The sequence below is a fragment of the Pelophylax lessonae genome (genome assembly GCF_965119305.1).
Source record: "Pelophylax lessonae genome assembly, chromosome: 13".
Classification (NCBI taxonomy): Eukaryota; Metazoa; Chordata; class Amphibia; order Anura; family Ranidae; genus Pelophylax; species Pelophylax lessonae.
Window position 1 is genome coordinate 31,915,835 of NC_138780.1, and position 72,089 is coordinate 31,987,923.

Consider the following 72,089-nt stretch of genomic DNA (forward strand, 5'->3'; position numbering starts at 1 on the left):
GTATAACTCTGCACAGTATCACTTCTCTTGTCCCGTATACCGGGTGTAATTCTCAGTATTCTGTAGGTATGACTCTGCACAGTATCACTTCTCTTGTCCTGTATACCGGGTGTAATTCTCAGTATTCTGTAGGTATAACTCTGCACAGTATCACTTCTCTTGTCCTGTATACCGGGAGTAATTCTCAGTATTCTGTAGGTATAACTCTGCACAGTATCACTTCTCTTGTCCTGTATACCGGGTGTAATTCTCAGTATTCTGTAGGTATAACTCTGCACAGTATCACTTCTCTTGTCCTGTATACCGGGTGTAATTCTCAGTATCCTGTAGGTATAACTCTGCACAGTATCACTTCTCTTATCCTGTATACCAGGTGTAATTCTCAGTATTCTGTAGGTAACTCTGCACAGTATCACTTCTCTTGTCCAGTATACCGGGAGTAATTCTCAGTATTCTGTAATTATAACTCTGCACAGTATCACTTCTCTTGTCCTGTATACCGGGTGTAATTCTCAGTATTCTGTAGGTATGACTCTGCACAGTATCACTTCTCTTATCCTGTATACTGGGTGTAATTCTCAGTATTCTGTAGGTATAACTCTGCACAGTATCACTTCTCTTGTCCTGTATACCGGGTGTAATTCTCAGTATTCTGTAGGTATAACTCTGCACAGTATCACTTCTCTTGTCCTGTATACCGGGTGTAATTCTCAGTATTCTGTAGGTATAGCTCTGCACAGTATCACTTCTCTTGTCCTGTATACCGGGTGTAATTCTCAGTATTCTGTAGGTATATCTCTGCACAGTATCACTTCTCTTGTCCTGTATACCGGGTGTAATTCTCAGTATTCTGTAGGTATATCTCTGCACAGTATCACTTCTCTTGTCCTGTATACCGGGAGTAATTCTCAGTATTCTGTAGGTATAACTCTGCACAGTATCACTTCTCTTGTCCTGTATACCGGGTGTAATTCTCAGTATTCTGTAGGTATAACTCTGCACAGTATCACTTCTCTTGTCCTGTATACCGGGTGTAATTCTCAGTATTCTGTAGGTATAACTCTGCACAGTATCACTTCTCTTATCCTGTATACTGGGTGTAATTCTCAGTATTCTGTAGGTATAACTCTGCACAGTATCACTTCTCTTGTCCTGTATACCGGGTGTAATTCTCAGTATTCTGTAGGTATAACTCTGCACAGTATCACTTCTCTTGTCCTGTATACCGGGTGTAATTCTCAATATTCTGTAGGTATAACTCTGCACAGTATCACTTCTCCTGTCCTGTATACCGGGTGTAATTCTCAGTATTCTGTAGGTAACTCTGCACAGTATCACTTCTCTTGTCCTGTATACCGGGTGTAATTCTCAGTATTCTGTAGGTAACTCTGCACAGTATCACTTCTCTTGTCCTGTATACCGGGTGTAATTCTCAGTATTCTGTAGGTATAACTCTGCACAGTATCACTTCTCTTGTCCTGTATACCGGGTGTAATTCTCAGTATTCTGTAGATATAACTCTGCACAGTATCACTTCTCTTGTCCTGTATACCGGGTGTAATTCTTAGTATCCTGTAGGTATAACTCTGCACAGTATCACTTCTCTTGTCCTGTATACCGGGTGTAATTCTCAGTATTCTGTAGGTATAACTCTGCACAGTATCACTTCTCTTGTTCTGTATACGGGGTGTAATTCTCAGTATTCTGTAGGTATATCTCTGCACAGTATCACTTCTCTTGTCCCGTATACCGGGAGTAATTCTCAGTATTCTGTAATTATAACTCTGCACAGTATCACTTCTCTTGTCCTGTATACCGGGAGTAATTCTCAGTATTCTGTAATTATAACTCTGCACAGTATCACTTCTCTTGTCCTGTATACCGGGTGTAATTCTCAGTATTCTGTAGGTATGACTCTGCACAGTATCACTTCTCTTATCCTGTATACTGGGTGTAATTCTCAGTATTCTGTAGGTATAACTCTGCACAGTATCACTTCTCTTGTCCTGTATACCGGGTGTAATTCTCAGTATTCTGTAGGTATAACTCTGCACAGTATCACTTCTCTTGTCCTGTATACCGGGTGTAATTCTCAGTATTCTGTAGGTATGACTCTGCACAGTATCACTTCTCTTGTCCTGTATACCGGGTGCAATTCTCAGTATTCTGTAGGTATAACTCTGCACAGTATCACTTCTCTTGTCCTGTATACCGGGTGTAATTCTCAGTATTCTGTAGGTATGACTCTGCACAGTATCACTTCTCTTGTCCTGTATACCGGGTGTAATTCTCAGTATTCTGTAGATATAACTCTGCACAGTATCACTTCTCATGTCCTGTATACCGGGTGTAATTCTCAGTATTCTGTAGGTAACTCTGCACAGTATCACTTCTCTTGTCCTGTATACCGGGTGTAATTCTCAGTATTCTGTAGGTAACTCTGCACAGTATCACTTCTCTTATCCTGTATACCAGGTGTAATTCTCAGTATTCTGTAGGTAACTCTGCACAGTATCACTTCTCTTGTCCCGTATACCGGGTGTAATTCTTAGTATTCTCTAGGTATAACTCTGCACAGTATCACTTCTCTTGTCCTGTATACCGGGTGTAATTCTTAGTATCCTGTAGGTATAACTCTGCACAGTATCACTTCTCTTGTCCTGTATACCGGGTGTAATTCTCAATATTCTGTAGGTATAACTCTGCACAGTATCACTTCTCTTGTCCCGTATACCGGGTGTAATTCTCAGTATTCTGTAGGTAACTCTGCACAGTATCACTTCTCTTGTCCTGTATACCGGGTGTAATTCTCAGTATTCTGTAGGTATAACTCTGCACAGTATCACTTCTCTTGTCCCGTATACCGGGTGTAATTCTCAGTATTCTGTAGGTATAACTCTGCACAGTATCACTTCTCTTGTCCTGTATACCGGGTGTAATTCTCAGTATTCTGTAGGTATAACTCTGCACAGTACCACTTCTCTTGTCCTGTATACCGGGTGTAATTCTCAGTATTCTGTAATTATAACTCTGCACAGTATCACTTCTCTTGTCCTGTATACCGGGTGTAATTCTCAGTATTCTGTAGGTATAACTCTGCACAGTATCACTTCTCTTGTCCTGTATACCGGGTGTAATTCTCAGTATTCTGTAGGTATAACTCTGCACAGTATCACTTCTCTTGTCCTGTATACCGGGTGTAATTCTCAGTATTCTGTAGGTATAACTCTGCACAGTATCACTTCTCTTGTCCTGTATACCGGGTGTAATTCTTAGTATCCTGTAGGTATGACTCTGCACAGTATCACTTCTCTTGTCCTGTATACCGGGTGTAATTCTCAGTATTCTGTAGGTATAACTCTGCACAGTATCACTTCTCTTGTCCTGTATACCGGGTGTAATTCTCAGTATTCTGTAGGTATAACTCTGCACAGTATCACTTCTCTTGTCCTGTATACCGGGTGTAATTCTTAGTATCCTGTAGGTATGACTCTGCACAGTATCACTTCTCTTGTCCTGTATACCGGGTGTAATTCTGAGTATTCTGTAGGTAACTGCACAGTATCACTTCTCTTGTCCTGTATACCGGGTGTAATTCTTAGTATCCTGTAGGTATAACTCTGCACAGTATCACTTCTCTTGTCCTGTATACTGGGTGTAATTCTCAGTATTCTGTAGGTATAACTCTGCACAGTATCACTTCTCTTGTCCTGTATACCGGGTGTAATTCTTAGTATCCTGTAGGTATGACTCTGCACAGTATCACTTCTCTTGTCCTGTATACCGGGTGTAATTCTGAGTATTCTGTAGGTAACTGCACAGTATCACTTCTCTTGTCCCGTATACCGGGTGTAATTCTCAGTATTCTGTAGGTAACTCTGCACAGTATCACTTCTCTTGTCCTGTATACCGGGTGTAATTCTCAGTATTCTGTAGGTATAACTCTGCACAGTATCACTTCTCTTGTCCCGTATACCGGGTGTAATTCTCAGTATTCTGTAGGTATAACTCTGCACAGTATCACTTCTCTTGTCCTGTATACTGGGTGTAATTCTCAGTATTCTGTAATTATAACTCTGCACAGTATCACTTCTCTTGTCCCGTATACCGGGTGTAATTCTCAGTATTCTGTAGGTATAACTCTGCACAGTATCACTTCTCTTGTCCTGTATACCGGGTGTAATTCTCAGTATTCTGTAGGTATAACTCTGCACAGTATCACTTCTCTTGTCCTGTATACCGGGTGTAATTCTTAGTATCCTGTAGGTATAACTCTGCACAGTATCACTTCTCTTGTCCTGTATACTGGGTGTAATTCTCAGTATTCTGTAGGTATAACTCTGCACAGTATCACTTCTCTTGTCCTGTATACCGGGTGTAATTCTTAGTATCCTGTAGGTATGACTCTGCACAGTATCACTTCTCTTGTCCCGTATACCGGGTGTAATTCTCAGTATTCTGTAGGTATAACTCTGCACAGTATCACTTCTCTTGTCCTGTATACCGGGTGTAATTCTCAGTATCCTGTAGGTATAGCTCTGCACAGTATCACTTCTCTTGTCCCGTATACCGGGTGTAATTCTCAGTATTCTGTAGGTATAACTCTGCACAGTATCACTTCTCTTGTCCCGTATACCGGGTGTAATTCTCAGTATTCTGTAGGTATAACTCTGCACAGTATCACTTCTCTTGTCCTGTATACCGGGTGTAATTCTCAGTATTCTGTAATTATAACTCTGCACAGTATCACTTCTCTTGTCCCGTATACCGGGTGTAATTCTCAGTATTCTGTAGGTATAACTCTGCACAGTATCACTTCTCTTGTCCTGTATACCGGGTGTAATTCTCAGTATTCTGTAGGTATAACTCTGCACAGTATCACTTCTCTTGTCCTGTATACCGGGTGTAATTCTCAGTATTCTGTAGGTATAACTCTGCACAGTATCACTTCTCTTGTCCTGTATACCGGGTGTAATTCTTAGTATCCTGTAGGTATGACTCTGCACAGTATCACTTCTCTTGTCCTGTATACCGGGTGTAATTCTCAGTATTCTGTAGGTAACTCTGCACAGTATCACTTCTCTTGTCCTGTATACCGGGTGTAATTCTCAGTATTCTGTAGGTAACTCTGCACAGTATCACTTCTCTTGTCCTGTATACCGGGTGTAATTCTCAGTATTCTGTAGGTATAACTCTGCACAGTATCACTTCTCTTGTCCTGTATACCGGGTGTAATTCTCAGTATTCTGTAGGTAACTCTGCACAGTATCACTTCTCTTGTCCTGTATACCGGGTGTAATTCTCAGTATTCTGTAGGTATAACTCTGCACAGTATCACTTCTCTTGTCCCGTATACCGGGTGTAATTCTCAGTATTCTGTAGGTATAACTCTGCACAGTATCACTTCTCTTGTCCTGTATACCGGGTGTAATTCTCAGTATTCTGTAATTATAACTCTGCACAGTATCACTTCTCTTGTCCCGTATACCGGGTGTAATTCTCAGTATTCTGTAGGTATAACTCTGCACAGTATCACTTCTCTTGTCCTGTATACCGGGTGTAATTCTCAGTATTCTGTAGGTATAACTCTGCACAGTATCACTTCTCTTGTCCTGTATACTGGGTGTAATTCTCAGTATTCTGTAGGTATAACTCTGCACAGTATCACTTCTCTTGTCCTGTATACCGGGTGTAATTCTCAGTATTCTGTAGGTATAACTCTGCACAGTATCACTTCTCTTGTCCTGTATACCGGGTGTAATTCTCAGTATTCTGTAGGTATAACTCGGCACAGTATCACTTCTCTTATCCTGTATACCGGGTGTAATTCTCAGTATTCTGTAATTATAACTCTGCACAGTATCACTTCTCTTGTCCCGTATACCGGGTGTAATTCTCAGTATTCTGTAGGTATAACTCTGCACAGTACCACTTCTCTTGTCCTGTATACCGGGTGTAATTCTCAGTATTCTGTAATTATAACTCTGCACAGTATCACTTCTCTTGTCCCGTATACCGGGTGTAATTCTCAGTATTCTGTAGGTATAACTCTGCACAGTATCACTTCTCTTGTCCTGTATACCGGGTGTAATTCTCAGTATTCTGTAGGTATAACTCTGCACAGTATCACTTCTCTTGTCCTGTATACCGGGTGTAATTCTCAGTATTCTGTAGGTATAACTCTGCACAGTATCACTTCTCTTGTCCTGTATACCGGGTGTAATTCTTAGTATCCTGTAGGTATGACTCTGCACAGTATCACTTCTCTTGTCCTGTATACCGGGTGTAATTCTGAGTATTCTGTAGGTAACTGCACAGTATCACTTCTCTTGTCCAGTATACCGGGTGTAATTCTCAGTATTCTGTAGGTATGACTCTGCACAGTATCACTTCTCTTGTCCTGTATACCGGGTGTAATTCTCAGTATTCTGTAGGTAACTCTGCACAGTATCACTTCTCTTGTCCTGTATACCGGGTGTAATTCTCAGTATTCTGTAGGTATAACTCTGCACAGTATCACTTCTCTTGTCCTGTATACCGGGTGTAATTCTCAGTATTCTGTAGGTATGACTCTGCACAGTATCACTTCTCTTGTCCTGTATACCGGGTGTAATTCTCAGTATTCTGTAGGTATAACTCTGCACAGTATCACTTCTCTTGTCCTGTATACCGGGTGTAATTCTCAGTATTCTGTAGGTAACTCTGCACAGTATCACTTCTCTTGTCCTGTATACCGGGTGTAATTCTCAGTATTCTGTAGGTATAACTCTGCACAGTATCACTTCTCTTGTCCTGTATACCGGGTGTAATTCTCAGTATTCTGTAATTATAACTCTGCACAGTATCACTTCTCTTGTCCCGTATACCGGGTGTAATTCTCAGTATTCTGAAGGTATAACTCTGCACAGTATCACTTCTCTTGTCCTGTATACTGGGTGTAATTCTCAGTATTCTGTAGGTATAACTCTGCACAGTATCACTTCTCTTGTCCTGTATACCGGGTGTAATTCTCAGTATTCTGTAGGTATAACTCGGCACAGTATCACTTCTCTTGTCCTGTATACTGGGTGTAATTCTCAGTATTCTGTAGGTATAACTCTGCACAGTATCACTTCTCTTATCCTGTATACCGGGTGTAATTCTCAGTATTCTGTAGGTATAACTCTGCACAGTATCACTTCTCTTGTTCTGTATATCCGGTGTAATTCTCAGTATCCTGTAGGTATAACTCTGCACAGTATCACTTCTCTTGTCCTGTATACTGGGTGTAATTCTCAGTATTCTGTAGGTATAACTCTGCACAGTATCACTTCTCTTGTCCCGTATACCGGGTGTAATTCTCAGTATCCTGTAGGTATAACTCTGCACAGTATCACTTCTCTTATCCTGTATACCAGGTGTAATTCTCAGTATTCTGTAGGTAACTCTGCACAGTATCACTTCTCTTGTCCTGTATACCGGGTGTAATTCTCAGTATTCTGTAGGTATAACTCTGCACAGTATCACTTCTCTTGTCCTGTATACCGGGTGTAATTCTCAGTATTCTGTAGGTAACTGCACAGTATCACTTCTCTTGTCCTGTATACCGGGTGTAATTCTCAGTATTCTGTAGGTAACTCTGCACAGTATCACTTCTCTTGTCCTGTATACTGGGTGTAGTTCTCAGTATTCTGTAGGTATAACTCTGCACAGTATCACTTCTCTTGTCCTGTATACCGGGTGTAATTCTCAGTATTCTGTAGGTATAACTCTGCACAGTATCACTTCTCTTGTCCTGTATACCGGGTGTAATTCTCAGTATTCTGTAGGTAACTCTGCACAGTATCACTTCTCTTGTCCTGTATACTGGGTGTAATTCTCAGTATTCTGTAGGTATAACTCTGCACAGTATCACTTCTCTTGTCCTGTATACCGGGTGTAATTCTCAGTATTCTGTAGGTATAACTCTGCACAGTATCACTTCTCTTGTCCTGTATACCGGGTGTAATTCTCAGTATTCTGTAGGTATAACTATGCACAGTATCACTTCTCTTGTCCTGTATACCGGGTGTAATTCTCAGTATTCTGTAGGTAACTCTGCACAGTATCACTTCTCTTGTCCTGTATACCGGGTGTAATTCTCAGTATTCTGTAGGTATAACTCTGCACAGTATCACTTCTCTTGTCCTGTATATCGGGTGTAATTCTCAGTATTCTGTAGGTATAACTCTGCACAGTATCACTTCTCTTGTCCTGTATACCGGGTGTAATTCTCAGTATTCTGTAGGTATAACTCTGCACAGTATCACTTCTCTTGTCCATTATACCGGGTGTAATTCTCAGTATTCTGTAGGTAACTCTGCACAGTATCACTTCTCTTGTCCTGTATACTGGGTGTAATTCTCAGTATTCTGTAGGTATAACTCTGCACAGTATCACTTCTCTTGTCCCGTATACCGGGTGCAATTCTTAGTATTCTGTAGGTATAACTCTGCACAGTATCACTTCTCTTGTTCTGTATACCGGGTGTAATTCTCAGTATTCTGTAGGTATAACTCTGCACAGTATCACTTCTCTTGTCCTGTATACTGGGTGTAATTCTCAGTATTCTGTAGGTAACTCTGCACAGTATCACTTCTCTTGTCCTGTATACCAGGTGTAATTCTTAGTATTCTGTAGGTATAACTCTACACAGTATCACTTCTCTTGTCCTGTATACCGGGTGTAATTCTTAGTATTCTGTAGGTATAACTCTGCACAGTATCACTTCTCTTGTTCTGTATACCGGGTGTAATTCTCAGTATTCTGTAGGTATAACTCTGCACAGTATCACTTCTCTTGTCCTGTATACTGGGTGTAATTCTCAGTATTCTGTAGGTATAACTCTGCACAGTATCACTTCTCTTGTCCTGTATACCAGGTGTAATTCTTAGTATTCTGTAGGTATAACTCTGCACAGTATCACTTCTCTTGTCCTGTATACCGGGTGTAATTCTCAGTATTCTGTAGGTATATCTCTGCACAGTATCACTTCTCTTGTCCTGTATACCAGGTGTAATTCTCAGTATTCTGTAGGTATAACTCTGCACAGTATCACTTCTCTTGTCCCGTATACTGGGTGTAATTCTCAGTATTCTGTAGGTAACTCTGCACAGTATCACTTCTCTTGTCCCGTATACCGGGTGTAATTCTCAGTATTCTGTAGGTATAGCTCTGCACAGGATCACTTCTCTTGTCCTGTATACCGGGTGTAATTCTCAGTATTCTGTAGGTATAACTCTGCACAGTATCACTTCTCTTGTCCTGTATACCGGGTGTAATTCTCAGTATTCTGTAGGTAACTCTGCACAGTATCACTTCTCTTGTCCCGTATACCGGGTGTAATTCTCAGTATTCTGTAGGTATAACTCTGCACAGTATCACTTCTCTTGTCCTGTATACCGGGTGTAATTCTCAGTATTCTGTAGGTAACTCTGCACAGTATCACTTCTCTTGTCCTGTATACCGGGTGTAATTCTCAGTATTCTGTAGGTATAACTCTGCACAGTATCACTTCTCTTGTCCTGTATACCGGGTGTAATTCTCAGTATTCTGTAGGTAACTCTGCACAGTATCACTTCTCTTGTCCTGTATACCAGGTGTAATTCTTAGTATTCTCTAGGTATAACTCTGCACAGTATCACTTCTCTTGTCTTGTATACCGGGTGTAATTCTCAGTATTCTGTAGGTATAACTCTGCACAGTATCACTTCTCTTGTCCTGTATACCGGGTGTAATTCTCAGTATTCTGTAGGTATATCTCTGCACAGTATCACTTCTCTTGTCCTGTATACCGGGTGTAATTCTCAGTATTCTGTAGGTAACTCTGCACAGTATCACTTCTCTTGTCCTGTATACCGGGTGTAATTCTTAGTATCCTGTAGGTATAACTCTGCACAGTATCACTTCTCTTGTCCTGTATACCGGGTGTAATTCTCAGTATTCTGTAGGTATAACTCTGCACAGTATCACTTCTCTTATCCTGTATACTGGGTGTAATTCTCAGTATCCTGTAGGTATAACTCTGCACAGTATCACTTCTCTTGTCCCGTATACCGGGTGTAATTCTCAGTATTCTGTAGGTATAACTCTGCACAGTATCACTTCTCTTGTCCTGTATACCGGGTGTAATTCTCAGTATTCTGTAGGTATATCTCTGCACAGTATCACTTCTCTTGTCCTGTATACCGGGTGTAATTCTGAATATTCTGTAGGTAACTCTGCACAGTATCACTTCTCTTGTCCTGTATACCGGGTGTAATTCTTAGTATCCTGTAGGTATAACTCTGCACAGTATCACTTCTCTTGTCCTGTATACTGGGTGTAATTCTCAGTATTCTGTAGGTATATCTCTGCACAGTATCACTTCTCTTGTCCTGTATACCGGGTGTAATTCTTAGTATCCTGTAGGTATAACTCTGCACAGTATCACTTCTCTTGTCCTGTATACCAGGTGTAATTCTCAGTATTCTGTAGGTATAACTGTGCACAGTATCACTTCTCTTGCCCTGTATTCCGGGTGTAATTCTCAGTATTCTGTAGGTATAACTCTGCACAGTATCACTTCTCTTGTCCTGTATACCGGGTGTAATTCTGAGTATTCTGTAGGTATAACTCTGCACAGTATCACTTCTCTTGTCCTGTATACCGGGTGTAATTCTCAGTATTCTGTAGGTACAACTCTGCACAGTATCACTTCTCTTGTCCTGTATACCGGGTGTAATTCTCAGTATTCTGTAGGTAACTCTGCACAGTATCACTTCTCTTGTCCTGTATACCGGGTGTAATTCTCAGTATTCTGTAGGTATATCTCTGCACAGTATCACTTCTCTTATCCTGTATACCGGGTGTAATTCTCAGTATTCTGTAGGTAACTCTGCACAGTATCACTTCTCTTGTCCTGTATACTGGGTGTAATTCTCAGTATTCTGTAGGTATATCTCTGCACAGTATCACTTCTCTTGTCCTGTATACCGGATGTAATTCTCAGTATTCTGTAGGTATAACTCTGCACAGTATCACTTCTCTTATCCTGTATACCGGATGTAATTCTCAGTATTCTGTAGGTATAACTCTGCACAGTATCACTTCTCTTGTCCCGTATACCGGGTGTAATTCTCAGTATCCTGTAGGTATAACTCTGCACAGTATCACTTCTCTTATCCTGTATACCAGGTGTAATTCTCAGTATTCTGTAGGTATAACTCTGCACAGTATCACTTCTCTTGTCCAGTATACCGGGTGTAATTCTCAGTATTCTGTAGGTAACTCTGCACAGTATCACTTCTCTTGTCCTGTATACCGGGTGTAATTCTCAGTATTCTGTAGGTATAACTCTGCACAGTATCACTTCTCTTGTCCTGTATACAGGGTGTAATTCTCAGTATTCTGTAGGTAACTCTGCACAGTATCACTTCTCTTGTCCTGTATACCGGGTGTAATTCTCAGTATTCTGTAGGTATATCTCTGCACAGTATCACTTCTCTTGTCCTGTATACCGGGTGTAATTCTCAGTATTCTGTAGGTATATCTCTGCACAGTATCACTTCTCTTATCCTGTATACCGGGTGTAATTCTCAGTATTCTGTAGGTATAACTCTGCACAGTATCACTTCTCTTGTCCAGTATACCGGGTGTAATTCTCAGTATTCTGTAGGTATAACTATGCACAGTATCACTTCTCTTGTCCTGTATACCGGGTGTAATTCTCAGTATTCTGTAGGTATAACTCTGCACAGTATCACTTCTCTTGTCCTGTATACCGGGTGTAATTCTCAGTATTCTGTAGGTATAACTCTGCACAGTATCACTTCTCTTGTCCTGTATACCGGGTGTAATTCTCAGTATTCTGTAGGTATAACTTTGCACAGTATCACTTCTCTTGTCCTGTATACTGGGTGTAATTCTGAGTATTCTGTAGGTATAACTCTGCACAGTATCACTTCTCTTGTCCTGTATACCGGGTGTAATTCTCAGTATTCTGTAGGTATAACTCTGCACAGTATCACTTCTCTTGTCCTGTATACCGGGTGTAATTCTCAGTATTCTGTAGGTATAACTTTGCACAGTATCACTTCTCTTGTCCTGTATACTGGGTGTAATTCTGAGTATTCTGTAGGTATAACTCTGCACAGTATCACTTCTCTTGTTCTGTATACCGGGTGTAATTCTCAGTATTCTGTAGGTATAACTATGCACAGTATCACTTCTCTTGTCCTGTATACCGGGTGTAATTCTGAGTATTCTGTAGGTATAACTCTGCACAGTATCACTTCTCTTGTTCTGTATACCGGGTGTAATTCTCAGTATTCTGTAGGTATAACTATGCACAGTATCACTTCTCTTGTCCTGTATACCGGGTGTAATTCTCAGTATCCTGTAGGTATAACTCTGCACAGTATCACTTCTCTTGTCCTGTATACCGGGTGTAATTCTCAGTATTCTGTAGGTATAACTCTGCACAGTATCACTTCTCTTGTCCTGTATACCGGGTGTAATTCTCAGTATTCTGTAGGTATAACTCTGCACAGTATCACTTCTCTTGTCCCGTATACTGGGTGTAATTCTCAGTATTCTGTAGGTAACTCTGCACAGTATCACTTCTCTTGTCCCGTATACCGGGTGTAATTCTCAGTATTCTGTAGGTATAGCTCTGCACAGTATCACTTCTCTTGTCCTGTATACCGGGTGTAATTCTCAGTATTCTGTAGGTATAACTCTGCACAGTATCACTTCTCTTGTCCTGTATACCGGGTGTAATTCTCAGTATTCTGTAGGTAACTCTGCACAGTATCACTTCTCTTGTCCTGTATACCGGGTGTAATTCTTAGTATCCTGTAGGTATAACTCTGCACAGTATCACTTCTCTTGTCCTGTATACCGGGTGTAATTCTTAGTATCCTGTAGGTATAACTCTGCACAGTATCACTTCTCTTGTCCTGTATACCAGGTGTAATTCTTAGTATTCTCTAGGTATAACTCTGCACAGTATCACTTCTCTTGTCCTGTATACCGGGTGTAATTCTCAGTATTCTGTAGGTATAACTCTGCACAGTATCACTTCTCTTGTCCTGTATACCGGGTGTAATTCTCAGTATTCTGTAGGTATATCTCTGCACAGTATCACTTCTCTTGTCCTGTATACCGGGTGTAATTCTCAGTATTCTGTAGGTAACTCTGCACAGTATCACTTCTCTTGTCCTGTATACCGGGTGTAATTCTTAGTATCCTGTAGGTATAACTCTGCACAGTATCACTTCTCTTGTCCTGTATACCGGGTGTAATTCTCAGTATTCTGTAGGTATAACTCTGCACAGTATCACTTCTCTTGTCCTGTATACCGGGTGTAATTCTCAGTATTCTGTAGGTATATCTCTGCACAGTATCACTTCTCTTGTCCTGTATACCGGGTGTAATTCTTAGTATCCTGTAGGTATAACTCTGCACAGTATCACTTCTCTTGTCCTGTATACTGGGTGTAATTCTCAGTATTCTGTAGGTATATCTCTGCACAGTATCACTTCTCTTGTCCTGTATACCGGGTGTAATTCTTAGTATCCTGTAGGTATAACTCTGCACAGTATCACTTCTCTTGTCCCGTATACCGGGTGTAATTCTTAGTATCCTGTAGGTATAACTCTGCACAGTATCACTTCTCTTGTCCTGTATACCGGGTGTAATTCTCAGTATTCTGTAGGTATAACTCTGCACAGTATCACTTCTCTTGTCCTGTATACCGGGTGTAATTCTCAGTATTCTGTAGGTATAACTCTGCACAGTATCACTTCTCTTGTCCCGTATACCGGGTGTAATTCTCAGTATTCTGTAGTTATAACTCTGCACAGTATCACTTCTCTTGTCCTGTATACCGGGTGTAATTCTCAGTATTCTGTAGGTATAACTCTGCACAGTACCACTTCTCTTGTCCTGTATACCGGGTGTAATTCTCAGTATTCTGTAGGTATATCTCTGCACAGTATCACTTCTCTTGTCCTGTATACCGGGTGTAATTCTCAGTATTCTGTAGGTATAACTCTGCACAGTATCACTTCTCTTGTCCTGTATACCGGGTGTAATTCTCAGTATTCTGTAGGTATAACTCTGCACAGTATCACTTCTCTTGTCCTGTATACCGGGTGTAATTCTCAGTATTCTGTAGGTATAACTCTGCACAGTATCACTTCTCTTGTCCTGTATACCGGGTGTAATTCTCAGTATTCTGTAGGTATAACTCTGCACAGTATCACTTCTCTTGTCCCGTATACCGGGTGTAATTCTCAGTATTCTGTAGTTATAACTCTGCACAGTATCACTTCTCTTGTCCTGTATACCGGGTGTAATTCTCAGTATTCTGTAGGTATATCTCTGCACAGTATCACTTCTCTTATCCTGTATACCGGGTGTAATTCTCAGTATTCTGTAGGTAACTCTGCACAGTATCACTTCTCTTGTCCTGTATACTGGGTGTAATTCTCAGTATTCTGTAGGTATATCTCTGCACAGTATCACTTCTCTTATCCTGTATACCGGATGTAATTCTCAGTATTCTGTAGGTATAACTCTGCACAGTATCACTTCTCTTGTCCCGTATACCGGGTGTAATTCTCAGTATCCTGTAGGTATAACTCTGCACAGTATCACTTCTCTTGTCCTGTATACCGGGTGTAATTCTCAGTATCCTGTAGGTATAACTCTGCACAGTATCACTTCTCTTATCCTGTATACCAGGTGTAATTCTCAGTATTCTGTAGGTATAACTCTGCACAGTATCACTTCTCTTGTCCAGTATACCGGGTGTAATTCTCAGTATTCTGTAGGTATAACTCTGCACAGTATCACTTCTCTTATCCTGTATACCAGGTGTAATTCTCAGTATTCTGTAGGTATAACTCTGCACAGTATCACTTCTCTTGTCCTGTATACCGGGTGTAATTCTCAGTATTCTGTAGGTAACTCTGCACAGTATCACTTCTCTTGTCCTGTATACCGGGTGTAATTCTCAGTATTCTGTAGGTATAACTCTGCACAGTATCACTTCTCTTGTCCTGTATACAGGGTGTAATTCTCAGTATTCTGTAGGTAACTCTGCACAGTATCACTTCTCTTGTCCTGTATACCGGGTGTAATTCTCAGTATTCTGTAGGTATATCTCTGCACAGTATCACTTCTCTTGTCCCGTATACCGGGTGTAATTCTCAGTATTCTGTAGGTAACTCTGCACAGTATCACTTCTCTTGTCCTGTATACCGGGTGTAATTCTCAGTATTCTGTAGGTATAACTATGCACAGTATCACTTCTCTTGTCCTGTATACCGGGTGTAATTCTCAGTATCCTGTAGGTATAACTCTGCACAGTATCACTTCTCTTATCCTGTATACCGGGTGTAATTCTCAGTATTCTGTAGGTATAACTCTGCACAGTATCACTTCTCTTGTCCTGTATACCGGGTGTAATTCTCAGTATTCTGTAGGTACAACTCTGCACAGTATCACTTCTCTTGTCCTGTATACCGGGTGTAATTCTCAGTATTCTGTAGTTATAACTCTGCACAGTATCACTTCTCTTGTCCTGTATACCGGGTGTAATTCTCAGTATTCTGTAGGTATAACTCTGCACAGTACCACTTCTCTTGTCCTGTATACCGGGTGTAATTCTCAGTATTCTGTAGGTATATCTCTGCACAGTATCACTTCTCTTATCCTGTATACCGGGTGTAATTCTCAGTATTCTGTAGGTAACTCTGCACAGTATCACTTCTCTTGTCCTGTATACTGGGTGTAATTCTCAGTATTCTGTAGGTATATCTCTGCACAGTATCACTTCTCTTGTCCTGTATACCGGATGTAATTCTCAGTATTCTGTAGGTATAACTCTGCACAGTATCACTTCTCTTATCCTGTATACCGGATGTAATTCTCAGTATTCTGTAGGTATAACTCTGCACAGTATCACTTCTCTTGTCCCGTATACCGGGTGTAATTCTCAGTATCCTGTAGGTATAACTCTGCACAGTATCACTTCTCTTATCCTGTATACCAGGTGTAATTCTCAGTATTCTGTAGGTATAACTCTGCACAGTATCACTTCTCTTGTCCAGTATACCGGGTGTAATTCTCAGTATTCTGTAGGTATAACTCTGCACAGTATCACTTCTCTTATCCTGTATACCGGGTGTAATTCTCAGTATTCTGTAGGTAACTCTGCACAGTATCACTTCTCTTGTCCTGTATACCGGGTGTAATTCTCAGTATTCTGTAGGTATAACTCTGCACAGTATCACTTCTCTTGTCCTGTATACAGGGTGTAATTCTCAGTATTCTGTAGGTAACTCTGCACAGTATCACTTCTCTTGTCCTGTATACCGGGTGTAATTCTCAGTATTCTGTAGGTATATCTCTGCACAGTATCACTTCTCTTGTCCTGTATACAGGGTGTAATTCTCAGTATTCTGTAGGTAACTCTGCACAGTATCACTTCTCTTGTCCTGTATACTGGGTGTAATTCTCAGTATTCTGTAGGTATAACTCTGCACAGTATCACTTCTCTTATCCTGTATACCGGGTGTAATTCTCAGTATTCTGTAGGTATAACTCTGCACAGTATCACTTCTCTTGTCCTGTATACCGGGTGTAATTCTCAGTATCCTGTAGGTATAACTCTGCACAGTATCACTTCTCTTGTCCTGTATACCGGGTGTAATTCTCAGTATTCTGTAGGTATAACTCTGCACAGTATCACTTCTCTTGTCCAGTATACCGGGTGTAATTCTCAGTATTCTGTAGGTATAACTATGCACAGTATCACTTCTCTTGTCCTGTATACCGGGTGTAATTCTCAGTATTCTGTAGGTATAACTCTGCACAGTATCACTTCTCTTATCCTGTATACCGGGTGTAATTCTCAGTATTCTGTAGGTATAACTATGCACAGTATCACTTCTCTTACCCATTATACCGGGTGTAATTCTCAGTATTCTGTAGGTATAACTCTGCACAGTATCACTTCTCTTGTCCTGTATACCGGGTGTAATTCTCAGTATTCTGTAGGTATAACTCTGCACAGTATCACTTCTCTTGTCCTGTATACCGGGTGTAATTCTCAGTATTCTGTAGGTATAACTTTGCACAGTATCACTTCTCTTGTCCTGTATACTGGGTGTAATTCTGAGTATTCTGTAGGTATAACTCTGCACAGTATCACTTCTCTTGTTCTGTATACCGGGTGTAATTCTCAGTATTCTGTAGGTATAACTATGCACAGTATCACTTCTCTTGTCCTGTATACCGGGTGTAATTCTCAGTATTCTGTAGGTATAACTCTGCACAGTATCACTTCTCTTGTCCTGTATACCGGGTGTAATTCTCAGTATTCTGTAGGTATAACTCTGCACAGTATCACTTCTCTTGTCCCGTATACCGGGTGTAATTCTCAGTATTCTGTAGGTATAGCTCTGCACAGTATCACTTCTCTTGTCCTGTATACCGGGTGTAATTCTCAGTATTCTGTAGGTATAACTCTGCACAGTATCACTTCTCTTGTCCTGTATACCGGGTGTAATTCTCAGTATTCTGTAGGTATAACTCTGCACAGTATCACTTCTCTTGTCCTGTATACCGGGTGTAATTCTTAGTATCCTGTAGGTATAACTCTGCACAGTATCACTTCTCTTGTCCTGTATACCGGGTGTAATTCTTAGTATCCTGTAGGTATAACTCTGCACAGTATCACTTCTCTTGTCCTGTATACCGGGTGTAATTCTCAGTATTCTGTAGGTATAACTCTGCACAGTATCACTTCTCTTATCCTGTATACCGGGTATAATTCTCAGTATTCTCTAGGTATAACTCTGCACAGTATCACTTCTCTTGTCCTGTATACCGGGTGTAATTCTCAGTATTCTGTAGGTATATCTCTGCACAGTATCACTTCTCTTGTCCTGTATACCGGGTGTAATTCTCAGTATTCTGTAGGTAACTCTGCACAGTATCACTTCTCTTGTCCTGTATACCGGGTGTAATTCTTAGTATCCTGTAGGTATAACTCTGCACAGTATCACTTCTCTTGTCCTGTATACTGGGTGTAATTCTCAGTATTCTGTAGGTATAACTCTGCACAGTATCACTTCTCTTGTCCTGTATACTGGGTGTAATTCTCAGTATTCTGTAGGTATAACTCTGCACAGTATCACTTCTCTTGTCCTGTATACTGGGTGTAATTCTCAGTATTCTGTAGGTATATCTCTGCACAGTATCACTTCTCTTGTCCTGTATACCGGGTGTAATTCTTAGTATCCTGTAGGTATAACTCTGCACAGTATCACTTCTCTTGTCCCGTATACCGGGTGTAATTCTTAGTATCCTGTAGGTATAACTCTGCACAGTATCACTTCTCTTGTCCTGTATACCGGGTGTAATTCTGAGTATTCTGTAGGTATGACTCTGCACAGTATCACTTCTCTTGTCCTGTATACCGGGTGTAATTCTCAGTATTCTGTAGGTATAACTCTGCACAGTATCACTTCTCTTGTCCTGTATACCGGGTGTAATTCTCAGTATTCTGTAGGTATAACTCTGCACAGTACCACTTCTCTTGTCCTGTATACCGGGTGTAATTCTCAGTATTCTGTAGGTATATCTCTGCACAGTATCACTTCTCTTGTCCTGTATACCGGGTGTAATTCTCAGTATTCTGTAGGTATAACTCTGCACAGTATCACTTCTCTTGTCCTGTATACCGGGTGTAATTCTCAGTATTCTGTAGGTATAACTCTGCACAGTATCACTTCTCTTGTCCCGTATACCGGGTGTAATTCTCAGTATTCTGTAGTTATAACTCTGCACAGTATCACTTCTCTTGTCCTGTATACCGGGTGTAATTCTCAGTATTCTGTAGGTATATCTCTGCACAGTATCACTTCTCTTATCCTGTATACCGGGTGTAATTCTCAGTATTCTGTAGGTAACTCTGCACAGTATCACTTCTCTTGTCCTGTATACCGGATGTAATTCTCAGTATTCTGTAGGTATAACTCTGCACAGTATCACTTCTCTTATCCTGTATACCGGATGTAATTCTCAGTATTCTGTAGGTATAACTCTGCACAGTATCACTTCTCTTGTCCCGTATACCGGGTGTAATTCTCAGTATCCTGTAGGTATAACTCTGCACAGTATCACTTCTCTTGTCCTGTATACCGGGTGTAATTCTCAGTATCCTGTAGGTATAACTCTGCACAGTATCACTTCTCTTGTCCCGTATACCGGGTGTAATTCTCAGTATTCTGTAGGTATAACTCTGCACAGTATCACTTCTCTTGTCCTGTATACCGGGTGTAATTCTCAGTATTCTGTAGGTATAACTCTGCACAGTATCACTTCTCTTATCCTGTATACCAGGTGTAATTCTCAGTATTCTGTAGGTATAACTCTGCACAGTATCACTTCTCTTGTCCAGTATACCGGGTGTAATTCTCAGTATTCTGTAGGTATAACTCTGCACAGTATCACTTCTCTTATCCTGTATACCAGGTGTAATTCTCAGTATTCTGTAGGTATAACTCTGCACAGTATCACTTCTCTTGTCCTGTATACCGGGTGTAATTCTCAGTATTCTGTAGGTAACTCTGCACAGTATCACTTCTCTTGTCCTGTATACCGGGTGTAATTCTCAGTATTCTGTAGGTATAACTCTGCACAGTATCACTTCTCTTGTCCTGTATACAGGGTGTAATTCTCAGTATTCTGTAGGTAACTCTGCACAGTATCACTTCTCTTGTCCTGTATACCGGGTGTAATTCTCAGTATTCTGTAGGTATATCTCTGCACAGTATCACTTCTCTTGTCCTGTATACCGGGTGTAATTCTCAGTATTCTGTAGGTATATCTCTGCACAGTATCACTTCTCTTGTCCCGTATACCGGGTGTAATTCTCAGTATTCTGTAGGTATAACTCTGCACAGTATCACTTCTCTTGTCCTGTATACCGGGTGTAATTCTCAGTATTCTGTAGGTATAACTATGCACAGTATCACTTCTCTTGTCCTGTATACCGGGTGTAATTCTCAGTATCCTGTAGGTATAACTCTGCACAGTATCACTTCTCTTATCCTGTATACCGGGTGTAATTCTCAGTATTCTGTAGGTATAACTCTGCACAGTATCACTTCTCTTGTCCTGTATACCGGGTGTAATTCTCAGTATTCTGTAGGTATAACTCTGCACAGTATCACTTCTCTTGTCCTGTATACCGGGTGTAATTCTCAGTATTCTGTAGGTATAACTCTGCACAGTATCACTTCTCTTGTCCTGTATACCGGGTGTAATTCTCAGTATTCTGTAATTATAACTCTGCACAGTATCACTTCTCTTGTCCTGTATACCGGGTGCAATTCTCAGTATTCTGTAGGTATAACTCTGCACAGTATCACTTCTCTTGTCCTGTATACCGGGTGTAATTCTCAGTATTCTGTAGGTATATCTCTGCACAGTATCACTTCTCTTGTCCCGTATACCGGGTGTAATTCTCAGTATTCTGTAGGTAACTCTGCACAGTATCACTTCTCTTGTCCTGTATACCGGGTGTAATTCTCAGTATTCTGTAATTATAACTCTGCACAGTATCACTTCTCTTGTCCTGTATACCGGGTGCAATTCTCAGTATTCTGTAGGTATAACTCTGCACAGTATCACTTCTCTTGTCCTGTATACCGGGTGTAATTCTCAGTATTCTGTAGGTATATCTCTGCACAGTATCACTTCTCTTGTCCCGTATACCGGGTGTAATTCTCAGTATTCTGTAGGTATAACTCTGCACAGTATCACTTCTCTTGTCCTGTATACCGGGTGTAATTCTCAGTATTCTGTAGGTATAACTCTGCACAGTATCACTTCTCTTGTCCTGTATACCGGGTGTAATTCTCAGTATTCTGTAGGTATAACTCTGCACAGTATCACTTCTCTTGTCCTGTATACGGGGTGTAATTCTCAGTATTCTGTAGGTATAACTCTGCACAGTACTACTTCTCTTATCCTGTATACCGGGTATAATTCTCAGTATTCTGTAGGTATAACTCTGCACAGTATCACTTCTCTTGTCCTGTATACCGGGTATAATTCTCAGTATTCTGTAGGTATAACTCTGCACAGTATCACTTCTCTTGTCCTGTATACCGGGTGTAATTCTCAGTATTCTGTAGGTATATCTCTGCACAGTATCACTTCTCTTATCCTGTATACCGGGTGTAATTCTCAGTATTCTGTAGGTAACTCTGCACAGTATCACTTCTCTTGTCCTGTATACCGGATGTAATTCTCAGTATTCTGTAGGTATAACTCTGCACAGTATCACTTCTCTTGTCCCGTATACCGGGTGTAATTCTCAGTATCCTGTAGGTATAACTCTGCACAGTATCACTTCTCTTGTCCTGTATACCGGGTGTAATTCTCAGTATCCTGTAGGTATAACTCTGCACAGTATCACTTCTCTTGTCCCGTATACCGGGTGTAATTCTCAGTATTCTGTAGGTATAACTCTGCACAGTATCACTTCTCTTATCCTGTATACCAGGTGTAATTCTCAGTATTCTGTAGGTATAACTCTGCACAGTATCACTTCTCTTGTCCAGTATACCGGGTGTAATTCTCAGTATTCTGTAGGTATAACTCTGCACAGTATCACTTCTCTTATCCTGTATACCAGGTGTAATTCTCAGTATTCTGTAGGTATAACTCTGCACAGTATCACTTCTCTTGTCCTGTATACCGGGTGTAATTCTCAGTATTCTGTAGGTAACTCTGCACAGTATCACTTCTCTTGTCCTGTATACCGGGTGTAATTCTCAGTATTCTGTAGGTATAACTCTGCACAGTATCACTTCTCTTGTCCTGTATACCGGGTGTAATTCTCAGTATTCTGTAGGTATATCTCTGCACAGTATCACTTCTCTTGTCCCGTATACCGGGTGTAATTCTCAGTATTCTGTAGGTATAACTCTGCACAGTATCACTTCTCTTGTCCTGTATACCGGGTGTAATTCTCAGTATTCTGTAGGTATAACTCTGCACAGTATCACTTCTCTTGTCCTGTATACCGGGTGTAATTCTCAGTATTCTGTAGGTATAACTATGCACAGTATCACTTCTCTTGTCCTGTATACCGGGTGTAATTCTCAGTATCCTGTAGGTATAACTCTGCACAGTATCACTTCTCTTATCCTGTATACCGGGTGTAATTCTCAGTATTCTGTAGGTATAACTCTGCACAGTATCACTTCTCTTGTCCTGTATACCGGGTGTAATTCTCAGTATTCTGTAGGTATAACTCTGCACAGTATCACTTCTCTTGTCCTGTATACCGGGTGTAATTCTCAGTATTCTGTAGGTATAACTCTGCACAGTATCACTTCTCTTGTCCTGTATACCGGGTGCAATTCTCAGTATTCTGTAGGTATAACTCTGCACAGTATCACTTCTCTTATCCTGTATACCGGGTGTAATTCTCAGTATTCTGTAGGTATAACTCTGCACAGTATCACTTCTCTTGTCCTGTATACCGGGTGTAATTCTCAGTATTCTGTAGGTATAACTCTGCACAGTATCACTTCTCTTGTCCTGTATACCGGGTATAATTCTCAGTATTCTGTAGGTATAACTCTGCACAGTATCACTTCTCTTGTCCTGTATACCGGGTATAATTCTCAGTATTCTGTAGGTATAACTCTGCACAGTATCACTTCTCTTGTCCTGTATACCGGGTGTAATTCTCAGTATTCTGTAGGTATATCTCTGCACAGTATCACTTCTCTTATCCTGTATACCGGGTGTAATTCTCAGTATTCTGTAGGTAACTCTGCACAGTATCACTTCTCTTGTCCTGTATACCGGATGTAATTCTCAGTATTCTGTAGGTATAACTCTGCACAGTATCACTTCTCTTGTCCCGTATACCGGGTGTAATTCTCAGTATCCTGTAGGTATAACTCTGCACAGTATCACTTCTCTTGTCCTGTATACCGGGTGTAATTCTCAGTATCCTGTAGGTATAACTCTGCACAGTATCACTTCTCTTGTCCCGTATACCGGGTGTAATTCTCAGTATTCTGTAGGTATAACTCTGCACAGTATCACTTCTCTTATCCTGTATACCAGGTGTAATTCTCAGTATTCTGTAGGTATAACTCTGCACAGTATCACTTCTCTTGTCCAGTATACCGGGTGTAATTCTCAGTATTCTGTAGGTATAACTCTGCACAGTATCACTTCTCTTATCCTGTATACCAGGTGTAATTCTCAGTATTCTGTAGGTATAACTCTGCACAGTATCACTTCTCTTGTCCTGTATACCGGGTGTAATTCTCAGTATTCTGTAGGTAACTCTGCACAGTATCACTTCTCTTGTCCTGTATACCGGGTGTAATTCTCAGTATTCTGTAGGTATAACTCTGCACAGTATCACTTCTCTTGTCCTGTATACCGGGTGTAATTCTCAGTATTCTGTAGGTATATCTCTGCACAGTATCACTTCTCTTGTCCCGTATACCGGGTGTAATTCTCAGTATTCTGTAGGTATAACTCTGCACAGTATCACTTCTCTTGTCCTGTATACCGGGTGTAATTCTCAGTATTCTGTAGGTATAACTCTGCACAGTATCACTTCTCTTGTCCTGTATACCGGGTGTAATTCTCAGTATTCTGTAGGTATAACTATGCACAGTATCACTTCTCTTGTCCTGTATACCGGGTGTAATTCTCAGTATCCTGTAGGTATAACTCTGCACAGTATCACTTCTCTTATCCTGTATACCGGGTGTAATTCTCAGTATTCTGTAGGTATAACTCTGCACAGTATCACTTCTCTTGTCCTGTATACCGGGTGTAATTCTCAGTATTCTGTAGGTATAACTCTGCACAGTATCACTTCTCTTGTCCTGTATACCGGGTGTAATTCTCAGTATTCTGTAGGTATAACTCTGCACAGTATCACTTCTCTTGTCCTGTATACCGGGTGCAATTCTCAGTATTCTGTAGGTATAACTCTGCACAGTATCACTTCTCTTGTCCTGTATACCGGGTGTAATTCTCAGTATTCTGTAGGTATAACTCTGCACAGTATCACTTCTCTTGTCCTGTATACCGGGTGTAATTCTCAGTATTCTGTAGGTATAACTCTGCACAGTATCACTTCTCTTGTCCTGTATACCGGGAGTAATTCTCAGTATTCTGTAGGTATAACTCTGCACAGTATCACTTCTCTTGTCCCGTATACCGGGTGTAATTCTCAGTATTCTGTAGGTATAACTCTGCACAGTATCACTTCTCTTGTCCTGTATACCGGGAGTAATTCTCAGTATTCTGTAGGTATAACTCTGCACAGTATCACTTCTCTTGTTCTGTATACCGGGTGTAATTCTCAGTATCCTGTAGGTATAACTCTGCACAGTATCACTTCTCTTATCCTGTATACCGGGTGTAATTCTCAGTATTCTGTAGGTAACTCTGCACAGTATCACTTCTCTTGTCCTGTATACCAGGTGTAATTCTCAGTATTCTGTAGGTAACTCTGCACAGTATCACTTCTCTTGTTCTGTATACCGGGTGTAATTCTCAGTATTCTGTAGGTATAACTCTGCACAGTATCACTTCTCTTGTCCCGTATACCGGGTGTAATTCTCAGTATTCTGTAGGTATAACTCTGCACAGTATCACTTCTCTTGTCCTGTATACCGGGTGTAATTCTCAGTATTCTGTAGGTATAACTCTGCACAGTATCACTTCTCTTGTCCTGTATACCAGGTGTAATTCTCAGTATTCTGTAGGTAACTCTGCACAGTATCACTTCTCTTGTCCCGTATACCGGGTGTAATTCTCAGTATTCTGTAGGTATAACTCTGCACAGTATCACTTCTCTTATCCTGTATACCAGGTGTAATTCTCAGTATTCTGTAGGTAACTCTGCACAGTATCACTTCTCTTGTTCTGTATACCGGGTGTAATTCTCAGTATTCTGTAGGTATAACTCTGCACAGTATCACTTCTCTTGTCCCGTATACCGGGTGTAATTCTCAGTATTCTGTAGGTATAACTCTGCACAGTATCACTTCTCTTGTCCTGTATACCGGGTGTAATTCTCAGTATTCTGTAGGTATAACTCTGCACAGTATCACTTCTCTTGTCCTGTATACCGGGTGTAATTCTGAGTATTCTGTAGGTATAACTCTGCACAGTATCACTTCTCTTGTCCTGTATACCGGGTGTAATTCTCAGTATTCTGTAGGTATAACTCTGCACAGTATCACTTCTCTTGTCCTGTATACCGGGTGTAATTCTCAGTATTCTGTAGGTATAACTCTGCACAGTATCACTTCTCTTGTCCTGTATACCGGGTGTAATTCTCAGTATTCTGTAGGTATAACTCTGCACAGTATCACTTCTCTTGTCCCGTATACCGGGTGTAATTCTCAGTATTCTGTAGGTATAACTCTGCACAGTATCACTTCTCTTGTCCTGTATACCGGGTGTAATTCTTAGTATCCTGTAGGTATAACTCTGCACAGTATCACTTCTCTTGTCCCGTATACCGGGTGTAATTCTTAGTATCCTGTAGGTATAACTCTGCACAGTATCACTTCTCTTGTCCTGTATACCGGGTGTAATTCTGAGTATTCTGTAGGTATAACTCTGCACAGTATCACTTCTCTTGTCCTGTATACCGGGTGTAATTCTCAGTATTCTGTAGGTATAACTCTGCACAGTATCACTTCTCTTGTCCTGTATACCGGGTGTAATTCTCAGTATTCTGTAGGTATAACTCTGCACAGTATCACTTCTCTTGTCCCGTATACTGGGTGTAATTCTCAGTATTCTGTAGGTAACTCTGCACAGTATCACTTCTCTTGTCCCGTATACCGGGTGTAATTCTCAGTATTCTGTAGGTATAGCTCTGCACAGTATCACTTCTCTTGTCCTGTATACCGGGTGTAATTCTCAGTATTCTGTAGGTATAACTCTGCACAGTATCACTTCTCTTGTCCTGTATACCGGGTGTAATTCTCAGTATTCTGTAGGTAACTCTGCACAGTATCACTTCTCTTGTCCTGTATACCGGGTGTAATTCTTAGTATCCTGTAGGTATAACTCTGCACAGTATCACTTCTCTTGTCCTGTATACCGGGTGTAATTCTTAGTATCCTGTAGGTATAACTCTGCACAGTATCACTTCTCTTGTCCTGTATACCAGGTGTAATTCTTAGTATTCTCTAGGTATAACTCTGCACAGTATCACTTCTCTTGTCCTGTATACCGGGTGTAATTCTCAGTATTCTGTAGGTATAACTCTGCACAGTATCACTTCTCTTGTCCTGTATACCGGGTGTAATTCTCAGTATTCTGTAGGTATATCTCTGCACAGTATCACTTCTCTTGTCCTGTATACCGGGTGTAATTCTCAGTATTCTGTAGGTAACTCTGCACAGTATCACTTCTCTTGTCCTGTATACCGGGTGTAATTCTCAGTATTCTGTAGGTAACTCTGCACAGTATCACTTCTCTTGTCCTGTATACCGGGTGTAATTCTTAGTATCCTGTAGGTATAACTCTGCACAGTATCACTTCTCTTGTCCTGTATACTGGGTGTAATTCTCAGTATTCTGTAGGTATAACTCTGCACAGTATCACTTCTCTTGTCCTGTATACTGGGTGTAATTCTCAGTATTCTGTAGGTATAACTCTGCACAGTATCACTTCTCTTGTCCTGTATACCGGGTGTAATTCTCAGTATTCTGTAGGTATAACTCTGCACAGTATCACTTCTCTTGTCCTGTATACCGGGTGTAATTCTCAGTATTCTGTAGGTATATCTCTGCACAGTATCACTTCTCTTGTCCTGTATACCGGGTGTAATTCTTAGTATCCTGTAGGTATAACTCTGCACAGTATCACTTCTCTTGTCCTGTATACTGGGTGTAATTCTCAGTATTCTGTAGGTATATCTCTGCACAGTATCACTTCTCTTGTCCTGTATACCGGGTGTAATTCTTAGTATCCTGTAGGTATAACTCTGCACAGTATCACTTCTCTTGTCCCGTATACCGGGTGTAATTCTTAGTATCCTGTAGGTATAACTCTGCACAGTATCACTTCTCTTGTCCTGTATACCGGGTGTAATTCTGAGTATTCTGTAGGTATGACTCTGCACAGTATCACTTCTCTTGTCCTGTATACCGGGTGTAATTCTCAGTATTCTGTAGTTATAACTCTGCACAGTATCACTTCTCTTGTCCTGTATACCGGGTGTAATTCTCAGTATTCTGTAGGTATATCTCTGCACAGTATCACTTCTCTTGTCCTGTATACCGGGTGTAATTCTCAGTATTCTGTAGGTATATCTCTGCACAGTATCACTTCTCTTGTCCTGTATACCGGGTGTAATTCTCAGTATTCTGTAGGTATATCTCTGCACAGTATCACTTCTCTTGTCCTGTATACCGGGTGTAATTCTCAGTATTCTGTAGGTATAACTCTGCACAGTATCACTTCTCTTGTCCTGTATACCGGGTGTAATTCTCAGTATTCTGTAGGTATAACTCTGCACAGTATCACTTCTCTTGTCCCGTATACCGGGTGTAATTCTCAGTATTCTGTAGTTATAACTCTGCACAGTATCACTTCTCTTGTCCTGTATACCGGGTGTAATTCTCAGTATTCTGTAGGTATATCTCTGCACAGTATCACTTCTCTTATCCTGTATACCGGGTGTAATTCTCAGTATTCTGTAGGTAACTCTGCACAGTATCACTTCTCTTGTCCTGTATACCGGATGTAATTCTCAGTATTCTGTAGGTATAACTCTGCACAGTATCACTTCTCTTATCCTGTATACCGGATGTAATTCTCAGTATTCTGTAGGTATAACTCTGCACAGTATCACTTCTCTTGTCCCGTATACCGGGTGTAATTCTCAGTATCCTGTAGGTATAACTCTGCACAGTATCACTTCTCTTGTCCTGTATACCGGGTGTAATTCTCAGTATCCTGTAGGTATAACTCTGCACAGTATCACTTCTCTTGTCCCGTATACCGGGTGTAATTCTCAGTATTCTGTAGGTATAACTCTGCACAGTATCACTTCTCTTATCCTGTATACCAGGTGTAATTCTCAGTATTCTGTAGGTATAACTCTGCACAGTATCACTTCTCTTGTCCAGTATACCGGGTGTAATTCTCAGTATTCTGTAGGTATAACTCTGCACAGTATCACTTCTCTTATCCTGTATACCAGGTGTAATTCTCAGTATTCTGTAGGTATAACTCTGCACAGTATCACTTCTCTTGTCCTGTATACCAGGTGTAATTCTCAGTATTCTGTAGGTATAACTCTGCACAGTATCACTTCTCTTGTCCTGTATACCGGGTGTAATTCTCAGTATTCTGTAGGTAACTCTGCACAGTATCACTTCTCTTGTCCTGTATACCGGGTGTAATTCTCAGTATTCTGTAGGTATAACTCTGCACAGTATCACTTCTCTTGTCCTGTATACAGGGTGTAATTCTCAGTATTCTGTAGGTAACTCTGCACAGTATCACTTCTCTTGTCCTGTATACCGGGTGTAATTCTCAGTATTCTGTAGGTATATCTCTGCACAGTATCACTTCTCTTGTCCCGTATACCGGGTGTAATTCTCAGTATTCTGTAGGTATAACTCTGCACAGTATCACTTCTCTTGTCCTGTATACCGGGTGTAATTCTCAGTATTCTGTAGGTATAACTCTGCACAGTATCACTTCTCTTGTCCTGTATACCGGGTGTAATTCTCAGTATTCTGTAGGTATAACTATGCACAGTATCACTTCTCTTGTCCTGTATACCGGGTGTAATTCTCAGTATCCTGTAGGTATAACTCTGCACAGTATCACTTCTCTTATCCTGTATACCGGGTGTAATTCTCAGTATTCTGTAGGTAACTCTGCACAGTATCACTTCTCTTGTCCTGTATACCGGGTGTAATTCTCAGTATTCTGTAGGTATAACTCTGCACAGTATCACTTCTCTTGTCCTGTATACCGGGTGTAATTCTCAGTATTCTGTAGGTATAACTCTGCACAGTATCACTTCTCTTGTCCTGTATACCGGGTGTAATTCTCAGTATTCTGTAATTATAACTCTGCACAGTATCACTTCTCTTGTCCTGTATACCGGGTGCAATTCTCAGTATTCTGTAGGTATAACTCTGCACAGTATCACTTCTCTTGTCCTGTATACCGGGTGTAATTCTCAGTATTCTGTAGGTATAACTCTGCACAGTATCACTTCTCTTGTCCTGTATACCGGGTGTAATTCTCAGTATTCTGTAGGTATAACTCTGCACAGTATCACTTCTCTTGTCCTGTATACGGGGTGTAATTCTCAGTATTCTGTAGGTATAACTCTGCACAGTACTACTTCTCTTATCCTGTATACCGGGTGTAATTCTCAGTATTCTGTAGGTATAACTCTGCACAGTATCACTTCTCTTGTCCTGTATACCGGGTGTAATTCTCAGTATTCTGTAGGTATAACTCTGCACAGTATCACTTCTCTTGTCCTGTATACCGGGTGTAATTCTCAGTATTCTGTAGGTATAACTCTGCACAGTATCACTTCTCTTGTCCTGTATACCGGGTATAATTCTCAGTATTCTGTAGGTATAACTCTGCACAGTATCACTTCTCTTGTCCCGTATACCGGGTGTAATTCTCAGTATTCTGTAGGTATAACTCTGCACAGTATCACTTCTCTTGTCCTGTATATCGGGTGTAATTCTCAGTATTCTGTAGGTATAACTCTGCACAGTATCACTTCTCTTGTCCTGTATACCGGGTGTAATTCTGAGTATTCTGTAGGTATAACTCTGCACAGTATCACTTCTCTTGTCCTGTATACCGGGTGTAATTCTGAGTATTCTGTAGGTATAACTCTGCACAGTATCACTTCTCTTGTCCTGTATACCGGGTGTAATTCTCAGTATTCTGTAGGTATAACTCTGCACAGTATCACTTCTCTTGTCCTGTATACCGGGTGTAATTCTCAGTATTCTGTAGGTATAACTCTGCACAGTATCACTTCTCTTGTCCTGTATACCGGGTATAATTCTCAGTATTCTGTAGGTATAACTCTGCACAGTATCACTTCTCTTGTCCCGTATACCGGGTGTAATTCTCAGTATTCTGTAGGTATAACTCTGCACAGTATCACTTCTCTTGTCCTGTATACCGGGTGTAATTCTGAGTATTCTGTAGGTATAACTCTGCACAGTATCACTTCTCTTGTCCTGTATACCGGGTGTAATTCTGAGTATTCTGTAGGTATAACTCTGCACAGTATCACTTCTCTTGTTCTGTATACCGGGTGTAATTCTCAGTATTCTGTAGGTATAACTCTGCACAGTATCACTTCTCTTATCCTGTATACCGGGTGTAATTCTCAGTATTCTGTAGGTATAACTCTGCACAGTATCACTTCTCTTGTTCTGTATACCGGGTGTAATTCTCAGTATTCTGTAGGTAACTCTGCACAGTATCACTTCTCTTGTCCCGTATACCGGGTGTAATTCTCAGTATTCTGTAGGTATAACTCTGCACAGTATCACTTCTCTTGTCCCGTATACCGGGTGTAATTCTCAGTATTCTGTAGGTATAACTCTGCACAGTATCACTTCTCTTGTCCTGTATACCGGGAGTAATTCTCAGTATTCTGTAGGTATAACTCTGCACAGTATCACTTCTCTTGTTCTGTATACCGGGTGTAATTCTCAGTATCCTGTAGGTATAACTCTGCACAGTATCACTTCTCTTATCCTGTATACCGGGTGTAATTCTCAGTATTCTGTAGGTAACTCTGCACAGTATCACTTCTCTTGTCCAGTATACCGGGTGTAATTCTCAGTATTCTGTAGGTAACTCTGCACAGTATCACTTCTCTTGTCCTGTATACCGGGTGTAATTCTCAGTATTCTGTAGGTAACTCTGCACAGTATCACTTCTCTTGTCCCGTATACCGGGTGTAATTCTCAGTATTCTGTAGGTATAACTCTGCACAGTATCACTTCTCTTATCCTGTATACCAGGTGTAATTCTCAGTATTCTGTAGGTAACTCTGCACAGTATCACTTCTCTTGTCCTGTATACCGGGTGTAATTCTCAGTATTCTGTAGGTATAACTCTGCACAGTATCACTTCTCTTGTCCCGTATACCGGGTGTAATTCTCAGTATTCTGTAATTATAACTCTGCACAGTATCACTTCTCTTGTCCTGTATACCGGGAGTAATTCTCAGTATTCTGTAATTATAACTCTGCACAGTATCACTTCTCTTGTCCCGTATACCGGGTGTAATTCTCAGTATTCTGTAGGTATAACTCTGCACAGTATCACTTCTCTTGTCCTGTATACCGGGTGTAATTCTCAGTATTCTGTAGGTATAACTCTGCACAGTATCACTTCTCTTGTCCTGTATACCGGGTGTAATTCTGAGTATTCTGTAGGTATAACTCTGCACAGTATCACTTCTCCTGTCCTGTATACCGGGTGTAATTCTCAGTATTCTGTAGGTATAACTCTGCACAGTATCACTTCTCTTGTCCTGTATACCGGGTGTAATTCTCAGTATTCTGTAGGTATAACTCTGCACAGTATCACTTCTCTTGTCCTGTATACCGGGTGTAATTCTGAGTATTCTGTAGGTATAACTCTGCACAGTATCACTTCTCTTGTCCTGTATACCGGGTGTAATTCTCAGTATTCTGTAGGTATAACTCTGCACAGTATCACTTCTCTTGTCCTGTATACCGGGTGTAATTCTCAGTATTCTGTAGGTATAACTCTGCACAGTATCACTTCTCTTGTCCTGTATACCGGGTGTAATTCTCAGTATTCTGTAGGTATAACTCTGCACAGTATCACTTCTCTTGTCCCGTATACCGGGTGTAATTCTCAGTATTCTGTAGTTATAACTCTGCACAGTATCACTTCTCTTGTCCTGTATACCGGGTGTAATTCTTAGTATCCTGTAGGTATAACTCTGCACAGTATCACTTCTCTTGTCCCGTATACCGGGTGTAATTCTTAGTATCCTGTAGGTATAACTCTGCACAGTATCACTTCTCTTGTCCTGTATACCGGGTGTAATTCTGAGTATTCTGTAGGTATGACTCTGCACAGTATCACTTCTCTTGTCCTGTATACCGGGTGTAATTCTCAGTATTCTGTAGGTATAACTCTGCACAGTATCACTTCTCTTGTCCTGTATACCGGGTGTAATTCTCAGTATTCTGTAGGTATAACTCTGCACAGTATCACTTCTCTTGTCCCGTATACCGGGTGTAATTCTCAGTATTCTGTAGTTATAACTCTGCACAGTATCACTTCTCTTGTCCTGTATACCGGGTGTAATTCTCAGTATTCTGTAGGTATAACTCTGCACAGTACCACTTCTCTTGTCCTGTATACCGGGTGTAATTCTCAGTATTCTGTAGGTATATCTCTGCACAGTATCACTTCTCTTGTCCTGTATACCGGGTGTAATTCTCAGTATTCTGTAGGTATAACTCTGCACAGTATCACTTCTCTTGTCCTGTATACCGGGTGTAATTCTCAGTATTCTGTAGGTATAACTCTGCACAGTATCACTTCTCTTGTCCCGTATACCGGGTGTAATTCTCAGTATTCTGTAGTTATAACTCTGCACAGTATCACTTCTCTTGTCCTGTATACCGGGTGTAATTCTCAGTATTCTGTAGGTATATCTCTGCACAGTATCACTTCTCTTATCCTGTATACCGGGTGTAATTCTCAGTATTCTGTAGGTAACTCTGCACAGTATCACTTCTCTTGTCCTGTATACCGGATGTAATTCTCAGTATTCTGTAGGTATAACTCTGCACAGTATCACTTCTCTTGTCCCGTATACCGGGTGTAATTCTCAGTATCCTGTAGGTATAACTCTGCACAGTATCACTTCTCTTGTCCTGTATACCGGGTGTAATTCTCAGTATCCTGTAGGTATAACTCTGCACAGTATCACTTCTCTTGTCCCGTATACCGGGTGTAATTCTCAGTATTCTGTAGGTATAACTCTGCACAGTATCACTTCTCTTATCCTGTATACCAGGTGTAATTCTCAGTATTCTGTAGGTATAACTCTGCACAGTATCACTTCTCTTGTCCAGTATACCGGGTGTAATTCTCAGTATTCTGTAGGTATAACTCTGCACAGTATCACTTCTCTTATCCTGTATACCAGGTGTAATTCTCAGTATTCTGTAGGTATAACTCTGCACAGTATCACTTCTCTTGTCCTGTATACCGGGTGTAATTCTCAGTATTCTGTAGGTATAACTCTGCACAGTATCACTTCTCTTGTCCTGTATACCGGGTGTAATTCTCAGTATTCTGTAGGTAACTCTGCACAGTATCACTTCTCTTGTCCTGTATACCGGGTGTAATTCTCAGTATTCTGTAGGTATAACTCTGCACAGTATCACTTCTCTTGTCCTGTATACCGGGTGTAATTCTCAGTATTCTGTAGGTATAACTCTGCACAGTATCACTTCTCTTGTCCTGTATACCGGGTGTAATTCTCAGTATTCTGTAGGTATAACTCTGCACAGTATCACTTCTCTTGTCCTGTATACCGGGTGTAATTCTCAGTATTCTGTAATTATAACTCTGCACAGTATCACTTCTCTTGTCCTGTATACCGGGTGCAATTCTCAGTATTCTGTAGGTATAACTCTGCACAGTATCACTTCTCTTGTCCTGTATACCGGGTGTAATTCTCAGTATTCTGTAGGTATATCTCTGCATAGTATCACTTCTCTTGTCCCGTATACCGGGTGTAATTCTCAGTATTCTGTAGGTATAACTCTGCACAGTATCACTTCTCTTGTCCTGTATACGGGGTGTAATTCTCAGTATTCTGTAGGTATAACTCTGCACAGTACTACTTCTCTTATCCTGTATACCGGGTGTAATTCTCAGTATTCTGTAGGTATAACTCTGCACAGTATCACTTCTCTTGTCCTGTATACCGGGTGTAATTCTCAGTATTCTGTAGGTATAACTCTGCACAGTATCACTTCTCTTGTCCTGTATACCGGGTGTAATTCTCAGTATTCTGTAGGTATAACTCTGCACAGTATCACTTCTCTTGTCCTGTATACCGGGTATAATTCTCAGTATTCTGTAGGTATAACTCTGCACAGTATCACTTCTCTTGTCCCGTATACCGGGTGTAATTCTCAGTATTCTGTAGGTATAACTCTGCACAGTATCACTTCTCTTGTCCTGTATACCGGGTGTAATTCTGAGTATTCTGTAGGTATAACTCTGCACAGTATCACTTCTCTTGTCCTGTATACCGGGTGTAATTCTGAGTATTCTGTAGGTATAACTCTGCACAGTATCACTTCTCTTGTTCTGTATACCGGGTGTAATTCTCAGTATTCTGTAGGTATAACTCTGCACAGTATCACTTCTCTTATCCTGTATACCGGGAGTAATTCTCAGTATTCTGTAGGTATAACTCTGCACAGTATCACTTCTCTTGTTCTGTATACCGGGTGTAATTCTCAGTATTCTGTAGGTATAACTCTGCACAGTATCACTTCTCTTGTCCCGTATACCGGGTGTAATTCTCAGTATTCTGTAGGTATAACTCTGCACAGTATCACTTCTCTTGTCCCGTATACCGGGTGTAATTCTCAGTATTCTGTAGGTATAACTCTGCACAGTATCACTTCTCTTGTCCTGTATACCGGGAGTAATTCTCAGTATTCTGTAGGTATAACTCTGCACAGTATCACTTCTCTTGTTCTGTATACCGGGTGTAATTCTCAGTATCCTGTAGGTATAACTCTGCACAGTATCACTTCTCTTATCCTGTATACCGGGTGTAATTCTCAGTATTCTGTAGGTAACTCTGCACAGTATCACTTCTCTTGTCCAGTATACCGGGTGTAATTCTCAGTATTCTGTAGGTAACTCTGCACAGTATCACTTCTCTTGTCCTGTATACCGGGTGTAATTCTCAGTATTCTGTAGGTAACTCTGCACAGTATCACTTCTCTTGTCCCGTATACCGGGTGTAATTCTCAGTATTCTGTAGGTATAACTCTGCACAGTATCACTTCTCTTATCCTGTATACCGGGTGTAATTCTCAGTATTCTGTAGGTATAACTCTGCACAGTATCACTTCTCTTGTCCTGTATACCGGGTGTAATTCTCAGTATTCTGTAGGTATAACTCTGCACAGTATCACTTCTCTTATCCTGTATACCGGGTGTAATTCTCAGTATTCTGTAGGTATAACTCTGCACAGTATCACTTCTCTTATCCTGTATACCGGGTGTAATTCTCAGTATTCTGTAGGTATAACTCTGCACAGTATCACTTCTCTTGTCCTGTATACCGGGTGTAATTCTCAGTATTCTGTAGGTATAACTCTGCACAGTATCACTTCTCTTGTCCCGTATACCGGGTGTAATTCTCAGTATTCTGTAGGTATAACTCTGCACAGTATCACTTCTCTTGTCCTGTATACCGGGTGTAATTCTCAGTATTCTGTAGGTATAACTCTGCACAGTATCACTTCTCTTGTCCTGTATACCGGGTGTAATTCTGAGTATTCTGTAGGTATAACTCTGCACAGTATCACTTCTCCTGTCCTGTATACCGGGTGTAATTCTCAGTATTCTGTAGGTATAACTCTGCACAGTATCACTTCTCTTGTCCTGTATACCGGGTGTAATTCTCAGTATTCTGTAGGTATAACTCTGCACAGTATCACTTCTCTTGTCCTGTATACCGGGTGTAATTCTGAGTATTCTGTAGGTATAACTCTGCACAGTATCACTTCTCTTGTCCTGTATACCGGGTGTAATTCTCAGTATTCTGTAGGTATAACTCTGCACAGTATCACTTCTCTTGTTCTGTATACCGGGTGTAATTCTCAGTATTCTGTAGGTATAACTCTGCACAGTATCACTTCTCTTGTCCTGTATACCGGGTGTAATTCTCAGTATTCTGTAGGTATAACTCTGCACAGTATCACTTCTCTTGTTCTGTATACCGGGTGTAATTCTCAGTATCCTGTAGGTATAACTCTGCACAGTATCACTTCTCTTATCCTGTATACCGGGTGTAATTCTCAGTATTCTGTAGGTAACTCTGCACAGTATCACTTCTCTTGTCCTGTATACCGGGTGTAATTCTGAGTATTCTGTAGGTATAACTCTGCACAGTATCACTTCTCTTGTCCCGTATTCCGGGTGTAATTCTCAGTATCCTGTAGGTATAACTCTGCACAGTATCACTTCTCTTGTCCTGTATACCGGGTGTAATTCTCAGTATTCTGTAGGTATAACTCTGCACAGTATCACTTCTCTTGTCCTGTATACTGGGTGTAATTCTCAGTATTCTGTAGGTAACTCTGCACAGTATCACTTCTCTTGTCCAGTATACCGGGTGTAATTCTCAGTATTCTGTAGGTATAACTCTGCACAGTATCACTTCTCTTGTCCTGTATACTGGGTGTAATTCTCAGTATTCTGTAGGTAACTCTGCACAGTATCACTTCTCTTGTCCAGTATACCGGGTGTAATTCTCAGTATTCTGTAGGTATAACTCTGCACAGTATCACTTCTCTTGTCCTGTATACCGGGTGTAATTCTCAGTATTCTGTAGGTATAACTCTGCACAGTATCACTTCTCTTGTCCTGTATACCGGGTGTAATTCTCAGTATCCTGTAGGTATAACTCTGCACAGTATCACTTCTCTTATCCTGTATACCGGGTGTAATTCTCAGTATTCTGTAGGTAACTCTGCACAGTATCACTTCTCTTGTCCTGTATACCGGGTGTAATTCTGAGTATTCTGTAGGTATAACTCTGCACAGTATCACTTCTCTTGTCCTGTATACCGGGTGTAATTCTCAGTATTCTGTAGGTATAACTCTGCACAGTATCACTTCTCTTGTCCTGTATACCGGGTGTAATTCTCAGTATTCTGTAGGTATAACTCTGCACAGTATCACTTCTCTTGTCCCGTATTCCGGGTGTAATTCTCAGTATCCTGTAGGTATAACTCTGCACAGTATCACTTCTCTTGTCCTGTATACTGGGTGTAATTCTCAGTATTCTGTAGGTATAACTCTGCACAGTATCACTTCTCTTGTCCCGTATTCCGGGTGTAATTCTCAGTATTCTGTAGTTATAACTCTGCACAGTATCACTTCTCTTGTCCTGTATACCGGGTGTAATTCTCAGTATTCTGTAGGTATAACTCTGCACAGTATCACTTCTCTTGTCCTGTATACCGGGTGTAATTCTCAGTATTCTGTAGGTATAACTCTGCACAGTATCACTTCTCTTGTTCTGTATACCGGGTGTAATTCTCAGTATTCTGTAGGTATAACTCTGCACAGTATCACTTCTCTTGTTCTGTATACCGGGTGTAATTCTCAGTATTCTGTAGGTATAACTCTGCACAGTATCACTTCTCTTGTCCTGTATACCGGGTGTAATTCTCAGTATTCTGTAGGTAACTCTGCACAGTATCACTTCTCTTGTCCTGTATACCGGGTATAATTCTCAGTATTCTGTAGGTATATCTCTGCACAGTATCACTTCTCTTGTCCTGTATACCGGGTGTAATTCTCAGTATTCTGTAGGTAACTCTGCACAGTATCACTTCTCTTATCCTGTATACCGGGTGTAATTCTCAGTATTCTGTAGGTATATCTCTGCACAGTATCACTTCTCTTGTCCCGTATACCGGGTGTAATTCTCAGTATTCTGTAGGTATAACTCTGCACAGTATCACTTCTCTTGTCCTGTATACCGGGTGTAATTCTCAGTATTCTGTAGGTATAACTTTGCACAGTATCACTTCTCTTGTCCCGTATACCGGGTGTAATTCTCAGTATTCTGTAGGTATAACTCTGCACAGTATCACTTCTCTTGTCCTGTATACCGGGTGTAATTCTCAGTATTCTGTAGATATAACTCTGCACAGTATCACTTCTCTTATCCGGTATACCGGGTGTAATTCTCAGTATTCTGTAGGTATAACTCTGCACAGTATCACTTCTCTTGTCCTGTATACCGGGTGTAATTCTCAGTATTCTGTAGGTATAACTCTGCACAGTATCACTTCTCTTATCCGGTATACCGGGTGTAATTCTCAGTATTCTGTAGGTATAACTCTGCACAATATCACTTCTCTTGTCCTGTATACCGGGTGTAATTCTCAGTATCCTGTAGGTATAACTCTGCACAGTATCACTTCTCTTATCCTGTATACCGGGTGTAATTCTCAGTATTCTGTAGGTATAACTATGCACAGTATCACTTCTCTTACCCATTATACCGGGTGTAATTCTCAGTATTCTGTAGGTATAACTCTGCACAGTGTCACTTCTCTTGTCCTGTATACCGGGTGTAATTCTCAGTATTCTGTAGGTATAACTCTGCACAGTATCACTTCTCTTGTCCAGTATACCGGGTGTAATTCTCAGTATTCTGTAGGTATAACTTTGCACAGTATCACTTCTCTTGTCCTGTATACCGGGTGTAATTCTCAGTATTCTGTAGGTATAACTTTGCACAGTATTACTTCTCTTATCCGGTATACCGGGTGTAATTCTAAGTATTCTGTAGGTATAACTCTGCACAGTATCACTTCTCTTGTCCTGTATACCGGGTGTAATTCTCAGTATTCTGTAGGTATAACTCTGCACAGTATCACTTCTCTTGTCCTGTATACCGGGTGTAATTCTCAGTATTCTGTAGGTATAACTCTGCACAGTATCACTTCTCTTGTCCTGTATACCGGGTGTAATTTTCAGTATTCTGTAGGTATAACTCTGCACAGTATCACTTCTCTTGTCCAGTATACCGGGTGTAATTCTCAGTATTCTGTAGGTATAACTTTGCACAGTATCACTTCTCTTGTCCTGTATACCGGGTGTAATTCTCAGTATTCTGTAGGTATAACTCTGCACAGTATCACTTCTCTTGTCCCGTATTCCGGGTGTAATTCTCAGTATCCTGTAGGTATAACTCTGCACAGTATCACTTCTCTTGTCCTGTATACTGGGTGTAATTCTCAGTATTCTGTAGGTATAACTCTGCACAGTATCACTTCTCTTGTCCCGTATTCCGGGTGTAATTCTCAGTATTCTGTAGTTATAACTCTGCACAGTATCACTTCTCTTGTCCTGTATTCCGGGTGTAATTCTCAGTATTCTGTAGGTATAACTCTGCACAGTATCACTTCTCTTGTCCTGTATACCGGGTGTAATTCTCAGTATTCTGTAGGTATAACTCTGCACAGTATCACTTCTCTTGTTCTGTATACCGGGTGTAATTCTCAGTATTCTGTAGGTATAACTCTGCACAGTATCACTTCTCTTGTTCTGTATACCGGGTGTAATTCTCAGTATTCTGTAGGTATAACTCTGCACAGTATCACTTCTCTTGTCCTGTATACCGGGTGTAATTCTCAGTATTCTGTAGGTAACTCTGCACAGTATCACTTCTCTTGTCCTGTATACCGGGTGTAATTCTCAGTATTCTGTAGGTATAACTCTGCACAGTATCACTTCTCTTGTCCTGTATACCGGGTGTAATTCTCAGTATTCTGTAGGTAACTCTGCACAGTATCACTTCTCTTGTCCTGTATACCGGGTATAATTCTCAGTATTCTGTAGGTATATCTCTGCACAGTATCACTTCTCTTATCCTGTATACCGGGTGTAATTCTCAGTATTCTGTAGGTATATCTCTGCACAGTATCACTTCTCTTGTCCCGTATACCGGGTGTAATTCTCAGTATTCTGTAGGTATAACTCTGCACAGTATCACTTCTCTTGTCCTGTATACCGGGTGTAATTCTCAGTATTCTGTAGGTATAACTTTGCACAGTATCACTTCTCTTGTCCTGTATACCGGGTGTAATTCTCAGTATTCTGTAGATATAACTCTGCACAGTATCACTTCTCTTATCCGGTATACCGGGTGTAATTCTCAGTATTCTGTAGGTATAACTCTGCACAGTATCACTTCTCTTGTCCTGTATACCGGGTGTAATTCTCAGTATTCTGTAGGTATAACTCTGCACAGTATCACTTCTCTTATCCGGTATACCGGGTGTAATTCTCAGTATTCTGTAGGTATAACTCTGCACAATATCACTTCTCTTGTCCTGTATACCGGGTGTAATTCTCAGTATCCTGTAGGTATAACTCTGCACAGTATCACTTCTCTTATCCTGTATACCGGGTGTAATTCTCAGTATTCTGTAGGTATAACTCTGCACAGTATCACTTCTCTTGTCCTGTATACCGGGTGTAATTCTCAGTATTCTGTAGGTATAACTCTGCACAGTATCACTTCTCTTGTCCAGTATACCGGGTGTAATTCTCAGTATTCTGTAGGTATAACTTTGCACAGTATCACTTCTCTTGTCCTGTATACCGGGTGTAATTCTCAGTATTCTGTAGGTATAACTTTGCACAGTATTACTTCTCTTATCCGGTATACCGGGTGTAATTCTAAGTATTCTGTAGGTATAACTCTGCACAGTATCACTTCTCTTGTCCCGTATACCGGGTGTAATTCTCAGTATTCTGTAGGTATAACTCTGCACAGTATCACTTCTCTTGTCCTGTATACCGGGTGTAATTCTCAGTATTCTGTAGGTATAACTCTGCACAGTATCACTTCTCTTGTCCTGTATACCGGGTGTAATTCTCAGTATTCTGTAGGTATATCTCTGCACAGTATCACTTCTCTTGTCCCGTATTCCGGGTGTAATTCTCAGTATTCTGTAGGTATGACTCTGCACAGTATCACTTCTCTTGTCCTGTATACCGGGTGTAATTCTCAGTATTCTGTAGGTATGACTCTGCACAGTATCACTTCTCCTGTCCTGTATACCGGGTGTAATTCTCAGTATTCTGTAGGTATAACTTTGCACAGTATCACTTCTCTTGTCCTGTATACCGGGTGTAATTCTCAGTATTCTGTAGGTATAACTCTGCACAGTATCACTTCTCTTGTCCCGTATACCGGGTGTAATTCTCAGTATTCTGTAGGTATAACTCTGCACAGTATCACTTCTCTTGTTCTGTATACCGGGTGTAATTCTCAGTATCCTGTAGGTATAACTCTGCACAGTATCACTTCTCTTGTCCCGTATACCGGGTGTAATTCTCAGTATTCTGTAGGTATAACTCTGCACAGTATCACTTCTCTTGTCCCGTATTCCGGGTGTAATTCTCAGTATTCTGTAGGTATGACTCTGCACAGTATCACTTCTCTTGTCCCGTATACCGGGTGTAATTCTCAGTATTCTGTAGGTATAACTCTGCACAGTATCACTTCTCTTGTCCCGTATTCCGGGTGTAATTCTCAGTATTCTGTAGGTATGACTCTGCACAGTATCACTTCTCTTGTCCTGTATACCGGGTGTAATTCTCAGTATTCTGTAGGTATGACTCTGCACAGTATCACTTCTCCTGTCCTGTATACCGGGTGTAATTCTCAGTATTCTGTAGGTATAACTCTGCACAGTATCACTTCTCTTGTCCTGTATACCGGGTGTAATTCTCAGTATTCTGTAGGTATAACTCTGCACAGTATCACTTCTCTTGTCCTGTATACCGGGTGTAATTCTCAGTATTCTGTAGGTATAACTTTGCACAGTATCACTTCTCTTGTCCTGTATACCGGGTGTAATTCTCAGTATTCTGTAGGTATAACTCTGCACAGTATCACTTCTCTTGTCCTGTATACCGGGTGTAATTCTCAGTATTCTGTAGGTATAGCTCTGCACAGTATCACTTCTCTTGTCCTGTATACCGGGTGTAATTCTCAGTATTCTGTAGGTATAACTCTGCACAGTATCACTTCTCTTGTCCTGTATACCGGGTGTAATTCTCAGTATTCTGTAGGTATAACTCTGCACAGTATCACTTCTCTTGTCCTGTATACAGGGTGTAATTTTCAGTATTCTGTAGGTATAACTCTGCACAGTATCACTTCTCTTGTCCGGTATACCGGGTGTAATTCTCAGTATTCTGTAGGTATAACTCTGCACAGTATCACTTCTCTTGTCCTGTATACCGGGTGTAATTCTCAGTATTCTGTAGGTATAACTCTGCACAGTATCACTTCTCTTGTTCTGTATACCGGGTGTAATTCTCAGTATCCTGTAGGTATAACTCTGCACAGTATCACTTCTCTTGTCCCGTATTCCAGGTGTAATTCTCAGTATCCTGTAGGTATAACTCTGCACAGTATCACTTCTCTTGTTCTGTATACCGGGTGTAATTCTCAGTATCCTGTAGGTATAACTCTGCACAGTATCACTTCTCTTGTCCCGTATACCGGGTGTAATTCTCAGTATTCTGTAGGTATAACTCTGCACAGTATCACTTCTCTTGTCCTGTATACCGGGTGTAATTCTCAGTATCCTGTAGGTATAACTCTGCACAGTATCACTTCTCTTGTCCCGTATACCGGGTGTAATTCTCAGTATTCTGTAGGTATAACTCTGCACAGTATCACTTCTCTTGTCCTGTATACCGGGTGTAATTCTCAGTATTCTGTAGGTATAACTCTGCACAGTATCACTTCTCTTGTCCTGTATACCGGGTGTAATTCTCAGTATTCTGTAGGTATAACTCTGCACAGTATCACTTCTCTTGTCCTGTATACCGGGTGTAATTCTCAGTATTCTGTAGGTATAACTCTGCACAGTATCACTTCTCTTGTCCTGTATACCGGGTGTAATTCTCAGTATTCTGTAGGTATAACTCTGCACAGTATCACTTCTCTTGTCCTGTATACCGGGTGTAATTCTCAGTATCCTGTACATATAACTCTGCACAGTATCACTTCTCTTATCCTGTATACCAGGCGTAATTCTCAGTATTCTGTAGGTAACTCTGCACAGTATCACTTCTCTTGTCCAGTATACCGGGTGTAATTCTCAGTATTCTGTAGGTAACTCTGCACAGTATCACTTCTCTTGTCCTGTATACCGGGTGTAATTCTCAGTATTCTGTAGGTATAACTCTGCACAGTATCACTTCTCTTGTCCCGTATACCGGGTGTAATTCTCAGTATTCTGTAGGTATAACTCTGCACAGTATCACTTCTCTTGTCCTGTATACCGGGTGTAATTCTCAGTATTCTGTAGGTATATCTCTGCACAGTATCACTTCTCTTGTCCTGTATACCGGGAGTAATTCTAAGTATTCTGTAGGTATAACTCTGCACAGTATCACTTCTCTTGTCCTGTATACCGGGTGTAATTCTCAGTATTCTGTAGGTATAACTCTGCACAGTATCACTTCTCTTGTCCTGTATACCGGGTGTAATTCTCAGTATTCTGTAGGTATAACTCTGCACAGTATCACTTCTCTTGTCCTGTATACCGGGTGTAATTCTCAGTATTCTGTAGGTATAACTCTGCACAGTATCACTTCTCTTATCCTGTATACCGGGTGTAATTGTCAGTATTCTGTAGGTAACTCTGCACAGTATCACTTCTCTTGTCCTGTATACCGGGTGTAATTCTCAGTATTCTGTAGGTAACTCTGCACAGTATCACTTCTCTTGTCCTGTATACCGGTTGTAATTCTCAGTATTCTGTAGGTAACTCTGCACAGTATCACTTCTCTTGTCCTGTATACCGGGTGTAATTCTCAGTATTCTGTAGGTATAACTCTGCACAGTATCACTTCTCTTGTCCTGTATACCAGGTGTAATTCTGAGTATTCTGTAGGTAACTCTGCACAGTATCACTTCTCTTGTCCTGTATACCGGGTGTAATTCTCAGTATTCTGTAGGTAACTCTGCACAGTATCACTTCTCTTATCCTGTATACCGGGTGTAATTCTCAGTATTCTGTAGGTATATCTCTGCACAGTATCACTTCTCTTGTCCCGTATACCGGGTGTAATTCTCAGTATTCTGTAGGTATAACTCTGCACAGTATCACTTCTCTTGTCCTGTATACCGGGTGTAATTCTCAGTATTCTGTAGGTATATCTCTGCACAGTATCACTTCTCTTGTCCCGTATACCGGGTGTAATTCTCAGTATTCTGTAGGTATAACTCTGCACAGTATCACTTCTCTTGTCCTGTATATCGGGTGTAATTCTCAGTATTCTGTAGGTATAACTCTGCACAGTATCACTTCTCTTGTCCTGTATACTGGGTGTAATTCTCAGTATTCTGTAGGTATAACTCTGCACAGTATCACTTCTCTTGTCCTGTATACCGGGTGTAATTCTCAGTATTCTGTAGGTATAACTCTGCACAGTATCACTTCTCTTGTCCTGTATATCGGGTGTAATTCTCAGTATTCTGTAGGTATAACTCTGCACAGTATCACTTCTCTTGTCCTGTATACTGGGTGTAATTCTCAGTATTCTGTAGGTATAACTCTGCACAGTATCACTTCTCTTGTCCTGTATTCCGGGTGTAATTCTCAGTATTCTGTAGGTATGACTCTGCACAGTATCACTTCTCTTGTCCTGTATATCGGGTGTAATTCTCAGTATTCTGTAGGTACAACTCTGCACAGTATCACTTCTCTTGTCCTGTATACCGGGTGTAATTCTCAGTATTCTGTAGGTATAACTCTGCACAGTATCACTTCTCTTGTCCTGTATACCGGGTGTAATTCTCAGTATTCTGTAGGTATGACTCTGCACAGTATCACTTCTCTTGTCCTGTATATCGGGTGTAATTCTCAGTATTCTGTAGGTATAACTCTGCACAGTATCACTTCTCTTGTCCTGTATATCGGGTGTAATTCTCAGTATCCTGTAGGTATAACTCTGCACAGTATCACTTCTCTTGTCCTGTATATCGGGTGTAATTCTCAGTATTCTGTAGGTATCACTCTGCACAGTATCACTTCTCTTGTCCTGTATACTGGGTGTAATTCTCAGTATTCTGTAGGTATGACTCTGCACAGTATCACTTCTCTTGTCCTGTATATCGGGTGTAATTCTCAGTATTCTGTAGGTATAACTCTGCACAGTATCACTTCTCTTGTCCTGTATATCGGGTGTAATTCTGAGTATTCTGTAGGTATAACTCTGCACAGTATCACTTCTCTTGTCCCGTATACCGGGTGTAATTCTCAGTATCCTGTAGGTATAACTCTGCACAGTATCACTTCTCTTATCCTGTATACCAGGTGTAATTCTCAGTATTCTGTAGGTAACTCTGCACAGTATCACTTCTCTTGTCCTGTATACCGGGTGTAATTCTCAGTATTCTGTAGGTATAACTCTGCACAGTATCACTTCTCTTGTCCTGTATACCGGGTGTAATTCTCAGTATCCTGTAGGTATAACTCTGCACAGTATCACTTCTCTTATCCTGTATACCGGGTGTAATTCTCAGTATTCTGTAGGTAACTGCACAGTATCACTTCTCTTGTCCTGTATACCGGGTGTAATTCTCAGTATTCTGTAGGTATAACTCTGCACAGTATCACTTCTCTTGTCCTGTATACCGGGTGTAATTCTCAGTATTCTGTAGGTATATCTCTGCACAGTATCACTTCTCTTGTCCTGTATACCAGGTGTAATTCTTAGTATTCTCTAGGTATAACTCTGCACAGTATCACTTCTCTTATCCTGTATACCGGGTGTAATTCTCAGTATTCTGTAGGTAACTGCACAGTATCACTTCTCTTGTCCTGTATACCGGGTGTAATTCTCAGTATTCTGTAGGTATAACTCTGCACAGTATCACTTCTCTTGTCCTGTATACCGGGTGTAATTCTCAGTATTCTGTAGGTATAACTCTGCACAGTATCACTTCTCTTGTCCAGTATACCGGGTGTAATTCTCAGTATTCTGTAGGTAACTGCACAGTATCACTTCTCTTGTCCTGTATACCGGGTGTAATTCTCAGTATTCTGTAGGTAACTCTGCACAGTATCACTTCTCTTGTCCCGTATACCGGGTGTAATACTCAGTATTCTGTAGGTATAACTCTGCACAGTATCACTTCTCTTGTCCTGTATACCGGGTGTAATTCTCAGTATCCTGTAGGTATAACTCTGCACAGTATCACTTCTCTTGTCCTGTATACCGGGTGTAATTCTCAGTATTCTGTAGGTATAACTCTGCACAGTATCACTTCTCTTGTCCTGTATATCGGGTGTAATTCTCAGTATTCTGTAGGTATAACTCTGCACAGTATCACTTCTCTTGTCCTGTATACCGGGTGTAATTCTCAGTATTCTGTAGGTATAACTCTGCACAGTATCACTTCTCTTGTCCTGTATACCGGGTGTAATTCTCAGTATTCTGTAGGTATAACTCTGCACAGTATCACTTCTCTTGTCCTGTATATCGGGTGTAATTCTCAGTATTCTGTAGGTATAACTCTGCACAGTATCACTTCTCTTGTCCTGTATACCGGGTGTAATTCTGAGTATTCTGTAGGTATAACTCTGCACAGTATCACTTCTCTTGTCCCGTATACCGGGTGTAATTCTGAGTATTCTGTAGGTATAACTCTGCACAGTATCACTTCTCTTGTCCTGTATACCGGGTGTAATTCTCAGTATTCTGTAGGTATAACTCTGCACAGTATCACTTCTCTTGTTCTGTATACCGGGTGTAATTCTCAGTATTCTGTAGGTATATCTCTGCACAGTATCACTTCTCTTGTCCCGTATACCGGGTGTAATTCTGAGTATTCTGTAGGTATAACTCTGCACAGTATCACTTCTCTTATCCTGTATACCGGGTGTAATTCTCAGTATTCTGTAGGTAACTCTGCACAGTATCACTTCTCTTGTCCTGTATACCGGGTGTAATTCTCAGTATTCTGTAGGTATAACTCTGCACAGTATCACTTCTCTTGTCCTGTATACCGGGTGTAATTCTCAGTATCCTGTAGGTATAACTCTGCACAGTATCACTTCTCTTATCCTGTATACCGGGTGTAATTCTCAGTATTCTGTAGGTATAACTCTGCACAGTATCACTTCTCTTGTCCTGTATACCGGGTGTAATTCTCAGTATTCTGTAGGTATATCTCTGCACAGTATCACTTCTCTTGTCCTGTATACCAGGTGTAATTCTTAGTATTCTCTAGGTATAACTCTGCACAGTATCACTTCTCTTATCCTGTATACCGGGTGTAATTCTCAGTATTCTGTAGGTAACTGCACAGTATCACTTCTCTTGTCCTGTATACCGGGTGTAATTCTCAGTATTCTGTAGGTATAACTCTGCACAGTATCACTTCTCTTGTCCTGTATACCGGGTGTAATTCTCAGTATTCTGTAGGTATAACTCTGCACAGTATCACTTCTCTTGTCCAGTATACCGGGTGTAATTCTCAGTATTCTGTAGGTAACTGCACAGTATCACTTCTCTTGTCCTGTATACCGGGTGTAATTCTCAGTATTCTGTAGGTAACTCTGCACAGTATCACTTCTCTTGTCCTGTATACCGGGTGTAATTCTCAGTATTCTGTAGGTAACTGCACAGTATCACTTCTCTTGTCCTGTATACCGGGTGTAATTCTCAGTATTCTGTAGGTATAACTCTGCACAGTATCACTTCTCTTGTCCTGTATACCGGGTGTAATTCTCAGTATTCTGTAGGTATAACTCTGCACAGTATCACTTCTCTTATCCTGTATACCGGGTGTAATTCTCAGTATTCTGTAGGTATAGCTCTACACAGTATCACTTCTCTTGTCCTGTATACCGGGTGTAATTCTCAGTATTCTGTAGGTAACTCTGCACAGTATCACTTCTCTTGTCCTGTATACCGGGTGTAATTCTCAGTATTCTGTAGGTATAGCTCTACACAGTATCACTTCTCTTGTCCTGTATACCGGGTGTAATTCTCAGTATTCTGTAGGTAACTCTGCACAGTATCACTTCTCTTGTCCTGTATACCGGGTGTAATTCTCAGTATTCTGTAGGTATAGCTCTGCACAGTATCACTTCTCTTATCCTGTATACCGGGTGTAATTCTCAGTATTCTGTAGGTAACTCTGCACAGTATCACTTCTCTTGTCCTGTATACCAGGTGTAATTCTCAGTATTCTGTAGGTATAACTCTGCACAGTATCACTTCTCTTGTCCTGTATTCCGGGTGTAATTCTCAGTATTCTGTAGGTATAACTCTGCACAGTATCACTTCTCTTGTCCTGTATACCAGGAGTAATTCTCAGTATTCTGTAGGTATAACTCTGCACAGTATCACTTCTCTTGTCTCGTATACCGGGTGTAATTCTGAGTATTCTGTAGGTATAACTCTGCACAGTATCACTTCTCTTGTCCTGTATACCGGGAGTAATTCTCAGTATTCTGTAGGTATAACTCTGCACAGTATCACTTCTCTTGTCCTGTATACCGGGTGTAATTCTCAGTATTCTGTAGGCATAACTCTGCACAGTATCACTTCTCTTGTCCCGTATACCGGGTGTAATTCTCAGTATTCTGTAGGTATAACTCTGCACAGTATCACTTCTCTTGTCCTGTATACCGGGTGTAATTCTCAGTATTCTGTAGGTATAACTCTGCACAGTATCACTTCTCTTATCCTGTATACCGGGTGTAATTCTCAGTATTCTGTAGGTATAACTCTGCACAGTACTACTTCTCTTGTCCTGTATACCGGGTGTAATTCTGAGTATCCTATAGGTATAACTCTGCACAGTATCACTTCTCTTATCCTGTATACCGGGTGTAATTCTCAGTATTCTGTAGGTATAACTCTGCACAGTATCACTTCTCTTGTCCTGTATACCGGGTGTAATTCTCAGTATTCTGTAGATATAACTCTGCACAGTATCACTTCTCTTGTCCTGTATACCGGGTGTAATTCTCAGTATTCTGTAGGTATAACTCTGCACAGTATCACTTCTCTTGTTCTGTATACCGGGTGTAATTCTCAGTATTCTGTAGGTATAACTCTGCACAGTATCACTTCTCTTGTCCTGTATACCGGGTGTAATTCTCAGTATTCTGTAGATATAACTCTGCACAGTATCACTTCTCTTGTCCTGTATACCGGGTGTAATTCTCAGTATTCTGTAGGTATAACTCTGCACAGTATCACTTCTCTTGTCCTGTATACCGGGTGTAATTCTCAGTATTCTGTAGGTATAACTCTGCACAGTATCACTTCTCTTGTCCTGTATACCGGGTGTAATTCTGAGTATCCTATAGGTATAACTCTGCACAGTATCACTTCTCTTGTCCTGTATACCGGGTGTAATTCTGAGTATCCTATAGGTATAACTCTGCACAGTATCACTTCTCTTGTCCTGTATACTGGGTGTAATTCTGAGTATTCTGTAGGTATAACTCTGCACAGTATCACTTCTCTTGTCCTGTATACCGGGTGTAATTCTGAGTATCCTATAGGTATAACTCTGCACAGTATCACTTCTCTTGTCCTGTATACTGGGTGTAATTCTCAGTATTCTGTAGGTATAACTCTGCACAGTATCACTTCTCTTGTCCTGTATACTGGGTGTAATTCTCAGTATTCTGTAGGTATATCTCTGCACAGTATCACTTCTCTTGTCCTGTATACCGGGTGTAATTCTCAGTATTCTGTAGATATAACTCTGCACAGTATCACTTCTCTTGTCCTGTATACCGGGTGTAATTCTCAGTATTCTGTAGGTATAACTCTGCACAGTATCACTTCTCTTGTCCTGTATACCGGGTGTAATTCTCAGTATTCTGTAGGTATAACTCTGCACAGTATCACTTCTCTTGTCCTGTATACCGGGTGTAATTCTCAGTATTCTGTAGGTATAACTCTGCACAGTATCACTTCTCTTGTCCTGTATACCGGGTGTAATTCTCAGTATTCTGTAGGTATAACTCTGCACAGTATCACTTCACTTGTTCTGTATACCGGGTGTAATTCTCAGTATTCTGTAGGTATAACTCTGCACAGTATCACTTCTCTTGTCCCGTATACCGGGTGTAATTCTCAGTATTCTGTAGGTATAACTCTGCACAGTATCACTTCTCTTGTTCTGTATACCGGGTGTAATTCTCAGTATCCTGTAGGTATAACTCTGCACAGTATCACTTCTCTTATCCTGTATACCGGGTGTAATTCTCAGTATTCTGTAGGTAACTCTGCACAGTATCACTTCTCTTGTCCTGTATACCGGGTGTAATTCTCAGTATTCTTTAGCTATAACTCTGCACAGTATCACTTCTCTTGTCCTGTATACCGGGTGTAATTCTGAGTATTCTGTAGGTATAACTCTGCACAGTATCACTTCTCTTGTCCTGTATACCGGGTGTAATTCTCAGTATTCTGTAGGTATAACTCTGCACAGTATCACTTCTCTTGTCCTGTATACCGGGTGTAATTCTCAGTATTCTGTAGGTATAACTCTGCACAGTATCACTTCTCTTGTCCTGTATTCCGGGTGTAATTCTCAGTATCCTGTAGGTATAACTCGGCACAGTATCACTTCTCTTGTCCTGTATACCGGGTGTAATTCTCAGTATTCTGTAGGTATAACTCTGCACAGTATCACTTCTCTTGTCCTGTATACCGGTAGTAATTCTGAGTATTCTGTAGGTATAACTCTGCACAGTATCACTTCTCTTATCCTGTATACCGGGTGTAATTCTCAGTATTCTGTAGGTATAGTTCTGCACAGTATCACTTCTCTTGTCCTGTATACCGGGTGTAATTCTCAGTATTCTGTAGATATAACTCTGCACAGTATCACTTCTCTTGTCCCGTATACCGGGTGTAATTCTCAGTATTCTGTAGGTATAACTCTGCACAGTATCACTTCTCTTGTCCTGTATACCGGGTGTAATTCTCAGTATTCTGTAGGTATAACTCTGCACAGTATCACTGCTCTTGTCCTGTATACCGGGTGTAATTCTCAGTATCCTGTAGGTATAACTCTGCACAGTATAACTTCTCTTGTTCTGTATACCGGGTGTAATTCTCAGTATTCTGTAGGTATAACTCTGCACAGTATCACTTCTCTTATCCCGTATACCGGGTGTAATTCTCAGTATTCTGTAGGTAACTCTGCACAGTATCACTTCTCTTGTCCTGTATACCGGGTGTAATTCTCAGTATTCTGTAGATATAACTCTGCACAGTATCACTTCTCTTGTCCCGTATACCGGGTGTAATTCTCAGTATTCTGTAGGTATAACTCTGCACAGTATCACTTCTCTTGTCCCGTATACCGGGTGTAATTCTCAGTATTCTGTAGGTATAACTCTGCACAGTATCACTTCTCTTGTTCTGTATACCGGGTGTAATTCTCAGTATTCTGTAGATATAACTCTGCACAGTATCACTTCTCTTGTCCCGTATACCGGGTGTAATTCTCAGTATTCTGTAGGTATAACTCTGCACAGTATCACTTCTCTTGTTCTGTATACCGGGTATAATTCTCAGTATTCTGTAGGTATAACTCTGCACAGTATCACTTCTCTTGTCCCGTATACCGGGTGTAATTCTCAGTATTCTGTAGGTATGACTCTGCACAGTATCACTTCTCTTGCCCTGTATACCGGGTGTAATTCTCAGTATTCTGTAGGTATAACTATGCACAGTATCACTTCTCTTGTCCTGTATACCGGGTGTAATTCTCAGTATTCTGTAGGTATAACTCTGCACAGTATCACTTCTCTTGTTCTGTATACCGGGTATAATTCTCAGTATTCTGTAGATATAACTCTGCACAGTATCACTTCTCTTGTCCCGTATACCGGGTGTAATTCTCAGTATTCTGTAGGTATGACTCTGCACAGTATCACTTCTCTTATCCCGTATTCCGGGTGTAATTCTCAGTATCCTGTAGGTATAACTCTGCACAGTATCACTTCTCTTGTCCTGTATACTGGGTGTAATTCTCAGTATTCTGTAGGTATAACTCTGCACAGTATCACTTCTCTTGTCCTGTATACCGGGTGTAATTCTCAGTATTCTGTAGGTATAACTCTGCACAGTATCACTTCTCTTGTCCCGTATTCCGGGTGTAATTCTCAGTATTCTGTAGGTATAACTCTGCACAGTATCACTTCTCTTGTCCTGTATACCGGGTGTAATTCTCAGTATTCTGTAGGTATAACTCTGCACAGTATCACTTCTCTTGTCCTGTATACCGGGTGTAATTCTCAGTATCCTGTAGGTATAACTCTGCACAGTATCACTTCTCTTGTCCTGTATACCGGGTGTAATTCTCAGTATTCTGTAGGTATAACTCTGCACAGTATCACTTCTCTTGTCCTGTATACCGGGTGTAATTCTCAGTATTCTGTAGGTATAACTCTGCACAGTATCACTTCTCTTGTCCTGTATACCGGGGGTAATTCTCAGTATCCTGTAGGTATAACTCTGCACAGTATCACTTCTCTTGTTCTGTATACCGGGTGTAATTCTCAGTATCCTGTAGGTATAACTCTGCACAGTATCACTTCTCTTGTCCCGTATTCCAGGTGTAATTCTCAGTATTCTGTAGGTATAACTCTGCACAGTATCACTTCTCTTGTCCCGTATACCGGGTGTAATTCTCAGTATTCTGTAGGTATAACTCTGCACAGTATCACTTCTCTTGTCCTGTATACCGGGTGTAATTCTCAGTATTCTGTAGGTATAACTCTGCACAGTATCACTTCTCTTGTCCTGTATACCGGGTGTAATTCTCAGTATTCTGTAGGTATAACTCTGCACAGTATCACTTCTCTTGTCCTGTATACCGGGTGTAATTCTCAGTATTCTGTAGGTATAACTCTGCACAGTATCACTTCTCTTGTCCTGTATACCGGGTGTAATTCTCAGTATTCTGTAGGTATAACTCTGCACAGTATCACTTCTCTTGTCCTGTATACCGGGTGTAATTCTCAGTATTCTGTAGATATAACTCTGCACAGTATCACTTCTCTTGTCCTGTATACCGGGTGTAATTCTCAGTATTCTGTAGGTATATCTCTGCACAGTATCACTTCTCTTGTCCTGTATACCGGGAGTAATTCTAAGTATTCTGTAGGTATAACTCTGCACAGTATCACTTCTCTTATCCTGTATACCGGGTGTAATTCTCAGTATTCTGTAGGTATAACTCTGCACAGTATCACTTCTCTTGTCCTGTATACCGGGTGTAATTCTCAGTATTCTGTAGGTAACTCTGCACAGTATCACTTCTCTTGTCCTGTATACCGGGTGTAATTCTCAGTATTCTGTAGGTATAGCTCTGCACAGTATCACTTCTCTTGTCCTGTATACCGGGTGTAATTCTCAGTATTCTGTAGGTATAACTCTGCACAGTATCACTTCTCTTGTCCTGTATACCGGGTGTAATTCTCAGTATTCTGTAGGTATAACTCTGCACAGTATCACTTCTCTTGTCCTGTATACCGGGAGTAATTCTCAGTATTCTGTAGGTATAACTCTGCACAGTATCACTTCTCTTGTCCTGTATACCGGGAGTAATTCTCAGTATTCTGTAGGTATAACTCTGCACAGTATCACTTCTCTTGTCCTGTATACCGGGAGTAATTCTCAGTATTCTGTAGGTATAACTCTGCACAGTATCACTTCTCTTGTCCTGTATACCGGGAGTAATTCTCAGTATTCTGTAGGTATAACTCTGCACAGTATCACTTCTCTTGTCCTGTATACCGGGAGTAATTCTCAGTATTCTGTAGGTATAACTCTGCACAGTATCACTTCTCTTGTCCTGTATACCGGGTGTAATTCTCAGTATTCTGTAGGTAACTCTGCACAGTATCACTTCTCTTGTCCTGTATACCGAGTGTAATTCTCAGTATTCTGTAGGTATAACTCTGCACAGTATCACTTCTCTTGTCCTGTATACCGGGTGTAATTCTCAGTATTCTGTAGGTAACTCTGCACAGTATCACTTCTCTTGTCCTGTATATCGGGTGTAATTCTCAGTATTCTGTAGGTATAACTCTGCACAGTATCACTTCTCTTGTCCTGTATACCGGGTGTAATTCTCAGTATTCTGTAGGTATAACTCTGCACAGTATCACTTCTCTTGTCCTGTATACCAGGTGTAATTCTCAGTATTCTGTAGGTAACTCTGCACAGTATCACTTCTCTTGTCCTGTATACCGAGTGTAATTCTCAGTATTCTGTAGGTATAACTCTGCACAGTATCACTTCTCTTGTCCTGTATACCGGGTGTAATTCTCAGTATTCTGTAGGTAACTCTGCACAGTATCACTTCTCTTATCCGGTATACCGGGTGTAATTCTCAGTATTCTGTAGGTATAACTCTGCACAGTATCACTTCTCTTGTCCTGTATACCGGGTGTAATTCTCAGTATTCTGTAGGTATAACTCTGCACAGTATCACTTCTCTTGTCCTGTATACCGGGTGTAATTCTCAGTATTCTGTAGGTATGACTCTGCACAGTATCACTTCTCTTGTCCTGTATATCGGGTGTAATTCTCAGTATTCTGTAGGTATAACTCTGCACAGTATCACTTCTCTTGTTCTGTATACCGGGTGTAATTCTCAGTATTCTGTAGGTATATCTCTGCACAGTATCACTTCTCTTGTCCCGTATACCGGGTGTAATTCTGAGTATTCTGTAGGTATAACTCTGCACAGTATCACTTCTCTTGTCCCGTATACCGGGTGTAATTCTCAGTATCCTGTAGGTATAACTCTGCACAGTATCACTTCTCTTATCCTGTATACCAGGTGTAATTCTCAGTATTCTGTAGGTAACTCTGCACAGTATCACTTCTCTTGTCCTGTATACCGGGTGTAATTCTCAGTATTCTGTAGGTATAACTCTGCACAGTATCACTTCTCTTGTCCTGTATACCGGGTGTAATTCTCAGTATCCTGTAGGTATAACTCTGCACAGTATCACTTCTCTTATCCTGTATACCGGGTGTAATTCTCAGTATTCTGTAGGTAACTGCACAGTATCACTTCTCTTGTCCTGTATACCGGGTGTAATTCTCAGTATTCTGTAGGTATAACTCTGCACAGTATCACTTCTCTTGTCCTGTATACCGGGTGTAATTCTCAGTATTCTGTAGGTAACTCTGCACAGTATCACTTCTCTTGTCCTGTATACCGGGTGTAATTCTCAGTATTCTGTAGGTATAACTCTGCACAGTATCACTTCTCTTGTCCTGTATACCAGGTGTAATTCTTAGTATTCTCTAGGTATATCTCTGCACAGTATCACTTCTCTTGTCCCGTATACCGGGTGTAATTCTGAGTATTCTGTAGGTATAACTCTGCACAGTATCACTTCTCTTGTCCCGTATACCGGGTGTAATTCTCAGTATCCTGTAGGTATAACTCTGCACAGTATCACTTCTCTTATCCTGTATACCAGGTGTAATTCTCAGTATTCTGTAGGTAACTCTGCACAGTATCACTTCTCTTGTCCTGTATACCGGGTGTAATTCTCAGTATCCTGTAGGTATAACTCTGCACAGTATCACTTCTCTTATCCTGTATACCGGGTGTAATTCTCAGTATTCTGTAGGTAACTGCACAGTATCACTTCTCTTGTCCTGTATACCGGGTGTAATTCTCAGTATTCTGTAGGTATAACTCTGCACAGTATCACTTCTCTTGTCCTGTATACCGGGTGTAATTCTCAGTATTCTGTAGGTATAACTCTGCACAGTATCACTTCTCTTGTCCAGTATACCGGGTGTAATTCTCAGTATTCTGTAGGTATAACTCTGCACAGTATCACTTCTCTTGTCCTGTATACCGGGTGTAATTCTCAGTATTCTGTAGGTAACTCTGCACAGTATCACTTCTCTTGTCCTGTATACCGGGTGTAATTCTCAGTATTCTGTAGGTATAACTCTGCACAGTATCACTTCTCTTGTCCTGTATACCGGGTGTAATTCTCAGTATTCTGTAGGTATAACTCTGCACAGTATCACTTCTCTTGTCCTGTATACCAGGTGTAATTCTCAGTATTCTGTAGGTAACTCTGCACAGTATCACTTCTCTTGTCCTGTATACCGAGTGTAATTCTCAGTATTCTGTAGGTATAACTCTGCACAGTATCACTTCTCTTGTCCTGTATACCGGGTGTAATTCTCAGTATTCTGTAGGAAACTCTGCACAGTATCACTTCTCTTGTCCTGTATACCGGGTGTAATTCTCAGTATTCTGTAGGTATAACTCTGCACAGTATCACTTCTCTTGTCCTGTATATCGGGTGTAATTCTCAGTATTCTGTAGGTATAACTGCACAGTATCACTTCTCTTGTTCTGTATACCGGGTATAATTCTCAGTATTCTGTAGGTATAACTCTGCACAGTATCACTTCTCTTGTCCCGTATACCGGGTGTAATTCTCAGTATTCTGTAGGTATGACTCTGCACAGTATCACTTCTCTTGCCCTGTATACCGGGTGTAATTCTCAGTATTCTGTAGGTATAACTATGCACAGTATCACTTCTCTTGTCCTGTATACCGGGTGTAATTCTCAGTATTCTGTAGGTATAACTCTGCACAGTATCACTTCTCTTGTTCTGTATACCGGGTATAATTCTCAGTATTCTGTAGATATAACTCTGCACAGTATCACTTCTCTTGTCCCGTATACCGGGTGTAATTCTCAGTATTCTGTAGGTATGACTCTGCACAGTATCACTTCTCTTATCCCGTATTCCGGGTGTAATTCTCAGTATCCTGTAGGTATAACTCTGCACAGTATCACTTCTCTTGTCCTGTATACTGGGTGTAATTCTCAGTATTCTGTAGGTATAACTCTGCACAGTATCACTTCTCTTGTCCTGTATACCGGGTGTAATTCTCAGTATTCTGTAGGTATAACTCTGCACAGTATCACTTCTCTTGTCCCGTATTCCGGGTGTAATTCTCAGTATTCTGTAGGTATAACTCTGCACAGTATCACTTCTCTTGTCCTGTATACCGGGTGTAATTCTCAGTATTCTGTAGGTATAACTCTGCACAGTATCACTTCTCTTGTCCTGTATACCGGGTGTAATTCTCAGTATCCTGTAGGTATAACTCTGCACAGTATCACTTCTCTTGTCCTGTATACCGGGTGTAATTCTCAGTATTCTGTAGGTATAACTCTGCACAGTATCACTTCTCTTGTCCTGTATACCGGGTGTAATTCTCAGTATTCTGTAGGTATAACTCTGCACAGTATCACTTCTCTTGTCCTGTATACCGGGGGTAATTCTCAGTATCCTGTAGGTATAACTCTGCACAGTATCACTTCTCTTGTTCTGTATACCGGGTGTAATTCTCAGTATCCTGTAGGTATAACTCTGCACAGTATCACTTCTCTTGTCCCGTATTCCAGGTGTAATTCTCAGTATTCTGTAGGTATAACTCTGCACAGTATCACTTCTCTTGTCCCGTATACCGGGTGTAATTCTCAGTATTCTGTAGGTATAACTCTGCACAGTATCACTTCTCTTGTCCTGTATACCGGGTGTAATTCTCAGTATTCTGTAGGTATAACTCTGCACAGTATCACTTCTCTTGTCCTGTATACCGGGTGTAATTCTCAGTATTCTGTAGGTATAACTCTGCACAGTATCACTTCTCTTGTCCTGTATACCGGGTGTAATTCTCAGTATTCTGTAGGTATAACTCTGCACAGTATCACTTCTCTTGTCCTGTATACCGGGTGTAATTCTCAGTATTCTGTAGGTATAACTCTGCACAGTATCACTTCTCTTGTCCTGTATACCGGGTGTAATTCTCAGTATTCTGTAGGTATAACTCTGCACAGTATCACTTCTCTTGTCCTGTATACCGGGTGTAATTCTCAGTATTCTGTAGATATAACTCTGCACAGTATCACTTCTCTTGTCCTGTATACCGGGTGTAATTCTCAGTATTCTGTAGGTATATCTCTGCACAGTATCACTTCTCTTGTCCTGTATACCGGGAGTAATTCTAAGTATTCTGTAGGTATAACTCTGCACAGTATCACTTCTCTTATCCTGTATACCGGGTGTAATTCTCAGTATTCTGTAGGTATAACTCTGCACAGTATCACTTCTCTTGTCCTGTATACCGGGTGTAATTCTCAGTATTCTGTAGGTAACTCTGCACAGTATCACTTCTCTTGTCCTGTATACCGGGTGTAATTCTCAGTATTCTGTAGGTATAGCTCTGCACAGTATCACTTCTCTTGTCCTGTATACCGGGTGTAATTCTCAGTATTCTGTAGGTATAACTCTGCACAGTATCACTTCTCTTGTCCTGTATACCGGGTGTAATTCTCAGTATTCTGTAGGTATAACTCTGCACAGTATCACTTCTCTTGTCCTGTATACCGGGAGTAATTCTCAGTATTCTGTAGGTATAACTCTGCACAGTATCACTTCTCTTGTCCTGTATACCGGGAGTAATTCTCAGTATTCTGTAGGTATAACTCTGCACAGTATCACTTCTCTTGTCCTGTATACCGGGAGTAATTCTCAGTATTCTGTAGGTATAACTCTGCACAGTATCACTTCTCTTGTCCTGTATACCGGGAGTAATTCTCAGTATTCTGTAGGTATAACTCTGCACAGTATCACTTCTCTTGTCCTGTATACCGGGAGTAATTCTCAGTATTCTGTAGGTATAACTCTGCACAGTATCACTTCTCTTGTCCTGTATACCGGGTGTAATTCTCAGTATTCTGTAGGTAACTCTGCACAGTATCACTTCTCTTGTCCTGTATACCGAGTGTAATTCTCAGTATTCTGTAGGTATAACTCTGCACAGTATCACTTCTCTTGTCCTGTATACCGGGTGTAATTCTCAGTATTCTGTAGGTAACTCTGCACAGTATCACTTCTCTTGTCCTGTATATCGGGTGTAATTCTCAGTATTCTGTAGGTATAACTCTGCACAGTATCACTTCTCTTGTCCTGTATACCGGGTGTAATTCTCAGTATTCTGTAGGTATAACTCTGCACAGTATCACTTCTCTTGTCCTGTATACCAGGTGTAATTCTCAGTATTCTGTAGGTAACTCTGCACAGTATCACTTCTCTTGTCCTGTATACCGAGTGTAATTCTCAGTATTCTGTAGGTATAACTCTGCACAGTATCACTTCTCTTGTCCTGTATACCGGGTGTAATTCTCAGTATTCTGTAGGTAACTCTGCACAGTATCACTTCTCTTATCCGGTATACCGGGTGTAATTCTCAGTATTCTGTAGGTATAACTCTGCACAGTATCACTTCTCTTGTCCTGTATACCGGGTGTAATTCTCAGTATTCTGTAGGTATAACTCTGCACAGTATCACTTCTCTTGTCCTGTATACCGGGTGTAATTCTCAGTATTCTGTAGGTATGACTCTGCACAGTATCACTTCTCTTGTCCTGTATATCGGGTGTAATTCTCAGTATTCTGTAGGTATAACTCTGCACAGTATCACTTCTCTTGTTCTGTATACCGGGTGTAATTCTCAGTATTCTGTAGGTATATCTCTGCACAGTATCACTTCTCTTGTCCCGTATACCGGGTGTAATTCTGAGTATTCTGTAGGTATAACTCTGCACAGTATCACTTCTCTTGTCCCGTATACCGGGTGTAATTCTCAGTATCCTGTAGGTATAACTCTGCACAGTATCACTTCTCTTATCCTGTATACCAGGTGTAATTCTCAGTATTCTGTAGGTAACTCTGCACAGTATCACTTCTCTTGTCCTGTATACCGGGTGTAATTCTCAGTATTCTGTAGGTATAACTCTGCACAGTATCACTTCTCTTGTCCTGTATACCGGGTGTAATTCTCAGTATCCTGTAGGTATAACTCTGCACAGTATCACTTCTCTTATCCTGTATACCGGGTGTAATTCTCAGTATTCTGTAGGTAACTGCACAGTATCACTTCTCTTGTCCTGTATACCGGGTGTAATTCTCAGTATTCTGTAGGTATAACTCTGCACAGTATCACTTCTCTTGTCCTGTATACCGGGTGTAATTCTCAGTATTCTGTAGGTAACTCTGCACAGTATCACTTCTCTTGTCCTGTATACCGGGTGTAATTCTCAGTATTCTGTAGGTATAACTCTGCACAGTATCACTTCTCTTGTCCTGTATACCAGGTGTAATTCTTAGTATTCTCTAGGTATATCTCTGCACAGTATCACTTCTCTTGTCCCGTATACCGGGTGTAATTCTGAGTATTCTGTAGGTATAACTCTGCACAGTATCACTTCTCTTGTCCCGTATACCGGGTGTAATTCTCAGTATCCTGTAGGTATAACTCTGCACAGTATCACTTCTCTTATCCTGTATACCAGGTGTAATTCTCAGTATTCTGTAGGTAACTCTGCACAGTATCACTTCTCTTGTCCTGTATACCGGGTGTAATTCTCAGTATCCTGTAGGTATAACTCTGCACAGTATCACTTCTCTTATCCTGTATACCGGGTGTAATTCTCAGTATTCTGTAGGTAACTGCACAGTATCACTTCTCTTGTCCTGTATACCGGGTGTAATTCTCAGTATTCTGTAGGTATAACTCTGCACAGTATCACTTCTCTTGTCCTGTATACCGGGTGTAATTCTCAGTATTCTGTAGGTATAACTCTGCACAGTATCACTTCTCTTGTCCAGTATACCGGGTGTAATTCTCAGTATTCTGTAGGTATAACTCTGCACAGTATCACTTCTCTTGTCCTGTATACCGGGTGTAATTCTCAGTATTCTGTAGGTAACTCTGCACAGTATCACTTCTCTTGTCCTGTATACCGGGTGTAATTCTCAGTATTCTGTAGGTATAACTCTGCACAGTATCACTTCTCTTGTCCTGTATACCGGGTGTAATTCTCAGTATTCTGTAGGTATAACTCTGCACAGTATCACTTCTCTTGTCCTGTATACCAGGTGTAATTCTCAGTATTCTGTAGGTAACTCTGCACAGTATCACTTCTCTTGTCCTGTATACCGAGTGTAATTCTCAGTATTCTGTAGGTATAACTCTGCACAGTATCACTTCTCTTGTCCTGTATACCGGGTGTAATTCTCAGTATTCTGTAGGAAACTCTGCACAGTATCACTTCTCTTGTCCTGTATACCGGGTGTAATTCTCAGTATTCTGTAGGTATAACTCTGCACAGTATCACTTCTCTTGTCCTGTATATCGGGTGTAATTCTCAGTATTCTGTAGGTATAACTGCACAGTATCACTTCTCTTGTCCTGTATATCGGGTGTAATTCTGAGTATTCTGTAGGTATAACTCTGCACAGTATCACTTCTCTTGTCCTGTATATCGGGTGTAATTCTCAGTATTCTGTAGGTATAACTCTGCACAGTATCACTTCTCTTGTCCTGTATACCGGGTGTAATTCTCAGTATTCTGTAGGTATAACTCTGCACAGTATCACTTCTCTTGTCCTGTATACCGGGTGTAATTCTCAGTATTCTGTAGGTATGACTCTGCACAGTATCACTTCTCTTGTCCTGTATATCGGGTGTAATTCTCAGTATTCTGTAGGTATAACTCTGCACAGTATCACTTCTCTTGTCCTGTATACCAGGTGTAATTCTCAGTATTCTGTAGGTATAACTCTGCACAGTATCACTTCTCTTGTCCTGTATACCAGGTGTAATTCTCAGTATTCTGTAGGTATAACTCTGCACAGTATCACTTCTCTTATCCTGTATACCGGGTGTAATTCTCAGTATTCTGTAGGTATAACTCTGCACAGTATCACTTCTCTTGTCCTGCATACCGGGTGTAATTCTGAGTATCCTATAGGTATAACTCTGCACAGTATCACTTCTCTTATCCTGTATACCGGGTGTAATTCTCAGTATTCTGTAGGTATAACTCTGCACAGTATCACTTCTCTTGTCCTGTATACCGGGTGTAATTCTCAGTATTCTGTAGGTATAACTCTGCACAGTATCACTTCTCTTGTCCTGTATACCGGGTGTAATTCTGAGTATTCTGTAGGTATAACTCTGCACAGTATCACTTCTCTTGTTCTGTATACCGGGTGTAATTCTCAGTATTCTGTAGGTATAACTCTGCACAGTATCACTTCTCTTGTTCTGTATACCGGGTGTAATTCTCAGTATTCTGTAGGTATAACTCTGCACAGTATCACTTCTCTTGTCCTGTATACCGGGTGTAATTCTCAGTATTCTGTAGGTATAACTCTGCACAGTATCACTTCTCTTGTCCTGTATACCGGGTGTAATTCCCAGTATTCTGTAGGTATAACTCTGCACAGTATCACTTCTCTTGTCCTGTATACCGGGTGTAATTCTCAGTATTCTGTAGATATAACTCTGCACAGTATCACTTCTCTTGTCCTGTATACCGGGTGTAATTCTCAGTATTCTGTAGGTATAACTCTGCACAGTATCACTTCTCTTGTCCTGTATACTGGGTGTAATTCTGAGTATTCTGTAGGTATAACTCTGCACAGTATCACTTCTCTTGTCCTGTATACCGGGTGTAATTCTCAGTATTCTGTAGATATAACTATGCACAGTATCACTTCTCTTGTCCTGTATACCGGGTGTAATTCTCAGTATTCTGTAGGTATAACTCTGCACAGTATCACTTCTCTTGTCCTGTATACTGGGTGTAATTCTGAGTATTCTGTAGGTATAACTCTGCACAGTATCACTTCTCTTGTTCTGTATACCGGGTGTAATTCTCAGTATTCTGTAGGTATAACTCTGCACAGTATCACTTCTCTTGTCCTGTATACCGGGTGTAATTCTCAGTATTCTGTAGGTATAACTCTGCACAGTATCACTTCTCTTGTCCTGTATACCGGGTGTAATTCCCAGTATTCTGTAGGTATAACTCTGCACAGTATCACTTCTCTTGTCCTGTATACCGGGTGTAATTCTCAGTATTCTGTAGGTATAACTCTGCACAGTATCACTTCTCTTGTCCTGTATACCGGGTGTAATTCTCAGTATTCTGTAGGTATAACTCTGCACAGTATCACTTCTCTTGTCCTGTATACCGGGTGTAATTCTCAGTATTCTGTAGGTATAACTCTGCACAGTATCACTTCACTTGTTCTGTATACCGGGTGTAATTCTCAGTATTCTGTAGGTATAACTCTGCACAGTATCACTTCTCTTGTTCTGTATACCGGGTGCAATTCTCAGTATTCTGTAGGTAACTCTGCACAGTATCACTTCTCTTGTCCTGTATACCGGGTGTAATTCTCAGTATTCTGTAGGTATAACTCTGCACAGTATCACTTCTCTTGTTCTGTATACCGGGTGTAATTCTCAGTATTCTGTAGGTAACTCTGCACAGTATCACTTCTCTTGTCCTGTATACCGGGTGTAATTCTCAGTATCCTGTAGGTATAACTCTGCACAGTATCACTTCTCTTGTCCTGTATACCGGGTGTAATTCTCAGTATTCTGTAGGTATAACTCTGCACAGTATCACTTCTCTTGTCCTGTATACCGGGTGTAATTCTCAGTATTCTGTAGGTATAACTCTGCACAGTATCACTTCTCTTGTCCTGTATTCCGGGTGTAATTCTCAGTATTCTGTAGGTATAACTCTGCACAGTATCACTTCTCTTGTCCTGTATACCGGGTGTAATTCTGAGTATTCTGTAGGTATAACTCTGCACAGTATCACTTCTCTTGTCCTGTATACCGGGTGTAATTCTCAGTATTCTGTAGGTATAACTCTGCACAGTATCACTTCTCTTGTCCTGTATACCGGGTGTAATTCTCAGTATTCTGTAGGTATAACTCTGCACAGTATCACTTCTCTTGTCCTGTATTCCGGGTGTAATTCTCAGTATTCTGTAGGTATAACTCTGCACAGTATCACTTCTCTTGTCCTGTATACCGGGTGTAATTCTGAGTATTCTGTAGGTATAACTCTGCACAGTATCACTTCTCTTATCCTGTATACCAGGTGTAATTCTCAGTATTCTGTAGGTATAGTTCTGCACAGTATCACTTCTCTTGTCCTGTATACCGGGTGTAATTCTCAGTATTCTGTAGATATAACTCTGCACAGTATCACTTCTCTTGTCCCGTATACCGGGTGTAATTCTCAGTATTCTGTAGGTATAACTCTGCACAGTATCACTTCTCTTGTCCTGTATACCGGGTGTAATTCTCAGTATTCTGTAGGTATAACTCTGCACAGTATCACTGCTCTTGTCCTGTATACCGGGTGTAATTCTCAGTATCCTGTAGGTATAACTCTGCACAGTATAACTTCTCTTGTTCTGTATACCGGGTGTAATTCTCAGTATTCTGTAGGTATAACTCTGCACAGTATCACTTCTCTTATCCTGTATACCGGGTGTAATTCTCAGTATTCTGTAGGTAACTCTGCACAGTATCACTTCTCTTGTTCTGTATACCGGGTGTAATTCTCAGTATTCTGTAGATATAACTCTGCACAGTATCACTTCTCTTGTCCCGTATACCGGGTGTAATTCTCAGTATTCTGTAGGTATAACTCTGCACAGTATCACTTCTCTTGTCCCGTATACCGGGTGTAATTCTCAGTATTCTGTAGGTATAACTCTGCACAGTATCACTTCTCTTGTTCTGTATACCGGGTGTAATTCTCAGTATTCTGTAGATATAACTCTGCACAGTATCACTTCTCTTGTCCCGTATACCGGGTGTAATTCTCAGTATTCTGTAGGTATAACTCTGCACAGTATCACTTCTCTTGTTCTGTATACCGGGTATAATTCTCAGTATTCTGTAGGTATAACTCTGCACAGTATCACTTCTCTTGCCCTGTATACCGGGTGTAATTCTCAGTATTCTGTAGGTATAACTATGCACTGTATCACTTCTCTTGTCCTGTATACCGGGTGTAATTCTCAGTATTCTGTAGGTATAACTCTGCACAGTATCACTTCTCTTGTCCCGTATTCCGGGTGTAATTCTCAGTATCCTGTAGGTATAACTCTGCACAGTATCACTTCTCTTGTCCTGTATACTGGGTGTAATTCTCAGTATTCTGTAGGTATAACTCTGCACAGTATCACTTCTCTTGTCCTGTATACCGGGTGTAATTCTCAGTATCCTGTAGGTATAACTCTGCACAGTATCACTTCTCTTATCCTGTATACCGGGTGTAATTCTCAGTATTCTGTAGGTATAACTCTGCACAGTATCACTTCTCTTGTCCTGTATACCGGGTGTAATTCTCAGTATCCTGTAGGTATAACTCTGCACAGTATCACTTCTCTTATCCTGTATACCGGGAGTAATTCTCAGTATTCTGTAATTATAACTCTGCACAGTATCACTTCTCTTGTCCTGTATACCGGGTGTAATTCTCAGTATTCTGTAGGTATGACTCTGCACAGTATCACTTCTCTTGTCCTGTATACCGGGTGTAATTCTCAGTATTCTGTAGGTATAACTCTGCACAGTATCACTTCTCTTGTCCTGTATACCGGGTGTAATTCTCAGTATTCTGTAGGTATAACTCTGCACAGTATCACTTCTCTTGTCCTGTATACCGGGTGTAATTCTCAGTATTCTGTAGGTATAGCTCTGCACAGTATCACTTCTCTTGTCCTGTATACCGGGTGTAATTCTCAGTATTCTGTAGGTATATCTCTGCACAGTATCACTTCTCTTGTCCTGTATACCGGGTGTAATTCTCAGTATTCTGTAGGTATAGCTCTGCACAGTATCACTTCTCTTGTCCTGTATACCGGGTGTAATTCTCAGTATTCTGTAGGTATAACTCTGCACAGTATCACTTCTCTTGTCCTGTATACCGGGTGTAATTCTGAGTATTCTGTAGGTATAACTCTGCACAGTATCACTTCTCTTGTCCCGTATACCGGGTGTAATTCTCAGTATTCTGTAGTTATAACTCTGCACAGTATCACTTCTCTTGTCCTGTATACCGGGTGTAATTCTCAGTATTCTGTAGGTATAACTCTGCACAGTATCACTTCTCTTGTCCCGTATACCGGGTGTAATTCTCAGTATTCTGTAGTTATAACTCTGCACAGTATCACTTCTCTTGTCCTGTATACCGGGTGTAATTCTCAGTATTCTGTAGGTATAACTCTGCACAGTACCACTTCTCTTGTCCTGTATACCGGGTGTAATTCTCAGTATTCTGTAGGTATATCTCTGCACAGTATCACTTCTCTTATCCTGTATACCGGGTGTAATTCTCAGTATTCTGTAGGTAACTCTGCACAGTATCACTTCTCTTGTCCTGTATACTGGGTGTAATTCTCAGTATTCTGTAGGTATATCTCTGCACAGTATCACTTCTCTTGTCCTGTATACCGGATGTAATTCTCAGTATTCTGTAGGTATAACTCTGCACAGTATCACTTCTCTTATCCTGTATACCGGGTGTAATTCTCAGTATCCTGTAGGTATAACTCTGCACAGTATCACTTCTCTTGTCCTGTATACTGGGTGTAATTCTCAGTATTCTGTAGGTATAACTCTGCACAGTATCACTTCTCTTGTCCTGTATACCGGATGTAATTCTCAGTATTCTGTAGGTATAACTCTGCACAGTATCACTTCTCTTGTCCCGTATACCGGGTGTAATTCTCAGTATCCTGTAGGTATAACTCTGCACAGTATCACTTCTCTTGTCCTGTATACCGGGTGTAATTCTCAGTATCCTGTAGGTATAACTCTGCACAGTATCACTTCTCTTATCCTGTATACCAGGTGTAATTCTCAGTATTCTGTAGGTATAACTCTGCACAGTATCACTTCTCTTGTCCAGTATACCGGGTGTAATTCTCAGTATTCTGTAGGTATAACTCTGCACAGTATCACTTCTCTTATCCTGTATACCAGGTGTAATTCTCAGTATTCTGTAGGTATAACTCTGCACAGTATCACTTCTCTTGTCCTGTATACCGGGTGTAATTCTCAGTATTCTGTAGGTATAACTCTGCACAGTATCACTTCTCTTGTCCTGTATACCGGGTGTAATTCTCAGTATTCTGTAGGTAACTCTGCACAGTATCACTTCTCTTGTCCTGTATACCGGGTGTAATTCTCAGTATTCTGTAGGTATAACTCTGCACAGTATCACTTCTCTTGTCCTGTATACAGGGTGTAATTCTCAGTATTCTGTAGGTAACTCTGCACAGTATCACTTCTCTTGTCCTGTATACCGGGTGTAATTCTCAGTATTCTGTAGGTATATCTCTGCACAGTATCACTTCTCTTGTCCTGTATACTGGGTGTAATTCTCAGTATTCTGTAGGTATATCTCTGCACAGTATCACTTCTCTTGTCCCGTATACCGGGTGTAATTCTCAGTATTCTGTAGGTATAACTCTGCACAGTATCACTTCTCTTGTCCTGTATACCGGGTGTAATTCTCAGTATTCTGTAGGTATAACTCTGCACAGTATCACTTCTCTTGTCCTGTATACCGGGTGTAATTCTCAGTATTCTGTAGGTATAACTATGCACAGTATCACTTCTCTTGTCCTGTATACCGGGTGTAATTCTCAGTATCCTGTAGGTATAACTCTGCACAGTATCACTTCTCTTATCCTGTATACCGGGTGTAATTCTCAGTATTCTGTAGGTATAACTCTGCACAGTATCACTTCTCTTGTCCTGTATACCGGGTGTAATTCTCAGTATTCTGTAGGTATAACTCTGCACAGTATCACTTCTCTTGTCCTGTATATCGGGTGTAATTCTCAGTATTCTGTAGGTATAACTATGCACAGTATCACTTCTCTTGTCCTGTATACCGGGTGTAATTCTCAGTATTCTGTAGGTATAACTCTGCACAGTATCACTTCTCTTGTCCTGTATATCGGGTGTAATTCTCAGTATTCTGTAGGTATAACTATGCACAGTATCACTTCTCTTGTTCTGTATACCGGGTGTAATTCTCAGTATTCTGTAGGTATAACTCTGCACAGTATCACTTCTCTTATCCTGTATACCGGGTGTAATTCTCGGTATTCTGTAGGTATAACTATGCACAGTATCACTTCTCTTACCCATTATACCGGGTGTAATTCTCAGTATTCTGTAGGTATAACTCTGCACAGTATCACTTCTCTTGTCCTGTATACCGGGTGTAATTCTCAGTATTCTGTAGGTATAACTCTGCACAGTATCACTTCTCTTGTCCTGTATACCGGGTGTAATTCTCAGTATTCTGTAGGTATAACTCTGCACAGTATCACTTCTCTTGTTCTGTATACCGGGTGTAATTCTCAGTATTCTGTAGGTATAACTATGCACAGTATCACTTCTCTTGTCCTGTATACCGGGTGTAATTCTCAGTATCCTGTAGGTATAACTCTGCACAGTATCACTTCTCTTGTCCTGTATACCGGGTGTAATTCTCAGTATTCTGTAGGTATAACTCTGCACAGTATCACTTCTCTTGTCCTGTATACCGGGTGTAATTCTCAGTATTCTGTAGGTATAACTCTGCACAGTATCACTTCTCTTATCCGGTATACCAGGTGTAATTCTCAGTATTCTGTAGGTATAACTCTGCACAGTATCACTTCTCTTGTCCTGTATACCGGGTGTAATTCTCAGTATTCTGTAGGTATAACTCTGCACAGTATCACTTCTCTTGTCCTGTATACCGGGTGTAATTCTCAGTATTCTGTAGGTATAATTCTGCACAGTATCACTTCTCTTATCCGGTATACCGGGTGTAATTCTCAGTATTCTGTAGGTATAACTATGCACAGTATCACTTCTCTTGTCCTGTATACCGGGTGTAATTCTCAGTATTCTGTAGGTATAACTCTGCACAGTATCACTTCTCTTGTCCTGTATACTGGGTGTAATTCTCAGTATTCTGTAGGTATAACTATGCACAGTATCACTTCTCTTACCCATTATACCGGGTGTAATTCTCAGTATTCTGTAGGTATAACTCTGCACAGTATCACTTCTCTTGTCCCGTATACCGGGTGTAATTCTCAGTATTCTGTAGGTATAACTCTGCACAGTATCACTTCTCTTGTCCTGTATACCGGGTGTAATTCTCAGTATTCTGTAGGTATAACTCTGCACAGTATCACTTCTCTTATCCGGTATACCGGGTGTAATTCTCAGTATTCTGTAGGTATAACTCTGCACAGTATCACTTCTCTTGTCCAGTATACCGGGTGTAATTCTCAGTATTCTGTAGGTATAACTCTGCACAGTATCACTTCTCTTGTCCTGTATACCGGGTGTAATTCTCAGTATTCTGTAGGTATAACTCTGCACAGTATCACTTCTCTTGTCCTGTATACCGGGTGTAATTCTCAGTATTCTGTAGGTATAACTCTGCACAGTATCACTTCTCTTGTCCTGTATACCGGGTGTAATTCTCAGTATTCTGTAGGTATAACTCTGCACAGTATCACTTCTCTTACCCATTATACCGGGTGTAATTCTCAGTATTCTGTAGGTATAACTCTGCACAGTATCACTTCTCTTATCCTGTATACCAGGTGTAATTCTCAGTATTCTGTAGGTATAACTCTGCACAGTATCACTTCTCTTGTCCTGTATACCGGGTGTAATTCTCAGTATTCTGTAGGTATAACTCTGCACAGTATCACTTCTCTTGTCCTGTATACAGGGTGTAATTCTCAGTATTCTGTAGGTAACTCTGCACAGTATCACTTCTCTTGTCCTGTATACCGGGTGTAATTCTCAGTATTCTGTAGGTATATCTCTGCACAGTATCACTTCTCTTGTCCTGTATACTGGGTGTAATTCTCAGTATTCTGTAGGTATATCTCTGCACAGTATCACTTCTCTTGTCCCGTATACCGGGTGTAATTCTCAGTATTCTGTAGGTATAACTCTGCACAGTATCACTTCTCTTGTCCTGTATACCGGGTGTAATTCTCAGTATTCTGTAGGTATAACTATGCACAGTATCACTTCTCTTGTCCTGTATACCGGGTGTAATTCTCAGTATCCTGTAGGTATAACTCTGCACAGTATCACTTCTCTTATCCTGTATACCGGGTGTAATTCTCAGTATTCTGTAGGTATAACTCTGCACAGTATCACTTCTCTTGTCCTGTATACCGGGTGTAATTCTCAGTATTCTGTAGGTATAACTATGCACAGTATCACTTCTCTTACCCATTATACCGGGTGTAATTCTCAGTATTCTGTAGGTATAACTCTGCACAGTATCACTTCTCTTGTCCCGTATACCGGGTGTAATTCTCAGTATTCTGTAGGTATAACTCTGCACAGTATCACTTCTCTTGTCCTGTATACCGGGAGTAATTCTCAGTATTCTGTAGGTATAACTCTGCACAGTATCACTTCTCTTGTCCTGTATACCGGGTGTAATTCTCAGTATTCTGTAGGTATAACTCTGCACAGTATCACTTCTCTTATCCGGTATACCGGGTGTAATTCTCAGTATTCTGTAGGTATAACTCTGCACAGTATCACTTCTCTTGTCCAGTATACCGGGTGTAATTCTCAGTATTCTGTAGGTATAACTCTGCACAGTATCACTTCTCTTGTCCTGTATACCGGGTGTAATTCTCAGTATTCTGTAGGTATAACTCTGCACAGTATCACTTCTCTTGTCCTGTATACCGGGTGTAATTCTCAGTATTCTGTAGGTATAACTCTGCACAGTATCACTTCTCTTGTCCTGTATACCGGGTGTAATTCTCAGTATTCTGTAGGTATAACTCTGCACAGTATCACTTCTCTTACCCATTATACCGGGTGTAATTCTCAGTATTCTGTAGGTATAACTCTGCACAGTATCACTTCTCCTGTCCTGTATACCGGGTGTAATTCTCAGTATTCTGTAGGTATAACTCTGCACAGTATCACTTCTCTTGTCCTGTATACCGGGTGTAATTCTCAGTATTCTGTAGGTATAACTCTGCACAGTATCACTTCTCTTGTCCTGTATACCGGGTGTAATTCTCAGTATTCTGTAGGTATAACTCTGCACAGTATCACTTCTCTTGTCCCGTATACCGGGTGTAATTCTCAGTATTCTGTAGGTATAACTCTGCACAGTATCACTTCTCTTGTCCCGTATACCGGGTGAAATTCTCAGTATTCTGTAGGTATAACTCTGCACAGTATCACTTCTCTTGTCCTGTATACCGGGTGTAATTCTCAGTATTCTGTAGGTATAACTCTGCACAGTATCACTTCTCTTGTCCTGTATACCGGGTGTAATTCTCAGTATTCTGTAGGTATAACTCTGCACAGTATCACTTCTCTTGTTCTGTATACCGGGTGTAATTCTCAGTATTCTGTAGGTATAACTCTGCACAGTATCACTTCTCTTGTCCTGTATACCGGGTGTAATTCTCAGTATTCTGTAGGTATAACTCTGCACAATATCACTTCTCTTATCCCGTATACCGGGTGTAATTCTCAGTATCCTGTAGGTATAACTTTGCACAGTATCACTTCTCTTGTCCCGTATACCGGGTGTAATTCTCAGTATTCTGTAGGTATAACTCTGCACAGTATCACTTCTCTTATCCTGTATACCGGGTGTAATTCTCAGTATTCTGTAGGTATAACTCTGCACAGTATCACTTCTCTTGTCCTGTATACTGGGTGTAATTCTCAGTATTCTGTAGGTATAACTCTGCACAGTATCACTTCTCTTGTCCTGTATACTGGGTGTAATTCTCAGTATTCTGTAGATATAACTCTGCACAGTATCACTTCTCTTATCCTGTATACCGGGTGTAATTCTCAGTATTCTGTAGGTATAACTCTGCACAGTATCACTTCTCTTGTCCTGTATTCCGGGTGTAATTCTCAGTATTCTGTAGGTATAACTCTGCACAGTATCACTTCTCTTATCCTGTATACCGGGTGTAATTCTCAGTATTCTGTAGGTATAACTCTGCACAGTATCACTTCTCTTGTCCTGTATACCGGGTGTAATTCTCAGTATTCTGTAGGTATAACTCTGCACAGTATCACTTCTCTTGTCCTGTATACTGGGTGTAATTCTTAGTATCCTGTAGGTATAACTCTGCACAGTATCACTTCTCTTGTCCTGTATACCGGGTGTAATTCTGAGTATTC